At 37.2% G+C, this 61,252-nt stretch overlaps 2 protein-coding genes across 7 annotated transcripts in view; both read left to right on the forward strand.

Annotated features, from left to right (window-relative positions):
- The window catches only part of LOC137251076 (scoloptoxin SSD14), a 151,239-nt gene extending 139,552 nt beyond the window's left edge, over positions 1–11,687 (forward strand). For all 4 annotated transcript variants that reach the window (XM_067785042.1, XM_067785039.1, XM_067785040.1 and 1 more), the window contains 5 exons: positions 5,882–6,295; positions 6,444–6,894; positions 6,962–7,152; positions 9,177–9,534; positions 10,840–11,687. In XM_067785042.1, coding sequence (XP_067641143.1) covers positions 5,882–6,295; positions 6,444–6,894; positions 6,962–7,152; positions 9,177–9,534; positions 10,840–10,986 — 1,561 coding nt within the window. In that variant the 3' untranslated portion in view covers positions 10,987–11,687. The remainder of the gene's footprint in view (positions 1–5,881; positions 6,296–6,443; positions 6,895–6,961; positions 7,153–9,176; positions 9,535–10,839) is intronic.
- An 11,107-nt stretch (positions 11,688–22,794) lies between these two features.
- Positions 22,795–39,743, forward strand: LOC137251079 (scoloptoxin SSD14). 3 transcript variants are annotated; one of them, XR_010953157.1, is made up of 7 exons: positions 22,795–23,067; positions 23,145–23,991; positions 24,046–24,242; positions 29,845–30,293; positions 39,431–39,518; positions 39,583–39,631; positions 39,723–39,743. XR_010953157.1 is itself a non-coding variant. In XM_067785050.1 (5 exons), exons 1-5 carry the CDS (start codon positions 22,856–22,858, stop codon positions 39,454–39,456), a joined length of 1,731 nt encoding a protein of 576 aa, XP_067641151.1. In that variant the 5' UTR covers positions 22,795–22,855; the 3' UTR covers positions 39,457–39,575. The 3 variants fall into 3 exon arrangements, 2 of the variants coding, with proteins under 2 accessions (XP_067641151.1, XP_067641150.1); XM_067785050.1 differs by lacking the exons at positions 39,583–39,631; positions 39,723–39,743 and having other exon boundaries at positions 39,431–39,575; XM_067785049.1 differs by lacking the exons at positions 39,431–39,518; positions 39,583–39,631; positions 39,723–39,743 and having other exon boundaries at positions 29,845–30,598.
- Positions 39,744–61,252: the final 21,509 nt, after the last annotated feature.

Below are 61,252 nucleotides of genomic sequence, written 5' to 3' on the forward strand. Positions count from 1 at the left end.
TCATCGCTCATCTAGATATATCTTATTTTGCTAATAAAAACCACCATAGATTTAAAGCAGCAAAAATTTCGTCAAATAATTCTTTTTTTCTACATCCGATGTTTTAAGCAAAAACTTTTATGATTCTAATATGACAAACTTTTTCTAAACATCTGTACGAACATTTTGAACTTTTTGTATAAAGGATTCCACAATTCGAGTTTTAAACTTTTTTGAGTATGCTGTTTTGTAGCAAATAAATTTTAGTCTACCAAATAGAAGAGAATCAAAAACACCCTTCCGAAAAAAGTGTCAAAAATTAATACGAGTTTTCAGAGAACATTTTTTATTAAAATTAAATAGGAAAATTAAATAGGACTGAACTCATAAATTTCATGAATGGAGCTGAACAAAAATCTGATCAAAAATCAAAAATTCTTATTATTTGAACATTCGATTTAACAAGATATATCTTCTTCCGTTTGTGTTAGGCTTATAGAATCAAAAGCTATACATTCGATTTTGTTCAAACTTTCACATAAGTTGCGTATGCCTCACGCGGTGGTTTGCACATAGGCTTGGTTGCGATCGACGCACAGGGTCTTGAGATATAGGCCAAAACGTGGACCCTTGTACCCCTAGAATGTGTTTATAGAATATGGATATCAAATGAACTTTGTTGATGAGTGTTTTAGTAGAGGGTAATTTTCATACCCCTGGGTGACTAGGATCTCGATATATAGGCCAAAACGTGGATCCGGGTACCCCTAGAATGTGTTTATAGAATATGAATAACAAATGAAAGCTGTTGTTGAGTGCTTTAGTACAGGGTAGTTTTCATACCTATTAGTGACTAGGGTCTCGAGATATAGGCCAAAACGTGGATATGGGTATCAAATTGAAGCTGTTGATGTGTGCTTTATTACAGAGTAAGTTTTACTCCTCTAGGTGACTAGGGTCTCGAGATATAGGCCAAAACGTGGACCCGGATACCACTAGAATGTGTGTGTATTATCGATATCAAATGAAAGCTGTTGCTGAGAGCTTTAAAGTAATTTTCATTGTGATATTCGATTTAGTCACATCAACCTGGCAACACTGATAAATATGCATGCGAAGCCGAAATAAAGACATGAATTAATAAGACCCACATACCTATTTACATAAGTCCTATTCGATTTGCCTAAATTTGGTATATGATTTACCTATATCAGTATTTACGATGCTTTTTTCCGGGAAGTAGACCAGAGACGGACTGGGACTGGGATTAGGACTAGGACTGGGACTGAGTCTCGGAATGGGACTGGAACAAAATACATACCACCACCACCCTCTGGGACTGGCAATAAGGGATGAAGAAGAATAAAAAGAACTTGAGAGAAGAGAAAAGAGAGAAGGAGACTGAGAAAGAGATAGAATGAGACGAAGATGGAGATAGATGATGCGAAAAAGACTGAGGGAGGAGTGAATAAAAGTATTAGGAAAAAGTGTAGGGGGGGAGGGCAGAGTTAGACGGAAAAAGCTTATTAAAATTTATGCAGATAGACCAAATTTAGGGCAGAACAACGTCTGCCAGGTCTGCTAGTTTTATATTCATTCATTCATTTTATTCATTATTATCCTGTGCAATCTTAAATTTATACAATTCATAAAACAGAAGTATACTTATATATATAAAATTAGCAAAAGATAACAGTTAATGGTGTTTAGTGTCCAAATAACAGGACAGAGATAACACCATTTCCTTAAATAACTATAAATCTATGTTGCACATTGTGGGGTGCAATACAAAATCTATGTAATGAAGAAAAATATTTACAGAAGTTGAACAATTAAACAAATTCCAATTTACAAGTGTGCTTACTATGAAAGTATTATACAGAGGGTAGTGAAAGACAAAAAATATAATGAAAATACTAGTAATTATATTATATTATATTATATTAATTAATTATAAAATTTGTTAAATTTTAAAATTTTTAAAAGGAAATACTTTACGTAACAGGCCGCAACAGAACTACTATATCATCATGATTCAAACAAAGGAGCCATAATTTCACCTCCTTCAAGAAAACGGATAGTCTCCTAATGCTTTGTATAGCTTCGGGAAGTTTATTGAAAACCATGCAGGACACTATTGTGTAGAAGTTGCGAAACAGGGTGGTACGAGAAGCAGGAACTATAACATTTGAATGTAAGCTGCTTCTTAGCCTTTGTGGGGGGTATATTGGACTACGTAGATACCCACACCTCATAAAAAATATTTTTAAAACTTTATAGAAATACAAGTGCCTCACAGGCAGAATATTTAACCGTTTAAAAAGGTTCATAGTGTGTGATAGGCGGTTCGCGTTACATATTCTTCTTATGAGGCACTTCTGCAGAATTAAGAGCGGACGAGTTTTACTATTATACGCACTTCCCCAGCAACTTATACCATATTGTAATTTAGATTGTACTAGTCCAAAATACACCATTTTCAGCACACTGCGTGAACATAGTTTTTTAAGACAATAAAATGAGCGCAGAGTGGATAACAGATATTGTTTCATAGTAGAGATATGGGACGACCAACTCAAATTTTAATCTATTATAACACCCAGGTACTTAAAATTGGATACCACTTCGATCTTAAAGCATTTTCCGTCGCAGTCAAATTCAGGTGCATAGCCAACTCGAGACCCCTGATCAATACAAGTATGAGTATAAAGTTCATACCGCATACAACTTGCAGAATGAAAAGTAATATCACTGCTTGGCACTTCCTTGCCCGAGAGGCTGAAATACATCAGCTTGGTCTTATTGCTAACAATCAGCTTATGAGAAGCGAAAGGCCGGCGATAAAAAGTGTATTTATTTTAAGAGTGATTAAAAGCGAAACTTATTAACATATCCATCAAAATGCGGAAAAAAATAAAAAAGCAGTAAAACATGGACATATCACTTTTTTTTTTCATAAGAAGCAGACATACCAGATCATTCAATTCGAAACAATTTCAGGGTCACTTCGAGATTATTTTAAGTATCATTTCGGGAAAACTTCAAAACCATTTCGAGATTTCCCTTCCGCCAATCATCCACCTCTATTGTGGCTTTAAGAGCCTCTTCAAAGCGCAGTTAGGGAATAAGTCGTCCTGCAATTGATGACGCAATACTACTATGGCATATGATCTGTGCTCAAGCTACCCCGAGGCAAAACGAAAAATTATTGGTACCACTTAAATCAGTGCACTTGGTATAGTTGAGTTTTTCCCATTTCCAAGTATAGCACCTTCAGTCTAAAAAAAAATGAACCAAATTTTACGGTCGCCGCACGTGTGAAAAGCGAGTAATAAATTAAACGGCTTAACCTTTCTCAATGAAATTTTGGTATTGTAATACAAAGTTGTTGTTTGACTCATATGCAAAAAAATTAATTTACGTAAATTATAGTTCTCATGTTATTGAGCTTTTCCCCTTTTTCCAATAACGGTCACGACAACATTTCTTTTAAAGTTAAGATATTTATTGTAAGCGCGTAACTACCTTTAAAGATCTTAAGATTTATTTCGAATTAAAGGAAAAACAATATCAAATGTATCGCAACTTTTGGCAATGTTTCCAAAGACCCAGCTTAATGACTCGGGATCTGGAAACTTTGCCGCCCGGTAAAGCTGGAGCTTTGACCTGGCATATGAGATCAGAAAACAGTGTCCAGTTAGTATGCCCATCGCGCGCTTTAAGCCTTCTCTCTTCAGAGATATGAGCCACTTTGTGAGTCTAATGTGTACATGATCTTAGAAATTTCGCAGCGCTGCGCTTCTGTCCACGTCTTTCCTGGTTGATGGATCATCTGCAACTCCTGTCTCCATTTGATCCCTCCCAAATATATTGGAAGGTCTTTCGTCGATGCAGCGAGTGTTGCAAGGGCAACTTCACAAAAAATAATTTTCAACTACGATTACGGTTTTAAGTGTTAAGTTATAATGGAATAGACTTACAGAACGGGAACGAAAAGTGACTTGAGTCTGATTTTCGTTTGTGGAGACATGGCTTTAATATTGTCGAAAGTGGCATTTTGGCCAAGACCTTTGAAATGTCCGCAATTCTGACTAAGCTGATGGTGTTGCTTGGGGTCATTTAGCACAGCCGTCTAAGGATTTCGTGGAACCTAACGTTTTACTAAGCTGCATATGGGCAGAAAACTTCTGCGCTGTTACAACCAACCTTGAAATTGGCTGTCATTTTCCAGTTTATGGCATAGCGGAAATCTGCTCCGTAGTGGATTTACCAGATTGAAAGACGGGCTCAAAAGATCCAATCATTTGGTGAGCCGATTGTTCTACAATTAACACAGTTTGCCGCTATATTTGAATTTCTTCGCAGGCAATATTGCCTCATCACATTGTGGGCTAGAAATAAGCATCTTCCCTGGATTCTACATTGCTGCCATCCGCTAAGAGTGCAAGCATTCAGAATCTAAGCACTCTTCAGACTTGGGTTACTGGGTCACAATTTTTGATGCCAATTCACCGCAGGGTTGAAACCCCTCATTTCACTGAAAGAAATGGTGCTAGTAAATTCAATAAATCGGTTCTGTTGTTCTTGACTTAACGGAGATTCGGTGAAATTGATCGAATTATAGTTAATTCGACCGAGTTCTTTGTCAAGCGAACAAATTAGTTTAGTTAGTTCAACAGAAGAGGAATTGTCGCTCTCAAGTTAACAACATTCTGTAAAATTTACAGATTCCTATCAATCTAACTGATTTTTTTGATAACACAACTGATCTCACTGGTCATTTCAACAGCGATCAACAGTCAATACATGAGCAAATTTCAAAGAGAATTTTACGCTCACTGCGTTCTCTACTTTGTACTTATGTAGTATGCTGTGTACTATATGTATGCACATATTTACGTATGTATATGGCGGCCGTCGTGGTGTGATGGTAGCGTACTCCGGCTACCACTCCGAAGACCCTGGGTTCACACCCCGGGCAAAGCAGCATACAAATTTTAGAAATAAGGTTTTTAAATTAGAAAAAAATTTCTAAGCGGGGTCGCCCCTCGGCACTGTTCGGCAAGCACTCCGAGTGTATTTCTGTCATGAAATGATCTCAATGAAAACTCATCTGCCTTGCAAATGCCGCAACATAGGTACTTTCGTACAAAGCTGTCGTAAAAACTTTTTTTGTTCATTTGACTACTAAAACGGACAATTACGAATCAACGATTTGTGCGCAGTTGATTCAACATCTTGTTGCGATGGATAAAAATTTACAGACATTTCGGTTGAATTGACTCGTATTTCTGTTGATTTTACCAGTATTTTTCTTTCAGTGTTTAAGTCGAACTTGTTGGTAAAATTCAGCGCTATTCTGTTGACTCGGAGCTCAAGCTCTTCATATTCACGGTTTTCTGCATCTTTAATTTTTCTCTTCTCGTTGTATTCGATATCAACGTGGAGTGTGACGACCCAATTCCAATATTTTTCTCGGCGTCTGCTCGAAGTGCTCTCAGAGTGTTGGTGCGATGAAGTGATCCGACTCGATGTAGGGTCCTCGAATCTGCGAACTTCTACAACACTGTAAGCATGCCATGCCTCGCCTATCCGTCTATTGAAACAAGAACAATCTGGTTTTGGGGCTTTCGATCGGGTAAGAGGAATGTAGCTGTAGTATCGTTTTATAATTTATATATATACCCCTGTGATGCTTCGTGTACCAGCTAAGACAATCAGCACTAATTAATTAAAAAAATTTTGGTATTACTGTTTTTGTTTATTTGTTGAGTTTCAAAATGCCTTTGTGTATTCGCCCCTCTTTTCCCTCTTCGAAGAAAAATTATACTGCAATTAACATATTTGAAAAATTTTTTATTTCATCACTTTAACATTGTTAAAAATTTTATCCATTCCACAGTCACATGTTGGACCTGAAGGGTAGCGCTGTTGACGCCGCTTTAGCCACTCTGCTTTGCAACGGTATCCTAACCATGCAAAGTATGGGTATTGGTGGTGGAATGCTTATGAATATATATCTAAAGGAAACACAACACGCCTACTCGATAGATGCACGTGAAGTGGCACCGTTTGCTGCATTCCAAGAGATGTTCAATGGCAAATTGGATCTCTCATTGAATGGTGGTCTCGCGATTGCTGTACCTGGTGAGCTAATGGGTTATCATCGAGCGCATGAACGTTTCGGCAAATTGCCATGGAAGACACTGGTGGAACCGTCAATAAAAATGTGCCATGAAGGTTTCTATTTGACACAACATCAATGGATGTCGTTAAACAATCGCTGGCATAATATGAAAAACAACACTGTTTTGACGTGAGTAAACAGCCCTCGTGCTTGCATCATAAGCAAGTGATCATAAGATAAAACACCAAAGTCTCAAACGTTTGGGACTTAGGCTTTTATTGCTTATGAGCAAAAATATTTAAAATAAACAAAATACAGTTTTCAAATAACTTTACAGGAATGTATTTGTTAATGCTACAACGGGTCAGCTTTATCCAGTCGGCACTAAAATCAAACCACAAAAAACTCTTTGTGAAACTTATGAGCTTTTAGCCGAAAATGGGCCTCTCGATTTCTATAATGGCACTTTGGCGCAACGTGTGGTTGAAGATTTGAAAGATCTTGGCAGCACAGTAACCGCATACGATTTGGAATCTTATTCAGCCGATATGGTTAGTTCGATAACAATGCAATTGGGCGATGATATTTTGTATGCAGTGCCACCAGTAAGTAGTGGGACTATTGTGGCAAATGTACTCAGCATATTGGAGGGTTTCAATTTCACCAAAGCTGATATAGCCGATGCCAAAAGCCAGGCTACAACGCTGCATCGTTTTGCAGAAGCGCTGAAGTTTGGTTTTGCGAAACGCTGGGAGTTGGGCGATTTACGTTTCAATGATGTTCGTGAGGTAGGCGTCAAGCGCATAAATAGTAACAAGGTTGACTAGCTAATTTTCCCTTATTTTTTACCGACAGCTTGTCAGCAGACTTACAAATCCCGAATATAGTTTAAGCTTACGAGAAAAGATCAACGATAATCATGTTCACAAGGGGATCTTTGATTATGGTGCACAATTCATGGGCGAAGATGATGCAGGCACGTCGCACATATCTGTGCTGGCGCCGAATGGAGATGCAGTGTCTGTTACGAGCTCCGTAAACGATTAGTAAGTATTCTGCTATTATAATATCTAGGCCCACTTGCAGGACTGCAAATTGTCTCTTTAACTTAGGGTTATAGTCTCATGTAGGTTAAACTCATACATATTCGATAAATTTTAAAATCAACTGAGAGATCGCAAACCATTCTATAATTGGGCCTGCCGTTACTACAACCAAAATATAATTTTCCTGCTGTTAAGGTAGTTCCGTCTTTTTCAAGGTATTTCCTGCGTAAATTATCACCATTAAGGTACTATACCGAACATTTCTCAAACTATTTGATATGACCACGTCGAAGCTTCTACGTGTTTAAATTGGGCAGGCATGCCTGCGACGAGAATATTATAAGTCTTTTAGCTCACTGGTGGTTCTGTACGACTTCACAGACACATTGATGTGTGTGGGCGTATAAGGCTTGTCAGGTTTGCCAGTAGATAGTATCTGCCATATTTTTTTGACAGCGTTTACCAGAGCGATTTTGCTCAAAGTCATTTGGAAAGCTTTATAAGATTTTCAGGAACTTTAATTCGAACATACCAACACCCAATAAACTCTTTTAACCGTTGTCAAAGATGGTGATGACGAATGCAGCCATCTGTTAAAAATCGAATCACGCAGCTGATCTGTTAAATACTAAAGATCTCCGTCCAGCGACGCCCATAGGGGCCGTTTTGATAGCACTCTGTGATTTCTGCATGACCTTAGTACTATCTTCGTTCGTTTTGATTTTATCCAGGTCCTTAATATCCAGGCATATCTGCTGCGGTAGATTGTTATCAGCTCCTAGTATTTTTCTAATATCTTCTCGAAATCCGATAGGCTCAAAGTTGCCAATATTAGGCTTTTCACTCATGTTTTTTGTGTAAGTTACTCAGGCACCTGCGTGGAGTGGTGGTAGCGTGCTCCGCCTACAACACCGAAGATCCTGGGTTCACGCGCCGGGAAAAGCAACATCAAAATTTTAGAAACAAGGTTTTTCAATTAGAAGAAAGTTCTTCCAAGTGGGTTCGACCATCGGCAGTAATTTGGCAAGCACTCCGAGTGTATTTCTGCCATGAAAAGCTTCTCAGTGAAAACTCATCTGCCTTGCAGATGCCGTTCGGAGTCGGCAATTTCGGTAAGAAAAATTTAAAATGATCACGACATAAATTGGAAGAGAAGCTCGGTCTAAAATCTCTTCGTAGGTTATCGCGCCTTACATTTATTTTTTATTTTTTACTAAGGCACCTGTTTGCATTAAACCGCACAAACTGTTTAGGCTTTTGGAAAAATGAATGATTTTGTGCCTGCGCCAGGCACTACCCAGCTTCTGTTCTTCTTTGCCTTGAGCGATGACTCATATCTCGACGACTTTTCGATATTGTCCGCTTATAAGAGCTACCACCTATTGCATATACTTTTTTGGACTCTGGTTGAGCACCAGCTTATCCGTGTGTTTGGGCTAGCTTGCTACACTTCCAGTGACGCACGGCATTGTATAAGGTGGGGCTATCACCCCCATACATATCCTCCGCTCATTTGAGGTTTGCAGTAGCTGCGTATGATTTTTTTGTAGTTAATGGAATATGCCTATCCGTTCCAGCGAGTCTAGAATGTTTGCCCAATTAGCAATGTTTACGGCATTTTTTACATCTACAGTCACGATATGGCAATATGCTTTGGAGCCTTGATAGTATCCAATGCCACTCATGGCTTCCTGGGCAATTTTCCTCGCCCTGTTCGCAGCATGAATGGTCGATTTTCATTTTACTAAATCAAACTGGTTCTCGAACACGCCGCCCAGCACTTCGATAAATTTGTGGAACGATTGCAGAGGACACGCTCAAGAATACTTACAATGAGTTAGTAAAGATTATGTCTTCGTATCAGAATATGGGACGCTTGTTTACTTAGCCAGAGATATCCATTTATGTTTTAGCTTATTAAAGTTTTATAGACCTGAGAAAGTTAATTTTAATGTTGTACCTTTAATGTGTTCGGTGCTATAATGCATCTGTAATGATATCAATTTCTTGTTCTATAATTACAGTTTTGGTTCTAGTCAAGCAGGACGTCGTACCGGCATCATATTCAATAGTGGTATGAACGATTTTTCGGTACCGGGCACAAACAATTTATTCGATTTGCCTGCAGCACCAACAAACTTCATTGACGCCCGTAAACGTCCTATGTCATCAATGTCTCCAATGATTTTAGCCGATCGTCAAGGTAATGTACACTTGGTGGTGGGTGCTGCGGGTGGTTCGAAAATTATATCAGGCGTAGTTGAAGTTGCGGCGCGCTTTTTATGGTTCGGTCAAGACATTAAGTCCGCGATTGATGCACCACGCGTTCATCATCAGCTGGTACCGAATGTACTGGCATACGAATTCGGACGATTTAGTGAGGTAAGAAATTGAGACAAACAAAAAATTTTATTTGGGCATTCACGTGGCTCTGGTTATAAGTGTATCTGCTTGTTCGTTTTATTTTTATACTCAGCGTGCTTTGCACAGAGATTATATTAACTTTGAATGGATAACGGTTCGCTATACAGGTATAAAAGAATCGAGATATATATAGACTTCCATATATCAAAATCATCAGTATCGAAAAAAGCTTGATTGAGCCATGTCCGTCCGTACGTCCGTCCGTTAAAACGATAACTTGGATAAACATTGAGATATTTGGTACACGCGCTTATCTGGACCCAGAATAGATTGGTATTGAAAATGAGCGAAATCGGATGATAACCACGCCCACTTTTTATATATATAACATTTTGGAAACACACAAAAAATCTGATAATTTAGTAAATAATACACCTAGAATGTCGAAATTTGACATGTGAACTGATATTGAGACTCTTGATAAAAAATTGGAAAAATTTGTTTAAATGGGCGTGGCACCGCCCACTTGTGATAAAATCAATTTTACAAATATTATTAATCATAAATCAAAAAACGTTAAACCGATCATAACAAAATTCGGCAGAGAGGTTGCCTTTACTATAAGGAATGCTTTGAAGAAAATTTAACGAAATCGGTTAAGGACCACACCCACTTTTATATAAAAATTTTTTTAAAAGAGTCGTGGACGAATAAAGTAAGCTATATATTTGCAAAAATAGCTTTATATCAATGGTATTTCATTTCCCAAGTGGTTTTATAACAACTAATAGGAAAAACTTCAAATTTTAAAAAATGGGCGTGGCACCGCCCCTTTTATGACTAAGAAATTTTCTATGTTTCGGGAGCCATAACTCGGATCGTAATAAAATTGGGTACACAAATTTTCCCTATAGCAGGAAATATTTCTAGAAAAAAAAAACGAGATCGCTTAAAGACCACGCCCAGTTTTATATAAAAGATTTTTAAAAGGGTCGTAGACTAGAATAATAAGCTATAACTTAGAAAAAAATAGTTTTGAATCAATGACATTTTACTTATCAAGTTTTATTGTAAGAGGAAATGGGGAGACATTTTTTTAAAGGGGCGGTGCCACGTGTTATGTAGAAAAGTAATTTATCTGAAATGAAATGTACAATTGAAGCTCACGCTGAGTATATAATGTTCGGTTCCACCTTTACTTATTTTTCCAAAGTTTACAAATAAATTAAAAAATATTTTAAAAAATATAAGTGGATGCCTAGCTGACGTGAATAATCCAAATGTGTTTCACAAAACTAAAACTTATTAATTTTCGATCAACAGGATATACTGAAACTGCTTAAAACGAAAGGCCACGAATTGCAGTCCTACAAAGATGCCGGCTCTGTGGTGTGCGGCATCGCGCGAAATGAAACTGCAATTTATGCGAATGCGGATTTTCGAAAACACGGCGGTGTTGCTGGATTTTAAAAGCACAAAACAAATTAATCTCAGATAAATTTTTTTAAACTAAACATAGGTGTGCGCTCAGTCTAAAAAGAAAAAAATTATAAGCAAATTGCGAGATTATTTATTATCTATTGTAAAACAAAGTCAATCAACAAAAAAAAAAAAAATACTAATAATTAAGAAAAACAACACTGCTTTTATTATTTGTACGATACAAAGTATATTATAGAAATAACATTGAAATTCGAATATATACATAAATACATACACATAGTATAAATATATACACTCTATATAAAACAAAAAGCTGAATTTTGTACATTTTTTGACAACAACTTTGTAAATTGTAGTATTTTCTATTTGTAATTTGTAATTTTTAATTTCTTTTGTAAGTATTATTGCTAGAATTATTTCATATCATATGCATACATACATACATACATACTAATTTAAACAATATATGTATAATAGTATGAATATATAAACGCGCATCCATACATACTTCATAAGTATACAAATATACATAAAAACGATTTCCGAAATATTGCTGAATTCCAATCACAAACCACCTTTTTAAACGCAACGTAAATAAGTATTCAATTAGGTACTGAAAAAAAGGTATTGCTGTAAACCACCACCTAACATATGCGTTTTATTTTTCAAAAAATTTTAATAAAATAAACCGATGAAAAGCTTTAAACTCAAACATAAGAGAAACCAGATATTGATGTATTATTGATAGTTATTAATCCTGAAGGGAATTTTTGTTCTGTGAAACGATGTAGTAAAAACAACATTTCATACACTTGAATAATTTTTTGTTTGACATTTTTTTTTTTTTCATTTCATTGCTTTACACAACGAGAATTTCCCAATTTCTCATATCGGAATTTTAAACGATTTGGAAAAACAACCTCCAAACTGGCACATCAACGCAAAAATATTTACGGAAGAGATCCAATATGATCCTAAAACAATCCCAATATGATTTCGAAATTATCCTCAAATGATCATCCAACAGGCGTAAAGAGATAACACAAACAATCTGAGTACTCAAAGAACAATACCCTAAACTTGCAGAGGAGGAACGCACATTTCCTAGGGAAACGCGAGTCACTCTAGCCCAACTTGGATCTGGATACTGTTAGGTTAGGTTGAACTGCCGGTCCATGGGGACCTCACATAAACTGAATAAGTCCGTAGTGTTACCAGAAGTTTGTTCTAACGACCAAACTGAAAAACCCTATCAAAACCAGGACCTATGTTATAAAATAACTCCGTCCTCTTGGCAAATACTATAAGCTTCCTAGGATTTAAGCCACTCGCTGCTTATAGATCTGACAGCTGTATCACTCCTAATAGCTGGAGTCTTAGCCTGGCAAGAGCAGGGCAAGAGCACAGAACGTGCTCGATCGTTTCCTCCTCCAGCCTGCACTTCCTACATCTGCTATCACTGACCAAGCCTAATTTAAAGGCATGTGACGCCAGAAGGCAGTGTCCAGTCAGAATACCCGTCAGAATACCCTCTCTTTTTAATGATAGAAGCAACTTTGTTAGTCTAAGGTTTAAGACCTGCACATAATCTTCGACACTTTACAGCCCCGCGCTTAAACCCATGTCTTTTTTGCTTGGTCGATCATGTGCACCTCTCGTCTTCGCTTAATTTCGCACTGTCTAATTGGGACGTCTACGGAGCAAGCTTCAAAGGATGCGCCCTTTTTAGCTAATTCATCCGCTTTTCATTCCCATCTATTCCGATATGCCCTGGGACCCAATATAGATGTATGCTTCTCCCTGTACCGATTCTCTCCAGGGGCTGCTTACACTCTAACACGCATTTAGATGCTGTGGTATGCAAGATTATTGCCTTAATTGCTGCTTGACTGTCAATATAAAAGTTAACACGATTGCAGCTTGGGCTATTTTCTTCCAGGGTTTCTACTGCTTTGGTTACGACTACTATTTCATTACAGTAATCCGACAGCCTGTAGGATCTCTTTATTTCCGGATCAGCACAGTATACCGCAGACCCTACTCCTTCCACTACTTTGGAACCATCTGTGTACACATGTATCGCCTCGTCCGCCGTTTGAGCACCCTTGCGCCAACCGTCCACCTCTATTGTGGCCTTAAGATCGCACTCGAAGCGCAGATAGGGAATCAGGTTAAACTCTTACCTATCCAGAATCAACCCCGACATACAATATGTATGCCCTGCTTGCAATGTGTCCCCACATGATACCAACCATCTCTTGAATTGTAATGTGGAACCAACGCCTCTAACATCCCTCTCATTATGGCCCACCCCTGTTGAAACAGCAAGTTTCATCGGACTCCCGTTAGAGGACATTGATGACAATTTGCGATCGGATGGGGCGAAGCACTGCTACAACAATTTAAATAATTTTCCACCTGGTGCTTCCAGCGGAGTGGGGGCCGCCCTCTTCCTCTGCTTCCATAGGCGGGTTTAGTTAGAAATACTTTCTTAGCCGGAGTATCACCTTTCATTCACATAATATGGCCTAGCTAGCGTTGCCGAGCACTTCCAGAGTCGCTTCATCTGATGTTGTTATGATCCATGCCTCTACATTATATAGCAGAACTGGTACGATAGGTGATTTGTAGATCAATACTTTCATTTGACGAGAAAGGACTTCACTTTTCAATTCCCTACCTAGTCCCAGGAAGCATTTATTGGCAAGCGTGATTCTTCTCTGGATTTCAAAGTATTTTACAATTTGAAATGATGGTTGCCAACAATTATATAATAATAATATGTTTGTAAAAATTCCAAATTGGTACTTAAATTATCCTTAAAGCAAGAGCGAAGTTATAAAAGTTACAGAAAAATAGTCACAGAAAACTACCAAATGATCCATAGGATGGCTCTTTAATTATTTCGAAAATAATCCTGCAATGATCGCAAAATATTTCGCAGAACATCCCGAAAGAAGTTTTGAGATGGTCACGAATATTTACCGAAATCTATATATATAAAAGAAGTGGAGTGACAATCACTCCATAACTCGAGAACGGCTCGACAGATTGCCATGAAATTTTTTGGAAAGATGCAGGAAGGAGATATGATGGTTAGTTGATTTTGAAATCCCAAATCGGTTTAGCCATATATATATAAAAATCAAATTCTGTGCGTGTGTGTGTTTGCTATGGAAACGTATTTCCCACACATCAATCATCACCAAATTTTGGTTATGGGTTCCTTCTATCAACGGGAAAGTTTTAGGCTAAAATTATTTCGATATATAAAAGGAGCGTGGCACCTGCCATACAAATGGAATTTTTGGTACTGCATACCTTTGAAGGTATACATGCCAGAACATTGAAATTCAATGAGGAGTTATATGAGGTCAATCCCTAACACCACCAAGAAAATGCGGAATTGGGAGAAAGGGGGCGTGGCACCTCCCATACAAATGGAATCTTTAGTAATGCATAACTTTGAAGGTATACATGCCAGAACATTGAAATTCAGTCAGGAGTTATTTGAGGTCAATCCCTAACACCACCAAGAAAAGGCGGAATTGGGTAAAAGGGGCGTGAAACCTCCCATTCAAATGGAATTTTTGGTACTGCATAACTTTGAAGGTATACATGCCAGAACATTGAAATTCAGTAAGGAGTTACATGAGGTCAATCCCTAACACCACCAAAAAAATGCGAGATTGGGAAAAAGGGGGCGTGGAACCTCCCATTCAAATGGAATCTTTGGTACTGCATAACTTTGAAGGTATACATGCCAGAACATTGAAATTCAGTAAGGAGTTATTTGAGGTCAATCCTTAACACCACCAAGAAAATATGGAATTGGGAAGAAGGCAGCGTGGCACCTCCCATACAAATGGAATATATTATACTGCATATATCTGGATGTCGTAATGGTAGGATAATTAAAATTGGTAAGGAGCTATGTGACGTTAAGTCCTAAAACCTCCAGGAAAATGTGGAATGGGGAAAAACTATGGCTGCCGTACAAACTTAAGTTATTTTAACACCTAAAGTTTGACTGCATTGTTGAGTTTAGCTGTTATGCCTTTTGGACGTTTAGTAATCTGCCGCTGTTAAAAAAATTGTTTAGCTTCAGTCTATCTACATCTTCTATAAAAATCAAATTCTGTGCGTGTCTTCCCTATGAAAACGTGTTTGCTATACTTCGATCATCACCAAATTTTGGCTCGAGGTTCCTTCGATCAAGACGAAAGTTTTTCATATTTCAGAATTAAGAATTTTAAATTTAAATGTTTTTGTTTTTGTTTTTTGGCTATGCGAAAGAACTATCTTAGCTCCCAAAAATGATCATGTTAACAAAATCAATGATCGCTTTCAAAATCAATTTCCTGGTGAAGTGACGAAATATAAATCGATCGACACAGTTACAGATGAAGATCAAATTGTGAATTATCCAATTCAATTTCTAAACTCTTTAGAACCACCTGGAATGCCGGCGCATATATTAACTTTGAAAACTGGCTCACCGATCAAGCTTCTTCGGACCCACCAAAATTGTGCAATGGAACCAGACTATGCGTTAAGAAATTAACGCCGAATGTAATGGAAGCAACAATCATCAGCGATATAAGCGGTAAAAGCAAAGGTGAAGATGTGCTCATACCACGGATCCCAATGCTTCCTACAGATTTTCGATTCAATTTTAAGCGCTTACAGTTTCCTGGACGCCTTGCTTTTGCAATTGCAATCAACGCACAAGGACAATCGCTTACTGTTGCAGGATAAAATTTAGAGAGTCCGTGCTTTTCCCATGGCCAGCTATATGTTGCTTGCTCTAGAGTTGGAACACCAAAAAATTTGTTTATCTTTGCACCGAACGAATAAACCAAAACTATTGTTTACCCACATTCATTACAATAAGATACAAGAATAAAATATTTTAACAGAAAATTTCACCAAATATGCGTACAAAATTCAATTCAATTTACAGAACAATAAATTAAATTATCAACAAACAAAACAGGAAAAAATAACGCAACATCCATTCGATCTCGGGCGTTACAACGTGCGCCTGGTAAAGCTAGTAATCTCTAAAACAAAGAACAGTATAATAGAAAAATTCTGAAACGATCCAAATTAGACCCGAAATAGTTCCGAAAAAATACCGAAAGTATTCCGAAAAATATTCTTGAGTGATTCCGAAACAGATCTTAAACGATTCCAAAAGCAACTTCAAAATATCCCTAAAATAGCATAGATGTGCTATCGAAATTGTTATAAGGTAGTATTTAAATGATTCTGAAAACAATTGTGAAATTATATAAAATTTAACAATAAAAAATATTTATTCTAACGATCGGGAAATATCTAGTATTATCTCGAAGACTAACTGGAACCTGATACGAAATAGCTCCGAATTTATCAAAACCTAACCTCCGAATTTATCAAAACCTAACCTCCCGTAACAGTACTAAATTTACTCAGAGCAACGATTCCGAAAACAATATCGAAATGATCCAGCGATAGTTTAGCAAAGATCACAAAAAGGTCCAGAAATCTTCTCAAAATAATCCGGATATAGTCCACAAATAAACCAATATTTCCGAAATGAATGCGATAAGTATTAAGAAAACAATTCCGAAGTTATCCTGAAATATAACCAAATGATTCTGAGAACAATAATGTACTCCTGTTGGTATGTTGTAGAGTCTTTCTTCAAAAGTATTATTTACGCTCTATCTATACAGCCAATGTATGCACCCCAAATGCTACTTCATAGTTAGTTTCCACCCACAGAGAGTCAATCAACAAATGCAAGAGGTCTGTCAAAGAGAAGGCACATACTACTCCGAATTAACATTATGTGTGTTCCTGCTTACAAAGGTATTGTTGATAAATGAGCATCTCCTTTCTGAATACGATTCAGTTGTAAAGCTCTCTGTAAACTGATTTAACTTCCGTATGATTAAGTATTCAAAACAACCGTTTTGGCCACAAACATTCGGTGATATTGTGGTTCTCATCTCGCGCTGCTCGGATTGACATCAGATCTTACGTTTACTGTCGTAGCTGTAGATATGCACACTTCACCCCTACATTACGAACATAAATCATTCGCCAAAAACTCGCATCCAACAGTGAAGCAAAGATATCCAAATCAAGAGAATATTAGACTAATTCGCTACCTATTTCAGCTTTCAGTGTCCTGGCATCAGCTTTTTTAGCGAAAAGATTATTTGCATTTAGCCAGAGGAGAAATAGGGACACTCAACTTGTTAAACTCAGTTTTCTTATTGGCCTTTCGCGCTATTTCGTTGGCAGCATAGTTCTCGAGTAGACCTCTGTGACCTCATACCCATATCACCGCTGTAACGAACCGAGAACTAGTTCGTTAAGCGGCCGTAGCTTTAATCCAGGCTTTTAAGACTTTTAGTTAGCAGCTAAGGATCGGTCCCTTTTATGGCTGTTAGTTTTGTCTGAGTGGCGCTGTTACAGCTCGGCAGTCGTAAACTTAAGGATGATGGTTTTAACAGAGGGCTTGTTGCTAGAGTAAGGGTCGTTAAAGCATAATCTTGATGCCATTTTTTTTGGGAAATGAGCTTAAAACCTTGTAACGATCCAGCTTCGTACGACTTAAAAGACTTCTGCTGCTTTTCCTGAGCAAAGGATTCTCGGAGTCCCAATATGATGGTATCCGCTTAGCACCGTTTAAAGGACTAAAGGTTTAAAGCAGAATTAGAAAACCTTGCGACTATCGTCGATTTCTGGTGATGTGTTGAAATCACCGAAGGAACCTGACTAAACTTCAGAATATGTGTGCGCTTCATTAGTACTAAGCGAGAAATATGTATAAGCTTCAGTAGGAAGAGTATAGATGATGCCAATTCCATATAAGATAATACACTATGTCACCCAAGGGTTGAAGTTAAGTTCGTGAGATGAACTTCGTCGGCTACTTATCGGTAACAACCAACACTGAAAAGTTATTATTTTATTATCAACTTATTGTAATTATCGAATTATTATCGTCGAGTTATCTGTTTATTATCGCCGATTCATCTGATTCTTATTATTATACTCAGTTGAGCAGAGCTCACAGAGTATATTAAGTTTGATTAGATAACGGTTGCTTGTACATATATAAAGGAATCGAGATAGATATAGACTTCCATATATCAAAATAATCAGGATCGAAAAAAAATTTGATCGAGCCATGTCCGTCCGTCCGTCCGTCCGTCCGTTAACACGATAACTTGAGTAAATTTTGAGGTATCTTGATGAAATTTGGTACGCAGATTCCTGAGCACTTATCTCAGATCGCTATTTAAAATGAACCATATCGGACTATAACCACGCCCACTTTTTCGATATCGAAAATTTCGAAAAACCGAAAAAATGCGATAATTCATTGCCAAAGGCGGTTAAAGCGATGAAACTTGGTAGATGTGTTGACGTTATGACGCAGAATAGAAAATTAGTAAGATTTTGGACAATAGGCGTGGCACCGCCCACTTTTACAAGAAGGTAATTTGAAAGTTTTGCAAGCTGTAATTTGGCAGTCGTTGAAGATATCATGATGAAATTTGGTAGGAACGTTACTACTATTACTATATATGCGCTAAATAAAAATTAGCAAAATTGGAAGAAGAACACGCCCACTTTTTAAAAAAAATTTTTTTTAATTCAAATTTTAACAAAAAATTTAATATCTTTACTCTATATAAGTAAATTAAGTCAAAATTCAACTCCAGTAATGATATGATGCAACAAAATACAAAAATAAAAGAAAATTTCAAAATGGGCGTGGCTCCGCCCATTTTCATTTAGTTTGTCTAGAATACTTTTAATGCCATAAGTCGAACAAAAATTTACCAATCCTTCGAAAATTTGGTAGAGGCATAGATTCTATGACGGTAACTGTTCTCTGTGAAAATGGGCGAAATCGGTGGAAGCCACGCCCAGTTTTTATACACAGACCACCGTCTGTCCTTCCGCTCGGCCGTTAACACAATAACTTGAGCAAAAACCGATATATCTTTACTAAACTTAGCCCACGTACTTACCTGAACTCACTTTATCTTGGTATAAAAAATGGCCGAAATTCGACCATAACCACGTCCACTTTATCGATATCGAAAAATACAAAAAATTAAAAAAATGCCATAATTCTATACCAAATACGAAAAAAGGGATGAAATATGGTAACTGGATTGGTTTATTGACGCAAAATATAATTTTGGAAAAAACTTTGTAAAATGGGTGTGACACCTACCATATTAAGTAGAAGAAAATAAAAAAGTTCTACAAGGCGAAATCAACAGCTCTTGGAATCTTGGCAGGAATACTGTTAGTGGTATTGCATATATAAATAAATTAGCAGTACCCCACAGATGATTTTCTGGATCACCTGGTCCACATTTTGGTCGATATCGCGAGAACACCTTCACATATACATCTAAGGGCCACTCGCTTTTAAAACCCTCATTAATACCTTTAATTTGATATCCATATCGTACAAACATATTCTAGAGTAACCCCTGGCCCTCCCTAATGGCGATATCTCGAAAAGGCGTCCACCTATAGACCTAATGCCCACTCCCTCTTAAAATGCTCAGTAACACCTTTCGTTTGATACCCATATCGTACAAACATTCTAGAGTCACCCCTGGCCCATCCTAATGGCGATATCTCGAAAAGGCGTCCACCTATAGACCTAATGTCCACTCCCTCTTAAAATGCTCAGTAACACCTTTCGTTTGATACTAATATCGTACAAACATTCTAGAGTCACCCCTGGCCCACCCTAATGGCGATATCTCGAAAAGGCGTCCACCTATAGACCTAATGCCCACTCCCTCTTAAAATGCTCAGTAACACCTTTCGTTTGATACCCATATCGTACAAACATTCTAGAGTCACACTTGGTCCACCTTTATGGCGATATCTCGAAAAGGCGTCCACCTATAGAACTTTTAAAATACTCATTACCACCTTTCATTTGATACCCAAATCGTACAAACATTCTAGAGTCACCCCTGGCCCACCCTAATGGCGATATCTCGAAAAGGCGTCCACCTATAGACCTAATGCCCACTCCCTCTTAAAATGCTCAGTAACACCTTTCATTTGATACCCATATCATACAAACACATTCTAGAGTCACCCCTGTCCCACCCTAATGGCAACATTTCGAAAAGGCGTCCACCTATAGACCTAATGCCCACTCCCCTTAAAATGCTCAGTAACACTTTTCGTTTGATACCCATATCGTACAAACATTCTAGAGTCACCCCTGGCCCACCCTAATGGCGATATCTCGAAAAGGCGTCCCTATAGACCTAATGCCCAATCCCTCTTAAAATGCTCAGTAACACCTTTCATTTGATTCCCATATCGTACAAACACATTCTAGAGACACCCCCGGTCCACCTTTATGGCGATATCTCGAAACGTCGTCCACCTATGGAACTAAGGATCACTCCTTTTCAAAATACTCATTAACAGCTTTCATTTGATACCCATATCGTACAAGCATATTCTAGAGTCACCCCTGGTCCACCTTTATGGCGATTTCTCGAAAAGGCGTTCACCTATAGAACTAAAGCCCATTCCCTTTTAAAATACTCATTACCACCTTTCATTTGATACCCATATCGTACAAACACATTCTAGAGTCACCCCTGGTCCACCTTAATGGCGATATCTCGAAAAGGCGTCCACCGATAGACCTAAGGCCCACTCCCTCTTAAAATGCTCAGTAACACCTTTCATTTGATACCCATATCGTACAAACAAATTCTAGAGTCAGCCCTGGTCCACCTTTATGGCGATATCCCTAAATGGCGTCCATCCATAGAACTATGGCCTACTCTCTCTTAAAATACTCTTTAATACCTTCCATTTGATATACATGTCATACAACCACATTCCAGGGCTACCCTAGGTTCATTTTCCTACATGGTGATTTTCCTTATTTTGTCTCCATAGCTCTCAACTCGGTATGTAATGTTCGGTTACACCCGAACTTAGCCTTCCTTACTTGTTTTTTAATCAGTTTACTGTCGACAGTTTACAGATATGTCATCGATTTTATATTGAAGTTTTATTTGTATTCATTTCCTAACAAAGCTAAAAGTCGCTAATAAAATTTTTTTAACATTGCGAGAAGAAATCGACAGTTTGCCGATATCAAATCGATAACCTTTTTATACCAAATCCATGGCTTTGCGATAACAAATTTATAACTTTTCAATAACAACCCGAATGCGAATTGGTAGCACTTCGATACTAAATCCTTATTTTTTTGAACACAAATAAATAAAAAAAAAATGTAAGGCGCGATAACCTCCGAAGAGATCTAAGGCCGAGTTTCTCTTCCAATTTGCGTCGTGCTCCTCTTGATTTTCCCTACAAATTGGCCGGACGGGACTTACATGTTTATGCCGACTCCGAAAGGTATCTGCAAGGCAGATGAGTTTTCACTGAGAGCTTTTCATGGCAGAAATACACCCGGAGCGCTTGCCAAACATTGCCGAGGGGAGACCACCCCGCTTAGAAAAATTTTCTTCTAATTTAAAAACCTTATTTCTAAAATTTTGATGTTGCTTTGCCCGGGGTGCGAACCCATAACTATCCGATATGAATAACTTTTTGTGAACAAATAATTAACTTATCTATGAAAAATTGATAAAGCTTCGAGAAAAAAACGATAGCACGGTGATAACAAATTAGTTTTAATATACTTACATCTCTATAATCTCCCATATAGCATTCCACTTCCAAAACAACGGTTACGCTTACACTTACCATACGGTTACATTCTGGATTCCCCCATGCCGTGCACAGATATTTTTACACAACAAAAACAAATTAACTGCTTTTACAGGGTGCAATGTTCAAAATGTTAGGGAGAATTTCATTTAATGCGCATTAAGCTGGGTTGATTTGCATGGACGAAAGTTAACCCATATCGCGCCATTGATTTTTCGATAGGTTTTGGGCTCAGGAAAAAAAATTTCCACTAAACATACCCAAAAAAATAATTTTCGAGCCTGCATAATTTGAGTTTTTTGACTTGTTCTTGTTTGAGGTTTTTGAGTTCTTTGATTTATATGGTTTTTTTCATGCCCTATTTAAAAAATTTTCACTTGATTTTAAAATGTTCATGTATACCCTGTCCGACTCAAATTTGGCCGCTAAAAACTTTAGCGATAACAGTTTTTTAAAAAAAAAAATAAATATTTTTTGGGTTTAGCGGAGCGTTTTGGTGAAAAATTTAAATTAAATTAAATTAAAAAATCGATTTCGACCAAAACAAGTCCCAAAAACCAAACAAAAATTTTTTCTTTTAAAACTGTTAATGCCAACGTTTTGACCGCATAATTTTAAGTGAGATAGGAACTATGAGACAAATTCGTTTTCATCGGCAACACTTTTGCATGTTTCTGAACAAACCCTTAAAAGAAATGGCGAAAAAATTAATTTTTTCACCAAAACAAAATTTTTTTTTTCAAAAAACTGTTATCGCCAAAGTTTTTAGCGGATAATTTTGAGTCGGCCAGGGTATACATGAAAATTTTAAAATCAAATGAAAATTTTTTAAGTTGGTCATGAAATAAAACTTAAAAATCAAAGAAAAAAAGTCAAAAAACTCAAATTTTGCAGGCCCGAAAATTTTTTTTTGGGTATGCTTAGTGGAACTTTTTTTCCTGAGCCCAAAACCTATCGAAAAATCGATGGCGCGATATAGGTTAATAAATCGACCCAGCTTAATGCGCATGTCAAACAAATGTCAGGATATTTTTTCATATCCTTATTTGACATTAGCTGCCTTCTCATGGCACCGTGACAAATTAAAAATTGTTAAGGAAATTATTTGTCCAGTTAGCAGTATTGCACAGTAATTAGTAATCACGTTGTAGTGATGAATTTAATGCACGGAATTGTTATTATTTTAAGTGCCATTATGTTTCTTTATTACAAACTGTACACACAACGAAATTCAGCGTTACAAAATATTCATGTGCTACGACCACCAAATCCTGAAACACCACAGCCACCCTCATTTTCACCGCTGCACGAATATGAAAATGGGGCGGTGTGTTCGGATAGTGATGTTTGCAGTAGGATTGGAAGGTGGCTGAATAATGCACGTACTCCCATTAATCTGTGCGAAGTTTTAAGTCTTAGTCCTTTTATTTTTCTCTTTCCAGAGATATAATGCAAAAGTCGGCTGGAAGCGCTGTCGATGCTGTCATTGCTACGCTCTTCTGCAATGGTCTACTGGCCATGCAGAGTATGGGACCTGGTGGTGGGGTCATCATGAATATTTACTCAGCTCATGAGCAACGTACCTACAGCATATTGAGTAGAGAGCGAGCGCCATTCAACTTTAAGCTACCAAATAATAATGTTAGCACGATTTTCTATTCTGCTTTGGGTATTGCAGTGCCTGCTGAAATAGCTGGCTATGCGGTAGCTCATCAACATTTTGGCAAATTACCATGGCATCAATTGGTTGAACCAACTACTAAATTATGTCATAACGGTTATATGCTAACCAAACATCAACGCGATGCGGCATACATTAATGGACGAGTGCTCCAAGAGAATGAGGTTTTGCGTAAAATGCTCATTGATCCAGCTACGGGCGAAGTGTATAGAACGGGTGCACATGTGCGGCCACCGCAGGTGCTGTGTCGCACTTATGAAGATTTAGCGCGTAATGGACCAATGGATTTTTATCATGGTAAATTAATGGAAAAAGTTATCGCAGATTTACGTGAGATCGGAAGCCCAATCGATGAATTGGATATGCGAAATATAACAGCTGAATTAGTACTCGCACCCAAAGTCAACCTAGGTCCATACACATTACATTTTACGCCACCACCTGGTAGTGGTTATATCGTTGGGTTTGTTATGAATATTTTACAGAAGTTTAGCGAAGAATTCGCGCAAGCAAAAGATATCGATGCCAGTGGACTACATCGCATTGTTGAAGCGCTTAAATTTGGTTTTGTCGAACGTTGGAAGCTGGTTGTGGAAGTGAATGAAGAGGTGCATAAAGTCAAGTTTAGTAATCCATTTAAATATAATTTTATTATGTTGCAGGAACTTGACATTCTCACAAATACAACGTACGCTCGGCATCTGGCCTATCTAATTGACGAGGCACGCACTTTCAGCGATGCCACAAGTTATGGCGCTTCTGAAGATCTAATCACACGCACAGAGCATGGTACAGCGCACATTTCGGTGCTGGCGCCAAATGGTGATGCTGTAGCTGCAACAAGCTCAATCAACTTTTAGTATGTACCCTTTTTATACTCAGTAACTATTGCTAGTGTGTTGGGTATTGTCGTTGTTATTAAGCGTCTTAATTAATAAATAACTAAAAAGATTATCGAAAATAAAGATGTTGCAGGCGCAAACTTCGGTGGAAAGCAGCGGAGCGTAACAAAATTCTAGTAGGTCATTTTCACCACCACCAAAAACTTTAACACAATTTTTAACATAATTTAAGCACAGAAATACACTGATTGGAGTTTTAGAGAGTAAAAGTTAAAATTCTTAACACATTACCTGAATAAAAAGTGTACAAATAATTATTAAATAACAAATACAACATCTTTATTTTCGATAATCGTTGATAACTGTAAGTTAGTTTGCTGTTTGGTGGAGCGACTCCAAATTGATTTCTTACCACAACACGTAAATGAATATTGAAAAGTCAAAACAGATACCATCGCCCAGTTTATACATCTAATTGATATTGAATATTGGAAAATCTTTTCAGACTTATCATGTTTGAGTTTTGAAAATTTTCAATAATGGATTTTCAAGCGATTTTATTTTAATATCGCAGTGCAGTGGATGACCGCACTGTAGGTGCTCCACCACTTCCACCATTTCCTCCGCCTCTGGCAGATTGCCCATAAAGTCCGAAAACCGCTCCTAGATTAAATAATTCCCTTCTTTAAACTTATTAATCGCCTCTTCAACTGAGTGCTGCGAGATTCGATATCTAATGAGACATAAGAAAGCAAGACCTAATGAAACATTTGATGCCTCTCTTACGGTTCCCCCATAAATTCAAAAACAAAAATTCAGAAACCCATTTTTTTAGAAAACATTAGCCAGAACCCTTTTTCAGAAAGTCAAAATTCGGAATTCAAATTTCAGAAGTAAAATGTCAGAAGTCAAAATTCAGAAGTAATCAGACAGCAAAAAAACATTAAATTTTGCGCAAAATTTTATGTTTTTTTGCTGTCTGATTACTTTCTGAATTTTGACTTCTGAAATTTTACTTCTGAATTTTTTTTCAGCATGGAACACAGCAACGTCAAAGAAGGCGTTATATTCAATCGAATTATGGAATATGTATAATATCACCAAATTGGGTGAAGTCCGTACAAATATTTCCATCGAAAGGTGGCACAACGTCATTCTAAGTGCGTTTTGGACACACCCTAATATATTTAATTGCTTAAATAAAATAATAAACGAACAGGCAATAATAGAAACAAAACAGCAATATTCAGCTCGAGGTGAACCATATCGAAAACGCAAGAAAAAATATAAAGACTTCGTTTTTTAATATTGTAAATTCAAAAGATCGCGGGTTCGAATAGAGCTCAAGGCCTAAAAATAATTATTTTATCATTATTATTGTTATGATACATTTTTTCTTAATTGAAACAACAAACATTGTTAATACATCCCAGAGCACGGGGAAAAAGTGTCAATAAAATATGACACTATGTACCATTGCCATGAAACAAGTCCAATTTTCACATCCATTGTGCAACAGATGTCGCAGTGCTGTGAATATCAATTGGTAAGAACCAGAATAGAAGTAGAAATAATGAAGACAAACAAACAACCGCCGTGATAGCTGAATGGTTATAGACGAGGCGCCTAAACGTTGCCGATGAAGGAATTTAGCAGTGCCCGAAATGGATCTATACAACGAGCTTTGGCAGTTGTCTAAATTTTTTTCTTTCTTCTATTCTAATTTAAAATTTTTTCAATTAAGAAAAAATTTATCATAACAATAATAATGATAAAAAATTATTGTTAGGCCTTGAGCTCGATTCGAACCCGCGATCTTACAAATCAGTAGGCCGATATAACAACAAAAATTGTAAATTCATTTGAAAAAGAAAAACGCGAAAAAATGAATTAATTACATCATCGTACAGGTCTAAAAGTAGGATATGTAGCAGCACGCACATACACAGCCACGCTCACCTGATAAAATGCTTGTTCTTGTGCGTTTTTTTTTGCGGGCTATTTGGCACTGTTGTACTTCTTAGGTCCAAGAAAAGTTTAGTACCTGCTAACAAAAACTGGGTAAAATTTTTATTGTAAAATTACAAAGAAATATCCTTACTTACTTTCAAATGAGCACTTAATTACATCTCTCTTTCAAATCCATATGTTTTGAACAATTTTAATTAACAAATTGTGATACTTTATTACCGGAGACGATATACATAATTCCTTCCAAATAAATAAACGTTTTTGAATTTTGAGAAAAATTTTATGTTTTTTCTGTCGTCTAATTACTTTCTGAATTTTGACTTCTGAATTTTGCCTTCTGAAATTTGGCTTGTGAAAAATGAGTACTGAAATTAGATTTCTGAGATTTGACTTCTGAGTTTTGACCTCTGAATTTTGTCTTTCTGAAAAAAGGGTTCTGACTAATGTTTTCCGAAAAAATGTGTTTCTGAATTTTTGCTTTCTGAATTTATGGAGGGCACCCTCTCTTAGATTGGGCAGCATAAAACTTCTTTATTTCGATATCTGATATTCGCTACGGCTGAGCGCACGCAGAAGAAATGGGTGATGGTTTCTTTGCAACATTCATGGCCATGATTCCTGCACATTGAAAGGGATTTAAATTTTTTTACAGGTAGGTCCAATGGCCTACGGTCCTATAAATGTGGCAGTGACTTAAAATTTTTATTTCTGATCTAGACAGTAACATCTCTATTAAAATTTTTCTCGTAATTAGGCAATAATTGTTTGGTGATCTCACAGCTGTATGTAGCCTTTTGATGCAAGTTTATGATGCATCGTGACTGCCTCAGTGATGTCTAACAATATGCCGGCCTTTGATAGTTTATCCGCTTTCTCAACGCCGTCATTATTACTGGGATTGGGTGCCGTAATAAGTACCATAGTCGTTACAATCATACGACCAACTGCAGGATTCCCTAACATGAATCGATTGACCACCTCTGAATTAGTAACATCGTATGGAAGATACTAGCTGATTTTGGGAGACGGATGAATAGTGCGAATTTTAACGGTTCGGGGAAGACGACCGTCCATTTTGGACCCGGGTGTGTAAATTGAGATGGTCAAGTTCAAAATGGATGAAATGTATTCCGCTGTTTCATCCCCATTCATAATGCTTCTGCAGGTGTTGTTTTTTAACCATAAAAACGGTCCGCGAAGATTTACACAGTGTAACAGTTGTGGGTAGTCTTTTGCCAAATTGAGTCCGGAACACTCTGATATTATCATCTCTTGATGCTATGCCCACTGTCAAGAGAACGATTTTTTTATCCCTCGAACGGAATGGAAAAACCCTTTTCAGTCGGTGGCATGTTGCTCATGACGTTTCTGAACCTTTACAGTGCACACAAGCAGTTCTTGTATCTTGCCTTGCTTATTACTCAAATAGGTCGTCTCTAATGGTTTCTAAGAAGGTTCCCGCACTTACGTGGAGTTTCTACAAACAACTGGTGGCCGCCGTGGTGTGATGGTAGCGTGCTCCGCCTGCCACACCGAAGATCCTGGGTTCACTCCCCGGGCAAAGCAACATAAAATGTTGGAAACAAGTTTGTTCAATTAGAAGAAAATTCGAGTTAGCATAAAACAAGTAGGTCCCGTCCCGCCAATTTGTAGGGAAAAATTAAAAGGAGCACGAGGCAAATTGGAAGGGAAGCTCGGCCTAAAATCCCTTTGGAGGTTATCGCGCCTTACATTTATTTATTTTAGTTCGAGATAATCCATTCATGGATAGATGGGGCTTGACATAGGAAATTAAGGTAGCAGTCCGTTGATTCCACCAAGAGCGTGGCGTTGACTTTTACGGTTCGTGCGTAAAACATTGAACGACAATGAATAAAGCTCTTTCTAAGTGCGTCAGACACCAGTACAAAATGACAGATCCCTTCTAGACTCTGAGGTCTACAAAAAAAGCTAATTATGTAGGTGTGAAGGCCGAACACACACCTAAATAAAACAACATTAAAAAGGAGATCAGTATCAAACAAACTGCAACAGATCGTGACCGTCGTTAGTTTGTGAGTATTGTCTTAATATTTCAAAGGCAATAATGCGCAAACTAAGAAGGGTCATATCCGATTGTTGGTTTGGCGGCTACTTATCTATTTGTGCTATTTCGCTTTCATTTAAGTATGCATCATTAATATTCTCACAGGCAGCTTTTCTTGTTATTGCGCGCAGCTTTACGCGCTTAAAATATACCTGTCGTAGGCATGGCTGTCGTAAGAGGCTACAAAAATGTGCAAACCCAGAAGGTTCAATGAAGTCATATCAAATCGTGCCTGAGATGGTCGAGTTAAAAAAAAAAAATAAATATAAAGTGCGATAACCTCCGAAGAGATTCAAGGCAGAGCTTCTCTTCCAATTTGCGTCGTGCTCTTCTTGATTTTCCCTACAAATTGGCCGCACGGGACCTACATGATTTATGCCGACTCCGAACGGCATCTGCAAGGCAGATGAGTTTTCACTGAGAGCTTTTCATGGCAGAAATACAGCCGGAGCGCTTGCCAAACACTGCCGAGGGGCGACCCTGCTTAGAAAAATTTTCTTCTAATTGAAAAACCTTATTTCTATAATTTTGATCTTGCTTTGCCCGGGGTGTGAACCCAGGGCATACGGTGTGGGAGGCGGAGCACGCTACCATCAGACCACGGTGGCCGCCAACGATGGTCGAGTTAGTAGCTTAATAATGATAAGTTCCGGAACGAACAGGCTCAATATCCGGCAAACAGCCATTATCATTGATAACGCCATTGCTCCAATTATTACAAAATTAGCCCACTTTATATAACAGATAAGGCTTTATACAGCATATGAACTAATAAGACCTTACCAGCGCAGCTTCGGACCTGGTAAGTCTCCTTTCGGGTAGACCTTAACGGTACAACCAATTCTATAGAAGACTCACCATAAGATATGCCTGCATGTTACTGAAATTGACTTCCTTGCAATATCAGTTACTAAAACAGGATTTGGAAGGACCTATCCGGGCATTGGAATCAAAATGGAGTAACAGAAAAGGAAAGACCCGATTAAGTTTGCAAGAAAGGGTGGACGAAGATTTCATTTCACTTGATATTACGTATAGGCATCCAATATTGTCTTAACGGTTAAAGGTCAATAAAGATAGTCTTAGCTTAATCTCGGTTTGGCTTCAACAAAACTTAGATTACTTCAGTTGTATTAAAAATAAATGTAAGGCGCGATAACCTCCGAAGAGATCTAAGGCCGAGCTTCTCTTCCAATTTGCGTCGTGCTCCTCTAGATTTTCCCTACAAATTGGCCGGACGGGACCTACATGTTTTATGCCGACTCCGAACGGCATCTGCAAAGCAGATGAGTTTTCACTGAGAGCTTTTCATGGCAGAAATACACCCGTAGTGCTTGCCAAACACTGCCGATGGGCGACCCCACTTAGAAAAATTTTCTTCTAATTGAAAAATCTTATTTCTAAAATTTTGATGTTTCTCTGCCCGGGAGTTGAACCCAGGGCATACAGTGTGATAGGCGGAGCACGCTACCATCTCACCACGGTGGCCGCCAGTTAGTTGTATTACCTAAGTAAATTTTAAAAATAATAATAAATATATATTTTTCATTTCCTAATTACAGTTTTGGCTGTGGCAAGATAGGCAAACGCACAGGACTGATTTTCAATAATGCCATCTCCGACTTTACCATAGATGGACTACAAAATTACTTCGATCTGCCAAATATGCCTCATACGAATCGCGTAAAACCGGGCACATCTCCCATGTCATCGATGAGTCCCATTATAGTTACAGATCGTAATGGTGAAGTGCGTTTGGTCACAGGTGCTGCTGGCGGCACAAAAATTATATCCGTTTTAGTTCATTTGCTCGTGCGTATACTCTGGTTGGAGCAAAATATTAAACAAGCTATCGATGCACCGCGTTTCCATCATCAATTAGAACCGAATATTTTAGAATATGAATATGGTATCTTACAGAGTGTTATTACCGCCTTAGAGGCTAAAGGGCATCAAACCAAACGTTACAGGGAGCGCGGTTCGGCTGTTTGTGGGATTGAAAAACTTCGGGGTAAAGTTTTTGGTAATGCGGATTATCGCAAGGAAGGTGATGTTATCGGTTTTTAAAGTTTGGGGAAAATAAAATATCGATTAGTAATTTTTGCCTTAATATTGTTAACGTCATATAAGTTTATAGTTAGTCAAACAGTAAATTTAGAAAATATGTAAGCGAAAACTAGTAAAGGTATTATTCATTAAAATATCAGAGCTTCAATCTTTATTAAAATTTTAAATTAGAAATAACTTTTCAAAAATTTTAAATAATATTGTGATATTCGATTAAAAAAAAAAAAACAAGTTCGAAATAAATATTAATACAAACCCAGCCAGCATTTTTTGAAAAAATTGATCAAAAAATATTTAAATATCATACCGCAAGATGATTAAAAACGTTCAAATTTAAAAGAATTTTCTGTTCGAAAATTAACGTATCGTCGGGAGAAAAATGTACCATAAATGTGATTATTCTTGAATAATCATTTAGATTCCTATTTCAAAACGCTTTTTATTCATATTTGATAACATTGTAAAATTGAGCTTTAATAGTTTTAGAGTAGTATTTGACTGCTTTTCAAAGTCATTTTCTGATCATATTCGTGAATATATTTCAATCGTTTTGGTTGAGATTTTTGAATGCCACTATAATGCATTTATTCTTTATATCTCATTCAAAATATGATACTACATAATAATCTTATTTCATCAGGGGAAAAAAGCATGCGAAAGTGAGCTATTCGAACCACAGGTAACTCGCAAACAAACTTGACCGATATACACCTACGACTACAACATCCAACATCAGCATTATCGTCTGCATCTTAAAATACGGATGCGATACGGGATGTTGAAGCCGTATCCAGGTATGTATGTCAAGATAGTTTCGCTTACCTGGGGTTCAAATAGCTCACAACCTATGTATTGTCCAATCATTATGTATTTTCTGGGTAGCTGAAGGGGAGAAATGGTTGGGGAAATCTTCGTTCACGAGCAGCATTACATTATTTTTGTCTTGAAGAATATCTTTTGCATAAATAGTAAAATTTTTATATATTTTTTCTTAGCTTCATGATTGAAAAAATATGTGTATGTGAAAAAAATATAATTTTTAATGAAAAGTAAAATTTCAATAAGTATAAAATTCATTATTCAGTCAACAAATATATTCATAAAAGATTCAGAAAGCAGAATGAAAAATGATTATAAATTGTTGATCACCTAAAGCAAACACATTTGATTCAAAAATGATTCCAAAATGTGATCGAAAAATGCTTTTTAGCTTTTCATCATCAAAACTATTCATATTTGATTATTTCTTTTGTTCAATTGTATGATAACTCATTATTTAGTCAGAAAGAGTAATCAAATTGTATTGATATGTAGGGAAATTCAAAATTGAATCACCTAAATGCTGAGTGGGAATGTGCCGAATACTTAGATAATACCCTCCATTAAAATAATGAAAATCAATTAAAATAACATTATAATTATGTAGCTCAAATATAGTTATATTTAAAATGAGTAGATGGGGATTTCCTCTCCGTTTAACCCTCTATTCTGTAGTTCCATTCATACGCGGGCGGTTAAGAGTTAGCGATGATGCGAAGCGCAATATTTAGCTATACGTGTCTTCACCCCGACTGTCAACACATTGCACGTTAATCGATTCCTACTGACGAAACGCGTGAGATGAACTCGACGGTTCGAGGTAATCATAATATTCGAAAGGACCCTCCAAAACCATCGGAAACTGTCTTTATTGCGACTAAAACAACGTAATATAAGAAACAGGGCTATACTGATATAACAGCTCTTACTCGGATGAAATCGGATAAAACGAACGTTCGTTACGTAATTGAAAATGTGGTAAACAAAAAAAATTTCTGTCGTTAACAATCACTTTAAATATCTGAAGGTATAGCAAAGCTCTTACCAAATGTGCCTCTCTGCTTTGGTTGGAAGAGCCATACTGGCTGAGCCATAAGTTTGACAAATGTCAACGTTTGTCTAACATCCATATTTATACTCAGCTGAGCAGAGCTCACAGAGTATATTAATTTTGTTCGCATAACGGTACCCCGCAACGGCATAAACCAATAGAGATAGATATAGACTTCTATATATCAAAATGATGTGGGCGAAAAAATAAATTCATTTAGCCATGTCCGTCCGTCCGTCCGTCTGTCCGTAAACACTATAACTTCAGTAAATTTTGAGGTATCTTAATGAAATTTGGTATGTAGGTTCCTGCGCACTCAATTGCGATAATTCATTACCAAAGACGGATAAAGCGATGAAACTTGGTTGGTGGGTTGACCTTATGACGCAGAATAAAAAATTAGTAAAATTTTGGACAATAGGCGTGGCACGGCCCACTTTTAAAAGAAGTAATTTATAAGTTTTGCAAGCTGTAATTTGGCAGCTGAGTATGTAATTTTCGGACAATAGGCGTGGCACCGCCCACTTTTAAAAGTAGGTAATTTAAAAGTTTCGGTTACACCCGAACTTAGCCTTCCTTACTTGTTTTTGTTTAATACTGTATCGGCGGTATTCATTCATTGTATAACTAAAAGCTAGAAAACAATTAGGTAAGTCCTAGGTACTAGTCATCACTATTGATAGTCAACCGCTCATATCTTTACAAATGATATTTTCATTTATGGATAAGTAAGACCAACTGAACCTTAATTAGGTTATGCTACGCCTCACGGTTTAGAAATTCCACGCGCCTAACGCCCAAGGCGTTGAGGAGTGTGATGACTAGTACCTAGCACCTTCCTAATTATTTTGTAGCTTTTAATGTTATTATTGCTTAAGGTAAGTATTGTTCTCAATAGAACCGTTTAACTAGAATTTTCTTTTTCTTATTTTATTTCCAAATTTTTATATAATTGCCTATTATTTACCAAAATTTCTCTTACAAAAATTTAACGTGCTCCAATGATTTTGACGTCAATGCTACTGGGACTTGAATTTTTTACTTAAATTTGACTTACAAAATTTTAACTTATATGCACCAAAGTATTCTGATGTCTACCGGACTGTATGTAATATTTGTTCCAAACATAAGCCAAATCGGACCACAAATACGAGTTTTTCGAATATCTCAATCCTGGCGGCACATATCGTGAATCTTTTTTATAAAGCGAATTCTATTCTTGTAATTTTTGTTCCAAATATGAGCCAAATCGTACCATAAGTACGATTTTTTCGAATATCTCAATCCTTCGTCACCTGCTGCGATTATTTCATAGCCGCTTTCAATTCCTGTATGTAATATGTGTTCAAAATATGTCCAAATACGTCTACAAATACGATTTTTTTGATTATCTCGATTCTTGCGCCACCTGGCGGCGATTTTTTTCATGGGTCGCTTTCTACATCTGTGTGTAATATGTGTTCCAAATATGAGCCAAACCGGAATAAAAATACGATTTTTTGAAAAATATCGATCCATACGCCACTTAACGGAATTTTTTTTATTGCATTGCTTTCGAGTTCTGAACAATATTCCAAGATTCAAGCTTGTAGCTTATCGGGAACTTACATACATTTCAATTACAAAATTCGTAAACAACGCTACACAGAGTCAAGCTAAATAAAACCGTTTATAAAAGATAATTTTCGATCAGGTTCGCCCGAAGCAAACCGAAATTTTGCAGAAGTTCGGTCATTCCTTATTGTAAAACAAATTAACCCTTTTTTCTACTTTCCTTGTTACAAAATCCATTTACCTTAATTAACGATTAAATCCACGCCTTTTCAAATCAATTAAGGTAAGTTTGTATCAATATTAGGTATGAAAACCAACTGATTATATGTGATTTCACAATTTGGTAGAGCATTAGTAAAGTACACTTTAACGGTATAAGAGCTTCAAGAAAATATTGGTAACAATTAAAAAACTAAACTAAAGCAATGGCCAGGATACCAAATAAATGCAACAAAAAAATTGCGCAAAACCATAAACGCATGAGAATTGTGAAAATTATTGGCACCTACATTGAAAAATTTATGCGACAAACTGATTTACAGGGATTGAGATATGTTGGCAATCCCCATCTAGCGTTATGGGAAAGGTAAGGTACATAATTATTTGATAGCCCATGTCATTGAAGACTGAAGCGAGTATTGGAGATGTAGGCAGTAAAACATATGGCGATGTAAGCAGTACCGCGAGCATTATCCATTTTTGTCAGGAAAGGTATGCTTGGACGTGTTTAACTTAGCAAGCTCGTATGCAGTACAGTTTTTCCGAATGTCGTGTATCCCATGTAAGGACTACACGGCTCTGTTGGGCCATCTTCTAAAGAGTATAAGTAAGAGTCAAGGAATCGTCGGCGTATATGGACAGCGAAGCACCGGTCCGACTCCACCCAATCATTCCTGCTGGAAGTATTTACCACGAAGTTTGCTTAGTCTGCAACTAATGTGGTTGCACAGCAGTCCATGCTTCGAGGAAGAAAACTATAATTGCTTATTATACTAAAGTCTCATGTATATCTAGTAGTTGACTCTCTTAAGCGTTGATCTGACGCTGCCAACGCTCGGCATGCTTCTGAGTCTAGAATGATCGGAGTATCTTCGCTTGGCGTTGTTCTTAGAGTGTCACTAATGCTACTAGATAGATGACCACTTCCGAACACCATTTAAATCCGGTAAGTTTACCGGTTATATTATGTATCATTTAGGTATGAGACAAGCTCCACTTAATCGAAATTGAAGCTGAGTCACACAAAAAGTTTGAGGGCATTTGCTTCTGTAAGAAATAGCTTGGCCATCAGTTTGAATTTTCCCGTCCCCAACTTGTACCTCCATAAAACGAGTTTACTGTTAGGTTCCATAGAAGCGGGGACAAAGCGTGTTATAACACACTTACTTTCCCACTAGGAACGTTTTTATACCCGACTAGCTATGCCGTTGTTAATAGCATTTGGGCTTATGTTGTTGACCCTCAATTTCTAGGAAGGTCACAAGACAATAATCCTTTTCGACCAAGGATGTTTCAATAATAGAAACTACGCTGTGAAGCGCAGTTCCAATTGATTTAACTTTGATGAACGCATATTGATAGCTATGTCGTTTGGCTCGTAGTGATTGAGAGGCGTGGTTTTAAAAGCCTATACAAAATATTCCCGCTGAAAACCAACTGATTATATGTGATTTCAGAATTTGTTAGAGCATTAGTAAAGTAGACTTTAACGGTATAAGAGCTTCAAGAAAATAGCGGTAACAATTAAAAAACTAGACTAAAGCAATGGCCAGGATACTAAATAAATGCAACAAAAAAATTGCGCAAAACCATAAACGCATGAGAATTGTGAAAATTATTGGCACCTGAAAAGTTTACGCGACAAACTGATTTACAGGGATTGAGTTATGTTGGCAATCCCCATCTAGCGTTATGGGAAAGGTACGGTACATAAATATTTGATAGCCTATGTTATTGAAGATTGAAGGGAGTATTGGAGATGTAGGCAGTAAAACATTTGACGATGTAAGCGGTACCGCAAGCCTTACCAATTTTTGTGAGGAAAGGTTTGCTTGGACGTGTTTAACCTAGCAAGCTCATCTGCAGTACAGTTTTCTCCAATGTCGTGTATCCCATGTAAGGAGTACACGGCTCTGTTAGACCATCTTCTAAAGAGTATAAGTAAGAGTCAAGGAATTTGGTCACGTTTGAGTGTTGCTAGAAATGAAAATTTTCTTGACGATAACTTAGAATCGTCGGTGTATATGGACAGCGAAGCACCAGTCCGACTCCACCCAATAATTCCTGCCGGAAGTATTTACCACGAAGTTGCTGTATCTGCAACTCTTGTGATTGCACAGCAGTATATGCTTCGAGGAAGAAAACTATAATTGTTTATTATACTAAAGTCTCATGTAGTTCTAGTAGTTGACTCTCTTAAGCGTAGAGCTGACGCTACAAACGCTCCGCATGCTTCTGAGTCAAGAATGATCGGAGTAGCTTCGCTTGGCGTTGTTCTCAGAGTGTCACAAATGCTACTAGATTGATGACCATTTCCGAACACCATTTAATTCCTGAAAGTTTACCGGTGGTGTTATGTATCATTTAGGTATAAGACAAGTTCCACTTAATCGTAATTTACGCTGAGTCACGAAAAAAGAAATAGCTTGGTCATCCGCTACAATTTTTCAGTCCCCAACTTGTACCTCCTTAAAACGTGTTTACTGTTAGGTTCAATAGAAGCGGGGAAAGAACAGCGCCCCGTGGTGGCCCTTTTTGACAAAGCGTTTTATAACACACTTACTTTCTCACTGGGAACGTTTTTACACCCAGATTAGCTATGGCGTTGTTAACGGCATTTGGGCTTATGCTGTTGACCCTCAATTTCTAGGAAGGTCACAAGACAATAATCCTTTTCGACCAAGGACATTTCAATAATAGAAACTACGCTGTGAAGCGCAGTTCAAATTGATTTAACTTTCATGTACGCATATTGATAGCTATCTCGTTTGGCTCGTAGTGATTAAGAGGTGTGGTTTTGAAAGCCTATACAAAATGTTATGGGCCGTATGCTGATGACTTTAATTTGCCTAGGAGTATGCGGTTTCTCAGGCTTATATTTTTAACATATCGCCTTTGTTGGCAGATTCACCTGATTTTCGCTACTTTCTCTATCTTCCAACAAACGAACTTTTCGTGTTGTTTAATTGGAAGCTATGGCACAGCACGCGTGATATCGGACAATCCTTAGTTTCGCCACATTTCATACGGCGTGCAGCTAGTGGGCCTACTAAGAATGAAATGTTTTAATTGCTTTCAGCGACATACGTTGTGCGTAAATGTGTCCGGTTTTCCCTTTTGTAAATAATAATAATAATAACAATAATTCTTAACGGTTTTACCCTTCAAAGCCCACCCAACCGACACGAGGGGCGCATCCGCATGACGTACGGATTTGTAGTTTTTGTTTGCCGAGTCGTTGGAAGGCAAGGATTTGTTAAGCGTACAAATCTAAAACTGAAAGAATTGTTAAACTCATCAGCTAAGTAAAACACCAGAAGTGTATGTTAAGTTCTACTGATATATATATATATATATATATATATATATATATATACACTAAGGGATACTATAATATCTAATCCGATACTAAGCAGTCACTTGTATCTACATAAACAAATCAATCATTAGGTCTACACATATGTATGTACATACAGCAGCGGAGAGGTATGCAATCATTAGCAAAGTAGTTTTCACACATACACATGCATATATCTGAGATACTCACAAAAGTATGCAATCATCGATGGAAGTATTACTCACATATACACGCGCTATATAACTATAAACGTGCATCTGTAGTTTATAGCTGGCAACTAAGTAGTAAATTCTAGAAGAAGAAACGCCTAGAAGTATGCGAACTAGACAGTAGAGAGTATAAAACGAGCGAAAGCTGAGTAAGAAGCAATCAGTTTGATTTAAGCGCCTATCAGTTGCGAAGTATAAGCGTTATTGTGGAGTATTTTCAAAGTAGTCTAATAAAGACCATTTTGCACTATTGAATATTGGAGTTGTTTATCCAACAATTTAGCGATACGAACATTAGTAGAAGGTGTAAAATAAGCGGAGTTTCCATAAATTCGTTACAAAATACATATATATATATTAGGGCGGTTCGATTTAAAAATCGCTCATTGCTCTGTGAAAATCGTATTCTAGGGATCAAAATAAGAAACTTTGCCGAAGGAACCATACCTCTAAAACGAATTCTGATGTCCCCCCCTTTGGGTCGAACTTTTGGGTAGGGGCAATTTCAATTCTACCTGCTGTGTCTTGTGGTGGCTTAAAAAAAACAATACAAGCAATTTTACGATCTGCAATTGTGTCACAGTTATACCTTCATTTTTTAAAACGGTTGAATAAAAGACCAACACAACTATGTTTACGACATGCAAATGCATCACAGTGACGCCTTGGTTTTTTTTTCAAAATTTGCCCCTACGACCCAAAGGGGGGGACATCAGAGGTATGGTTCCTTCGGCAAAGTTTCTTATTTTGATCCCTAGAATATGATTTTCATAGAGCAATGGACGATTTTCTTGCCTCCCCGTAAATGGACCCGGCCTAATATATATACTTTCACGAAGAGAGGAGAGAATAGATTGTTCAGTGCTAAAAGGTGATACCGTAGTATCAATTATTCTTGAGTAATAGTTATAATCCAGACACAGATTGCGGAAGGGCTCCTTTAATTCAAAATTGGTTTCAGGAAAAGAGGCTTAAAATGTCTAGTTGGAGAAAAAGGAATATTAAAGTAAACTTCGTTTAGTAAAATAGGACTAGAAACCAAGCCATTCACTCATTTTATTATAAAAACTACTGCAAGAATCTCTCTACGACTTGCAAGGGTGGGAGAATTAATAAGTTGATAACGCGGATCTAAATTATTGATCCATATTCTATTATTGGTACAACTAATGTTGTAAAAAGAGTTTTCGTAGCATAAGGATAGATAAATTCTTTACGAATGCTAAAAAACACCTCTAGCCTTATTAAATAAAAAAAAATAAATGTAAGGCGCGATAACCTCCGTAGAGATCTAAGGCCGAGCTTCTCTTCCAATTTGCGTCGTGCTCCTCTTGATTTTTCCCTACAAATTGGCCGGACGGGACCTACATGTTTTATGCCGACTCCGAACGGCATCTGCAAGGCAGATGAGTTTTCACTGAGAGCTTTTCATGGCAGAAATACAATCGGAGCGCTTGCCAGACACTGCCGAGGGGCGACCCCGCTTAGAAAAATTTTCTTCTAATTGAAAAATCTTATTTCTAAAATTTTGATGTTGCTTTGCCCGGGAGTTGAACCCAGGGCATACGGAGTGATAGGCGGAGCACGCTACCATCACACCACGGTGGCCGCCTTATTGATAGTTGCATTATTATGAAGGTTTGAAACTAAGCTTGCTATCCATTGCAACCCCTAAGTGAACAAACTCATACACTTGCTCAAGATTATAATTTTGTATAGGAAGCTGGCTGCGCCTTTCTACTCGCCGACATATTTCTGTTTGGCTTGATTTGTTGGAACACAGATCACAGATTTGATACTAGCGTATATTTGTAAACAAACTTATATCGAAAACATATTCATCTTAATTAATTTATCTTCTCTTCGTGTAGGGCATATTTTCTCATTTGGTTTATAGCTTGCATATGCATAGCTATTGGTTTTAGCAACAACGTTTTTATACGCTGGGATACAACGCCTGTAATTATTGCTTTGGACAGTGAAACGACTTCTATAGAAACTATACCATTTCCTGCTATTACAGTTTGTAATATGAATCAACTTTTACGTAGCAAAATCGATTATTCGCCAAAGTGAGCTATTTCATTTGTTTTATTTTTTAATGAATCCTAACACTCTAATTTACATATGTACATATATTTGTGTATACATTTTCTATTATAGTCACTCACTTAGCTATGCCAGGACTTTAAAGATATGCTTGCAAGCTTTCGATTATAGTCACTTCGATGATTTGAAGCCTTTCTCAAAGGATGACACTTTCGCGAATTTCATTTGGCAGGTGATGATCAATATTTCATACATGAATACATTGTTATATTTTAAGATCGTCTCGCTTTCTTTCAGAATGGACAATCTTGTGATGATTTGATTGTATATTGCCGTTATGGTGGTAATGAATATCGCTGTTCTGACCTTTTCAGGGAAGTGCTTGTGGATGAGGGCGTTTGTTGTGCCTTTAACATATTACATCCATCCTATTTGTATAAAGGAAAGTAAGTTGATAAATCAAAATATTTTTGACTTGCATCAGGATATGTTTAATATTGATTTAAAAGCTTTAAATGTTTTTTATTTTTTGTAATATTTTAGATATTTATTCGTTCGCGATTATACATCATCAATTGGTACGATACCAATCGATTGGAATGTGGAAACTGGATATGCTGATAATTTACCTTTATATTACTATCCGCGCCCTGTGCGTGGTAATTCAATCTTGAAATATTATTAAATTGAATCTTAACTTATCTAAACAATCTTTATCTAGGCGTTGGAATTTCTTTGGGGTTTACTTTTGTTCTCAATGCTAATATCAGTGAATATAGATGCTCTTCAACTTTAAGTACTGGGTTAAAGGTATTTATGTATGTATATAGTTATGTCAAGTAGCCTCCGGTATTAATTATTATAAAGTAAAATGAGAAGATTTACCAGCTTTGGGATTAAAACAATCGAGATGTAACCCCGCGACCAACAGAAAATGTTTCTTGCCAACAAGATAAAAATCAGGTCCTATAAATATCGCTTCAAACATATTCAAATACAGTAGCGAGCAGAAAACTGCAGTGGCAATTTTAAACAATTCTTGGCATTAAATATTTCTTTTTTTATTTCGATATTTTATAAAAAAAACTTCTATGAATTTTGTAACTGCAAGTTTGCAAACAAATCTCAAAACTATTTTCTAAAAAAACAAGTAAGGAAAGTTAAGTTCGGGTGTAACCGAACATTACATACTCAGTTGAGAGCTATGGTGACAACATAAGGGAAAATAACCATGTAGGAAAATGAACCGAGGGAAACCCTGGAATGTGTTCAAATGAAAGGTATTAAAGAGTATTTTGTGAGGGAGTTGGCCATAGTTCTATAGGTGGACGCCATTTAGGGATATAGCCATAAAGGTGGATCAGGGTTGACCCTAGAATTTGTTTGTACGATATGGGTATCAAATTAAAGGTGTTAATGAGTATTTTAAAAGGGAGTAATCCTTAGTTCCATAGGTGGACGCCGTTTCGAGATATCGCCATAAAGGTGGACCAGGGGTGACTCTATAATGCGTTTGCACGATATGGGTATCAAATGAAAGGTGTTAATGAGGGTTTTAAAATGGAGTGGTGGTTATTGTATAGGTGGTCGCATTTTCGAGATATCGCCATAAAGGTGGACCAGGGGTGCCCTAGAATTTGTTTGTACAATATGGGTATCAAAAGAAAGGTGTTAATGAGTATTTTAAAAGGGAGTAATCCTTAGTTCCATAGGTGGACGCCGTTTCGAGATATCGCCATAAAGGTTGAGCAGGGGTGACCCTAGAATTTGTTTGTACGATATGGGTATCAAAAGAAAGGTGTTAATGAGTATTTTAAAAGGGAGTGGGCCTTAGTTCTATAGGTGGACGCCGTTTCGAAATATCGCCATAAAGGTGGACCAGGGGTGACTCTAGAATTCGTTTGAGCAATATGGGTATCAAACGAAAGGAGTTAATGAGTATTTTAAAAGAAAGTGGGCCTTAGTTCTATAGGTGGACGGCTTTTCGAGGTATTGCAATAAAGGTGGACCAGGGGTGACTCTAGACTTTGTTTGATATGGGTATCAAATTAAAGGTATTAATGAGAGTTTTAAAAGGGAGTGGTGGTAGTTGTATATGTGAAGGCGTTTTCCAGATATCGCCCAAAATGTGGACCAGGGTGACCCAGAACATCATCTGTTGGACACCGCTAATTTATTTATATATGTAATACCTGCCAAGATTTTAAGGGTTTTTTATTTCGCCCTGCAGAACTTTTTCATTTTCATGCTTCTTAATATGATAGGTGTCACAACCATTTTATAAAGTTTTTTCTAAAGTTATATTTCGCGTCAATAAAACAATCCAATTACCTTACCATGTTTCATCCCTTTTTTCGTATTTGGTATAGAATTATGGCATTTTTTTCATTTTTCGTAATTTTCGATATCGAAAAAGTGGGCGTGGTCATAGTCGGATTTCGTTCATTTTTCATACCAAGGTAAAGTGAGTTCAAGTAAGCACGTGAAATAAGTTCATTAAAGATATGTCGATTTTTGCTCAAGTTATCGTGTTAACGGCCATGCGGAAGGACAGACGGACGACTGTGTATAAAAACTGGGCGTGGCATCAACCGATTTCGCCCATTTTCACAGAAAACAGTTAACGTCATAAAATCTACGCCCCTACCAAATTTCAAAAGGATTGGTTAATTTTTGTTCGACTTATGGCGTTACAAGTATCCTAGACAAATTAAATGAAAAAGGGCGGAGCCACGCCCATTTTGAAATTTTCTTTTATTTTTGTATTTTTTTGCACCATATCATTACTGGAGTTGAATGTTGACATAATTTACTTATAAACTGTAAAGATACTAAATTTTTTGTTGAAATTTTACTTTAAAAAAATTTTTTTCTTAAAAGTGGGCGTGGTCCTTCTCCGATTTTGCTAATTTTAATTAAGCGTATATATAGTAATAGGAGTAACGTTCTTGCCAAATTTCATCATGATATCTTCAACGACTGCCAAATTACAGCTTGCATAAATTTTAAATTACCTTCTTTTAAAAGTGGGCGGTGCCACGCCTATTGTCCAAAATTTTACTAATTTTCTATTCTGCGTCATAAGTTCAACTCATCTACCAAGTTTCGTTTCTTTATCTGTCTTTTGTAATGAATTATCGCACTTTATCGGTTTTTCGAAATTTTCGATATCGAAAAAGTGGGCGTGGTTATAGTCCGATATCGTTCATTTTAAATAGCGATCTGAGATGAGTGCTCAGGAACCTACATACCAAATTTCATCAAGATACCTCAAAATTTACTCAAGTTATCGTGTTAAAGGACGGACGGACGGACATGGCTCAATCAAGTTTTTTTTCGATCCTGATTATTTTGATATATGGAAGTCTATATCTATCTCGATTCCTTTATATATGTACAACCAACCGTTATCCAATCAAACTTAATATACTCTGTGAGCTCTGCTCAACTGAGTATAAAAATAGGAATACTTTTCTGTATTTAATTAGCGAGACATGCTGTTGTTGTAGCGATAAGGTTGCTACTCGAAGGCTTTGGGGAGTGTTATCGATGTGATGGTCCTTTGCCGGATACAGATCCGGTACGCCCCGGTACCACAGCACCATTAAGGTGCTGGCCCGACCATCTCGGGAACGATTTATGTGGCCACATTAAACCTTCAGGCCATCCCCTCCCTCCTCAACCCCAAGTTCCATAAGGAGCTTAGGGTCGCCAGAACCTCGTCTGTTAGTGAAACAGGATTCGCCGCGGATAGGTGAGGTTGACAATTGGGTTTGGAGAAGCTATATATTGCGCTGGCAACCTGCAGGGTTGCGCTACACAGCCCCTTGAATCTGGTATTTTAGTCGCCTCTTACGACAGGCATACCTACCGCGGGTATATTCTGACCCCCTCACCCGCTCATATTGCTTTATACAATTGTTATTGATATTAGAGAAAAACTGTAAAGTTTACAAACGGCGATGGTTACTAAAACATGTTTCTGAATTTCACTCCCTTATCAGCTAGCTTTTCGGGAGCTGAGTATCGAACTCAAATCTCCTACATTCATACTTTATATGTACTAGTGTAAAGGCAAATGCCTTTCAGCACTCAGCCATGAATGCCCCGCTGCTCGCTTTGCAATAGGTCTCTAAGTATTGCCTTTTTGTTGCTATTCCTTTTATTCACCATTAAGGTACATACTAATTCTATATCCTATCCTGTGTGGAATATTTATAGGCGAGCTTAGTAACATTGGATTTTTATAGTATTTTTTTTTATTAGTAGTACCTCCGCTGTTCACTACTATATCAATATTATCTGTATTTAATTAGCGAGACATGCAAATAGTGCTTTATACAATTGTTTTTGTTATTGATATTTATTTTTTTGTAGGGTTGCCACACAACGGTACCCATACATTTTTTTATTTTTGTATAGGGAAATCCATATGCCTTGCTAACCAAGTACATTTTTTTTTCAGGAAGCCACTATGATTAAATTTATTGATTTGATAAAATTCCACCTACCGCATCCTCAACAGCGGAAACCGGGTGCAAATTCAGCACAGTTTAGTATCTGTGTAGTTATTATCTTACTCCGAGATATCAACAAATATTCAATTTCCTAGTCTCTTAGTTCCGTTACCTAAAATCCGGAAAATGTTTCGAAGTTTTAACCTAACCCTTGTAACAGCACTTCCAGTCCAACATTCTCAAAGATCGATTCCAGAGACTTCCGCCGCAAAAAATATGAAAGGAAAGAAGTAAGCCCTCGCAAGAACTTAGCTGTCTTTATTTTTATAAGCTAGAAGTATAGTATGTTTTAGTTTTAATAAAAAATTTTTTGTTTTTTTGGTTACTGATAACCAAAAACAATTATTTAATTATTATAAATACATATTTTGGTTACCATAATAGTTATTTATAGTCACAATCCACCTTTGGTTGTTACAAAGATTGTTTATAGCCAAAAAAAAAAAAAAACTTTGGGTCATATTTATTGGTTATCATAACCTAAATCAAAAAGTTGTCTTCATAATTGTTCTTCACAAAAAATATCCCTATATATCATTCTTAATGGTTAAGTAAGCCCTTTAATTCCTTTCTCTTATAACTGTTATATCCCCGATTATAAGCTTACATATAAAGTTTTGTGAGTATAATTCAAAGGATTCTTATAATAATTCAAAGCCAAACTTAAACTTAAAATTCTTTGCCACTTATTTATTCAGTACCAACACATTCGCAGATAACTCGCGAATCATACGCAAGTTGTAACATGTGCTAAGCTCATACCCACCCTCATGCAAACCTCATGTAGTCGCCAGGCGACGGTCCAGTTCAGGAACTTTACATCAAAATCAAGAAGAATTATACTAGAGGTGTCGCAGGGTGTGCCTTTCCCCACTATTGTTTGACTTTTAAATATGGTAGCTTCCTTCCCTATCAGAATGGTAACTTCTTGGGTCCCTACGCCGATGACAGCACGATAATGGCAACAACTGCTAGTGCTCCCATTAATGAGATCTGCTAGAAAATTTCCAATTATCTCCCAAGTATTTCTAGTTTTTTCATCTCACGAAGTTTGGCACTATCATCGACCAAATCCTTGGCGGCCATATTTACAGATCGGGATACTGTAATAGGTTAAACTGTTACTTAGCTATAAGCAATGCCGACATAAATAAAGTATGTCTCGCACAAACCATCATTTCGATCGCAATGTGGAACAAACGCCTCTAGTACCCCTGTCTCTTTGGTCCAACCCTGTTGAAACTACAAGTTTCCTTGGACTCTTGTTGGAGGATGTTGGTGAAGATTTGTAAGTGATCGCAACATTTGGTTGTGACGAATCCCTGCAACAGCAACAACAAGCATTCAGTTTTCTTTCTGTGTTTCAGTCTTTGTAGTAGTAATGACAGTCACTTGCCTGAGAATATTGTGTGAACTGTGTACATGGTTAAGTTTGATAATTATGGATTTTTTTAGGCTAATTTCATGGTTCTTTTGGGTTCGTTTTGAGCTTCGGAGCTATTTTTCATCTAGTTTTAGGATAACTTCAATCATTGCGGTATTATTTCGCTTTAGTTTCCAGATTTTTTCAGAATGTTAATGGAATCGTTTCATGAATGTTTCATGATCAAATCCGGGGATGTTACGGGACTCTTTCGAAAATTTTCCACAGATTTCAGGATTACCTCGTAGATTGCTTCGGGGTCAAATCGGGATTCAGGATCTTTTCAGATTTATTTGCGAAATCAGGTCAAGATTATTTTCAATAATAACTTTAAAATAATTTTTGGATTATTTTAAACCAATGTCGGGACTACTTAGGGACCACTTCGAGCCTCTTTCGCTATACTTAACGGTAAAAGTAAAAACGTCACACTTAAGCTAAAATTGTATATTTTCACGGAAACAAAAAAAAAGTGAATGAAATAAACTTTGCTTTTTTTTTAAGTGCATTTTTATTCTACAACTCATTACATATGTATGTATAATCATACTTCAAAGTTTCCTTTGTGCTCTATGCGATATCATGGACTATACGTCTGCTGACTGCATTAGTTATTCATTGATAGAATCCGCCCTTTGGGCGCTCTTCACCTATTGGTTTTTTATGATCAAGGTATTTATTACCTTTACTGGGTGAAGGAGAATTTTGACGTGATTTACCTAATGGTTTTTTATGATTAAGGTATTTATTATCTTGACGGGGTGGAGAAGATTTTTGACGTGCTTTACCAGCGTCTTGATCTCCCGGGCTGCGTGGAGAATTTGGACGCCCTCTACTTGGTGAAATGTTACCATCAGCACTTTCCTCACCTTGTTGTTGTTCATCTTTTGAAGTGTCTTGCCGTCCCGGACGAGGTGGAGACTTTGAAACCTTTTTTTTATCTTCACCACTTATTACACGGTCAGCTAAAAGAGCAGCAACAGGACCACCTTGTGGTTTAAGGTGTTCCCTACGATGTTGAGAAGGATCATTTGCAAGGTCAGTTTGACGATCACTGTTAGATGAAACCTCATTCACAATCAACACTAAAGCCAGTAGAGCAGCTAGCAAAGTCGTAAAAGCTCTCATTTCTGTTTAGAGACAAACTTAATCACACTTATAAGACGTTAAATATACAGCTGGTGAAGGCTTGTCACCTAACGGTCCTTTTATACGAAAAAATATAACCCCAAATTTCATGCGCATATAAGAATTTACTTGGAAAAGATATAAACGTATTGAAATTTGTTTGTCTATTCATTAAGGCTGTTTATTTAAGATAGCAAGACAATGAGCGAAGTGAATAAAAAACTTAGCATTTGCTTTAAGTATATTTAGCTTTAATTTTAAAGTTGTTTTCTTACGATTTTCTGAAAACTGGAAGAAACAACGTTTTCTTATTTATATTTATTCACACGACACAATGGAAACTTTAATTAATATTTTGTTAGCAATTGTTTTGTTTGCTTTTTAATTCAATAAATAAAGGAATTACTAATAAACCTCCCATGGCAGCCAGATTTTATTTAGGTTTTAATAAACAAAATATTTGGTGAAGAGTAAGACCGTTAGCGTGTGACAAAGATCTATGCTCAGGCGCTAGCTAAGGATGAATTGAATTTTTAGGTAATCAATGGTCAAAGCTCACAAATATCAATTTTTCGCAAAATGTCTCGCTTTATCAGACTATCCTTCTTTACATTCTCCTAAAGTCTTGTCTGAACTCTGCTTTCATGAGGTCAACAGAAATGTTGTTACTGCGTGAAAAGCCCCCGGAATGTTTGAGTTTGTCGATATTGATATTTTTGGCCTGAACAAACGCGCTATGAGTTCTGCCTTGTCAGCATTAGATAAAGAACTAAAAAAGTGGGTCTTGCGGTAAATAGAGACAATACGAAGCACTTGCTTAATCCAAAATCGCCGTATTCGCGCCTTGGCAGTCACTTCACTGTTGACGGATGTAAATTCGAGACTGTAAAGGATTTAGTATATTTGGGAACCAGAATTAGCAGCAAAAACAATGTCACCTTAGAAATCAAACGAAGAATAACTCCTTCCAGCAAGTGCTACTTTGGACTGAGTGGGCAATTGAAAAGTAAATTCCTCTCTCCACGAACAAATATCACGGTCTACAAGTCGCACATCATACCTGTCGTGCTGAATAATGGACGGTGTTGAGGGAAGATGAGATGGCTCTTGAAATGTGCGAGTGAAAATTTCTCCGGAAGATTTATGGTCCTATCCGCGATGCTGAAGGCATGGAGGTATAATGAGCAGCTGTATGAACTTTACGCAGATATGACGATAGTGCAGCGAATTAAAACCCAAAGTCTTCGCTGGCTACGTCATGTTATGCGAATTGACGAAGACGCCCTGGCCAATAAAGAATTTCAGTTGACACCGCAGTTTGGAAGCAGAGGAAGGGGGAGCCATTCACTGTGTTGGGAGAGGCAGGTGGAACAAGACTTGACCTCCCTTGGTGCTCCCAATTGGCGCCAGTTATCGCGAAACAGGGGAAGCTGCCGTGACTTGTTACGAAACGGCCAAAATTGCTCAGGGGGCTGAACGCCAATTTATGATAATGATGGTATATGGGATGTGGGATGTGGACGGATTTCAAAGATTGCAAGGTGTGTTAGAGATGCCATCAAGTTTGGTCATTTATAAAATTTGGTTAGAATGGGGTAAAATTTTTCATATAAAATCGATAACCTTAGTTTCCAGTTTTATTTGATGTTAGCGTTTCCTAGGTTCAATTTTGTTAAAATTTCAAATGTGTTCAAAGCTTTTGTACGAATTTTCATTGATCCGCGGGACATTTTCCATTTTCGGTCACTCACTATATAAGTACTTTGAACTGTGAGCAGTAACGAAAAATCTCGGGAAAGCACAGTTCAGACAAAACTTTTCGAGAATGTATTGAGCTACAACTTTGTATTGCACGACGAACATTTGAAAGTCTGATAAAGCGAAATATTTGCGAAAAAGTGATTTGTGTGACCATTGGCCGTTGATTACCTAAAATTTTACTGGAGTCCATAGCAACCAGGTGAGCATAGTCTTATGTCACACGGTAATCCTAAAAAGTAAATATAATTTAGCGATCATGGGGTTTTAATTAGTATTTCCTTTATTTATTGAACTGAAAAGCAAAGAAAAGAATTGCTAACGAGAAGTTAATTAAGTTTTCCAAATGTGTTGTGCGAATAAATACAAATAAGCAAACATTTTTTCTTCAAGTTTTAAATATGTATATAACAAATAAAACTGTTTTTTGTTTGTTTTATAATCATTAGGTCCATTGTCTTGTTAAATTTTAAAAACAGAAACTTGTTATTTTACTAACAAAACCCAAGAGTATAATATTATTGCTGAAAATCTAAAAATGAAAAAAATTCATCTGTATTTTAATTAGCGAGAAACGCTCATGTTGCTTTATACAATTGTATGAATGTATGAATGTTGGAAATTTCGAGTTCAACGCTCAGCTCCCGAAAAGTTAGTTGATGAAGGAGTGAAATTCAGAAACATGTCCTAGAAGCCGACGCTTGCAATTTTTCTCTAATATCAATATCGAAATACTCTTCAATTGCCTATTCAGTAGAAAGGAACTTACTTACTTACTTAATAGGCGCTTAACCGTCTAAACGGTTGTGGCCGTCCAACAAGGCGCGCCAGTCGCTCATTCGCTCCGCCAACCGGCACCAATTGGTCACACCAAGGAAGTTTAAATCGTTTTCCACCTGGCCCTTCCAACGGAGTGGGGGCCGCCCTCTACCTCTGCTTCCATAGGCGGGTTCCGATAGAAACACTTTCTTGGCCGGAGCATCATCATTCATTCGCATAACATGGCCTAGCCAGCGCAGCCGCTGCGTTTAACGAAGTCTTTTACTATTTCGAAATTATGGCTGCCAACAGTAGCGTGGTTGCCAAGGCTCGTATGCGCTGACTCTTTGCTCGATGACAGCAGGTACTTCGTTTTATCCTCATTCACCATCAAACCTATCTTTACCGCTTCTTTTTCCAGTTTGGAGTAAGCAGAACTAACAGCGCGGGTGTTTAGGCCGATGATATCAATGTCATCAGCATATGCCAGTAATTGCACGCTTTTATAGTATTGTCACGGATATTAGCATCACTAAGCTATACCATCACTAAGGCGATGCTAAGGCCATGCTAAGCGGTATTTACGTAAATAATCAAATCATGTATACACATATATAAGGCAGCCGAGAGATGTCACACACAGATGCATTTACTTACACGCCTATGTGTGTGCGAGAGACTGTAAACTACAAACTCACAGACATCTGAGAGACGCTGAAAAGTAGATAATTTTAAACAAGTAGAAACTATATGGGAACTATAAACACACGAAATAGTTGGTAAGTTCTGGAAATAGAAGAGCCTAAATGTATGCAGCGTAAACTATAAAAGCGGGGCAAGCGAGTAAAAAGTAATTCAGTTTGATTTGAGTTGTCAAGCAGTTACGACTAAGACGATATCTAGCGAGCAATAGCAGTATTATTTTGAAAGTCAGTTTCCTTTAAGCTATCAGTTTGGTTATTAAGCTATTCGTTGCACAGTTTGAGTGTTATTGTGAAGTATTTTAATAAAGGCCATTTTTCCATTATTCAATATTGGAGTTATTTATTCAACAGTTTAGCGATACGAACCTAGCAAAAGGGCAAATAAGAATATTTGCAGAAAATTCGTTACAGTATATTGTTCCAGTGCGGTTAAGTTCTGCAGCTAATATAATTTTCTCCAGCATCAAATTAAAGAAATCGCACGATAGGGGGTCACCCTGTCTGAAACCTCGTTTAGTTTGGAACGGCTCGGAGAGGTCCTTCCCAATTCTGACTGAACTGATGGTGTTGCTCAACGTCATTTTGCACAGCCGTATAAGTTTTGCGGGGAAACCAAATTCAGACATAGCGGCATATAGGCAGCTCCTTTTCGTGCTGTCGAAGGCGGCTTTAAAGTCGACGAAGAGGTGATGTGTGTCGATTCTCCTTTCACGGGTTTTTTCCAAGATTTGGCGCATTGTGAAAATCATAGAAAGGAACACTTGTTAGGAATAATGATTCTCTCTTCGTGGCGGAATTATGTCTCAATTGCTCTAGTCCTAAATCTGCTATAGCTCGTAATAGTCAGTGTTGAAAGAAGGTGGCATGGCTCTTGAGTATTCGCGAAAAAAGATTTATAAATGACTCATATTTCTTCACATGATGCTGGCGGCCTGTATCGAAGAAGTTTACTACATTTACGGATATATAAGCAAAGTCAAATGACTAGAAGCCCAAAGGCTTCGTAGCCTAGCTCTTATTATGAGAATGAAAGAAGACCCTCCGGCTTAGAGAGTATTCCTACCGGCAAGATTTTGGAAGGATAGAAAGGGAATGACTTATACTGAGTTAAGAGCAGAAAGACCTTCTTGACCCTTTTTTTGCGCTACTTGCTGCGAGTTCCCTGTAAGATGCCCATCATGAGCCTGTAGGCTATTGTCGTAAGACTTGCAGATAATTTTGATGTTCCTGTCCATGAGGTGCACTCTTGCACCATACCTAAATAATTCAAATTCTAAAGCGGCGGGATTATTGCCTTAGTGACTCCTGCTGCAGACTTCAAGACAAAGTCTTGACCTAACTTAATTTTTTTGTTAAAAAATTTTTGCTCACGGTATGTGGGTTAAAAAATATAGTTGTAGGGTAAATGTGAGCGTAACTTGATGTAATAGTGGGAAGAGAGAAGAGGAAGGGAGAAAAGGATGAGAAAGGAGACGAAGGATAGACGAGAAATTAGTAGAGGAACAGAAACCATAGTCCAAAGCGGGCGGTATCTTATCGATGTGTTAACATTTATATATCGATACCAATCGTTATTGATGAGTTATCGACGGTTTATGGGTGTGCTAATTTCAATAGTACATCGATAAACCGTCAATAGCAAGCCGATAAGACACCAATAAGAAGCTGATGGCTCGGCGATTACAAACCTAAATAAAGCCGATACCACACTGAAAAGCCGAGTACAAGCCGATAAAGAAACGATAACTCGTTGATATCGGTTATTACCGTTTAGCGAATTATACCAAAATGTGTCGAAACGGTTGAGCAAACACAACCAAATCCGGAACCTTGACCGCAACCGGACGGTATGTTATCCAGGTGTTTACGGTTATTTTTCGATGGCAACCGTTACTGGGTTTGTAATCGATGGGTTATGGGCGTTTTTATGGCAATAATAAATCTATAACCCCCAAGTCGATAAGAAACTAATATCAAGCCTATGACTAGGTGGTAACAATTCGATAACTAGACGATAATTTCATTTTGGAAAAGGAGTTGATATCAAATCGATAGCTAGTGGATATCAGTTGTTATTACCGACGACAAGCCGATGAAGCGCCTTCTCAAATAGCCTCGAAAGTATATCCAAAAATATTTGGAAAGCTATTCCTAAGTAATAAAGAAGTAGACCTGAAATTACTTTACAGATAATGGAACTGAAATCGAATTAGGTGCCAAAGTCATTCCAAATCGTTCCGAAAAGATCACCAACTGATCCCCTAAGGGCCCACACAACACACTTAAAAGATCCTAAATATATCTCGCTTAGAAAAACTTTTTCTGGTAGTTCTTTTTACGAGAGTAGAACACCACGACACCTCGGCGGTCGTGCCGTGTCCTAACATGGCACTTCATAAGTATTTGGTACTAATACCGTTATTTCTTCTTGCTCTTTTAATTCTAGGTAATCACTCATAATCCCATAGATACACCACACGTCAAAGATACCGGCTTATCAGTGCAACTAGGCTACCAACATCGCTTTATGCTCAACGTACAAAGTGCCAAAGGTTTGTCTTCACTACGCACCATTCCGCCAAAACGACGTCAATGTCTGTTCAATAACGAATTAAAGTTGCGATATTACCGTTACTATACTAGACGCAATTGTGAAGCCGAATGTGATGCTGGATATTATTTGCGTCGTTGCCAATGCATCCCATTTCATATGCCACTCGTAAATTTCACAGCAAAAGTTTGTGATGTCGAGAATTTCAATTGTGAAGATGCTACCGATGTCGATGTGAATGATGCGGAGCATTTGGATTGTAAGCTCAATTGTTTACCGGGTTGCTTTAATTTGGAATATTTTTCAAAAGTTTTTCGTACTCCTCTTTTGAATATGAGTTTCGGCTTCAAAGACAAACTCTTTGCCAATTTCTCCAGTCAAGATATACAAAATAATCTCGCTTTAATTGAAGTTTTTTTTACAGATGATTTATTTAGATCTAAAGTTAGATCACCATATACCAGTTTTACAGATTATCTATGTAAGTTTTGTCTGTATCTGTATGAAAAATCTTTAAATCTCATTTTCATTCTCCACACTTTATGTATTTAGCACAAACTGGCGGTATTATGAATTTGATGGTGGGTTTTGGTGTCATGATGATTCCAGAGTTCTTCTACTGCTTTCTGATTCGTCCAATTGTTGATTTATTGCGTGGACGTAATCCACCCGCAATACGCGGGATAAGCGGAGTAACTAAGAGGCGGTATCGCAAGGTTATAGATTCAAGTAAATCGATTGAACAGGTAATACTTGCAGTTTTTGTCTAGTTGTTGTTGGGTTTTTAAGGTTAATAATATATTGAATGTTTCAGCAAACATTTTATTCTCATTACCGCAAGCCATTGGCTACAAGACGCAGGCCGCTTAAGTCCTTCACTGGTTATGCAAGTCCAAGGATTTCAAATATAAAAAGTTTCATGAAAAGAATATCCCTACAAAAAAAACAAGAACTCGATGTTAACCCCGCAGAGGAAGGCTTTTTTCCATACATAGAATGAGGAGAAATTTAATGTTTAATTTAATGCTTATAAATTCATTATTAATTATTTAAATGTATAACTATTAAAAATATAATAATTGCAGTTTCATTGCTATATTTTTCCTTGTGGAGGGCTTGAGATTATTAATGGAAACCGTCCCTGCAACAAAAACTGGATGCAGAGTGGGACAGTTGTTAGGCACACCTGTATTAACAGCGCTTAAGTTTGAGCTTTTTCAAAGTCTGCAACTATTTCTGCACCACTGAACCAGTTCAGAACGCGTTCTAAAAGCCTGCAAAGGGCGACAATTACGGTTTCGTAGGCCATCACTATTTTACAAGTGTCAGTTGAAAGCACTGCGAGGGGACCGAACTAGAACTGATACCTTCTCTTAATGAAATAGTTCTACGCTAGCTTGGACTTAGTGCGATTCGCCCCTCGTGCTATATAGTATATAAAATATACCTTACTTGGTAAATATACCTGATATCACACCCAATAGGGTTTTCGGAAAATATTCTTCTTATTACAATCATCTAAACGCCAACTTTGATTTCCAAAAGTTTGTAAGATCGCTTGGTGCTTTCTTCTATGTGACTGGATAGGTTAGGTTTTGCAGCTACTCTGGTAGGAGAAGCCATTTATAGTACATGGGGGTCTGTTGTAAACTACATGAGGCAGCGGTGGCGTAAGCCGTATTAACTCGGTTCGTAATCGCTTCGTATCGACAATGTAGTTTCAAATACAGGTGGTTAAGACCTTAAATAAATCCTCCAGAGTACAGCGAATTTGCGCAATTACTCTACTTAATCATGCTGTATGCACCTCCAGTATGAAGGGGTTTCCCGAATGATAAAACGTGCCGTATGGACTTCCATTGAACAGGGACTCATCAGCGCCCCAGTCAACAAACATAAATTAGTTAATTCTATCACTTACTACCTCAAAAGCCTACTACCGCTGACAGATTCCGTCTCATCGTCCTCTTCAATCTAAATCGGGGCGCAGCCTCCACGTTCTTGGGTTCTATACCCCTCGAAAGGTTTTCTTAGAAAGCTTTAAAATCGACCACATCTTTTCAAAATTTTGCTGAAGAAAGAAGAACAATAATGTAGTCTTACGGATTTATAAAACGGAGGATAAATGTCAATGAAAATCAATATTATCGTATTGCTTTTTGCTCTTTCGAACCTTCACTTAGCGAAGTCAACTTCATGGGAATAGTCTCACTTATACAGGCCTTCGGCCTGTACTGTATCCCTATGAGTATAATATAAGGCAGCTTAACGAAATCTTCTGAAAGGGCAGTGTCTAACAGGCTGGGAGATTGTTCCATCTTGATCGAAAGCATTTCCTTTGCCGATTTCGAGGGCGAACAGACAACTCAACAGATAAGACAAGGAATCATTAAATAGGATTTCAATAATACAGATTGCTTGAACAAGTCAAAAATCATGGTACTTAGGAAAGGTGGTAGAGCCCCCGACTCATGGAAATGCATCTACGGTAGCGAAGTTATTGAAGTAGTTAACGAATACTTTAATGGATGAAATAAGTAGACTGACTGTTTCGAATGAATTTAGCAAGCTGACTAAAGAAAATTTTTATTCATTTTGACAACATTATAATCGTTTAGACAAAAACCATAAGATCATTTTCAATATTATAAAACAAGTAATTTTTCAGTAAGTATACAAAAATAACTTCAACACTCCCCCTTAATGAAAACGTACATAAATTTAAACCATTCCTAATTTTCCACAATGTTGCTGATGAATAATTTTTCCCAATGACTTTGTGAAAATATCAGTAGTATTTCCGTGTGAAGGAATATATTTTAAATCCATTATTCCACTCTGAAACACATCTCTAACATGATGAACCTTAATGTCGATATGTTTACTGCTTGAATGATATATTGGATTTCGTACAAGTTGCTGCACGCCAATATTATCACCATACAAAGTCGTTTCTTCCTTCGATAAATTCTCAAAACCAAGTTGACTAAGAAGATTTCTTAAGTAAATAATCTCTTTCGCTGCTGAAGAAAAAGCCAATATATTCAGATTCTGTGCTGCTCAGTGCCACTGTTTGTTGCTTTTCCGATTCAAAATTTATTGCACTATTTGCCAATATAAAAACAAATCCTGTATATGATTTTCTGTCGATGGAATGTCCTGCCCAATCAGTATCAGCGTAACCATGAAGAGGTTTTCCTGTACTTTTATATAGAAGTTTGAAATCAATTGTATTACTTATGTACCTTAAAACATGCTTTGCTGCTATCAAGTGTTCCATATGAGGATTCGCATTGAACTGAGCCAATTTACTCATCGAATGTGAGATGTCCGGTCAAGTACATAAACCAATATACATAAGTGATCCTACTAATGACTGATACTGTACAACATCTGCCTTTTTGCAGTCCATACATTCACTAGTACATTTTCTTAGAACTTCTCCTGGATCCAATGGTGTTGACACTTTTCTACAATTTATCATATTGTATTCTTCTAACAATTCGATAATAAGCTCCTTTTGATTTATAGTTATAGGACCGGTTGGTAATTTTCTTTCAATTTCCATCCCCAGGAAATAACCTACGGGACATTTGTCAACAGTTTCAATTTGTCCACTTATTTCCTCCTTAATATCTTTCAAAGTTTCCTCGTTTGAAGATGCAATGAGTATATCATCAACGTAAACTATTAAAATAACGTTTTCTTCTTCTGTGTGCCTTGTATATGCACATGGATCAACTTTATTACGAGAGAAATTCATTTTCTTCAGAATTTCGTGTAGCTTCTCATTCCATTTTCTTCCCGATTGCTTTAACCCGTACAATGCTTTCTTTAATTTGCAAACCTTATTCGGAATTTTTTGATCTACAAATTCTTCTGGCTGTTCCATATATATATCTGTATCAATGTCTCCATTGAGATAAGCAGCTGTAACATCAAGTTGGTGTAAATGAAGCCTATATTCTGCAGCTAAAGCTAAAACCAACCGTACAGTTGAGTATCGAGTGACAGGAGAAAAAGTTTCAGAATAATTAACACCATACTTCTGACTACATCCTTTCGCTACCAACCTGGATTTGTACTTCTCAATATTACCATACTGATCTCGTTTTATTTTGAACACCCATTTATTTTTGATGATTGGAGCATCTTTTGGTCTATCTACCAAAACCCATGATTCTTTTGACATTAGTGAATCAAGCTCACATTTCATTGATTTTAACCATTGATCATTATCATCTCGTGACATTACTTCTTTTACTGTTTCTGGATTGTCATTACATTTTAAATTGCTACTCAAATAATTATTTCGAACAATTCTACCGGACCTTAAAATTTTAAAATTTTGCTCATTTTCCACTTCTTCTTCTTTAGAAATAGTGTTTTCTTCACTGGAGTTAACATTACCACTTATTTTGGCAGTTTGGATCTGTTCTCCAAAATCCACCTCTTTGTTCATTTCTTCAATCACCTCTGCCTTTTCTCTGTGTAGTTTGAACAAGTTATCGTAACTCTCAATTGGTGAGTAATCCACGACATTCTCCAGAAATTTTACATCTCGACTCTTATGCAGTTTTCTTGTCTTTAAATCAACTAATCTATACGCTTTGGGACTCTGTACTATATCCTGTCAGTACACATTCTGTTCTCTTTGATTCAAATTTTGATTTACCAGGCCTTTTATTTAAAACAATTGCTTTACATCCAAAAATTCTTAAATGACTTACTGAAGGCTTGATGCCAGTCCAAATCTCAACTGGGGTTTTATTATCTATTGATGTTGTCATACTTCGATTTCTTATATATACAGCAGTTCCGACTGCTTCCCCCCAAAATGACTCATGTAATCCCGAACCAATCAGCATGCAACGCGCCATTTCTGTTATGGTTCTATTTGCCCTCTCGGCTACACCATTTTGTTGTGGTGTATACTCCACTGACAATTGCCTTTTAATTCCTAAATTGTCTAAATTCTTGGAAAATTTCTTATTTAGATATTCCTTTGCGTTATCACTACGCAATAGCTTAAGTTTCTTTCCTGTTTGCCTTTCCGCCATTGCAATGAAGCTACAAAATGCATTATAAATTTCACCCTTATTCTTCAAGAAATAAACAAACATCATTCTTGAGTAGTCGTCAATAAATAATGCAAAATATATAGCACCACCACACGATTTAATAGGCATCGGCTGACATATATCAGTATGAACGATCTCAAGAAGTTCCTTCGCTCTATAGCTTGCCTTCTTGGGAAATGGTTCTACATGCATTTTTTCTATATAGCAAGTCTCACATATTATCTTGTTCTCATTATTTCGTATATTTATACCTCGCACTGTATAATTTTTGGACATCTCTGATAAGCTCCTTTCATTTAAATGGCCAAAACGCGTGTGCCATAATAACATATCATCATTCGATGAATAACTACATCTTTCAATCAGAGTCTTCATTTAAATTGGTACTAAATACATATAACTGGCCATGCTTTTTTCCTCGCAAAGCCACTATTTCATCGTTTCTTAAAATAACCTCGTCCAGGTGAAAAAACGCCGATAACTTCTTTTCCACCATCTTGGTTATCGAAATCAAATTGAAAGTTAATTGAGACATACAATACCTCTTCAAGTAAAACTTCATCGCCCAATGAAGTCTTCAGCAAAACTTCTCCAATACCCTTAGAGCAAGCAGCAAACTCCCCAGCCAATTAAACTGTTTTCGATCGATGCGTATCTTGTTTATAATGGGTATTAAACTTACCACAATCATTGCCTCGGAAACTTTTCTTTCGCAAAATGACCAGCTTCACCACACTTGAAGCATTTCATTTTCGACTTATTACTTTCAAAATTTTTTTATCACACGCCTTCATCATAAAAACCCCTTCTCTCTCTTGATTAACCATGTGATCCCTTCGTCTTTCAAAATCTTCTAACAATTTGATCTTGAGCGCTTCTAGTGCAGGCAGAGTATCGCGTGACTCAATTGCAACCACAAAGTTTTCAAATTCGTCACTTAGGCTATTTAGTAACATAATTACCAGAAGAGATTCAGGAATATATATTTCAACCTCGACTAATTTTTCCACGATTTCAGAGAAATTCCGAAGATGATCGGCCTTCACCATTTTTTCAGACATTTTAATAGATAACAACTTACGAAGAAGCAGCACTTTCCTTGCAGGACCTTGCGGACAATATTTTTTATTTAAAATGATCCACGCCTCCCTTGATGTCTTGCAACTTTTTAGCAATCCTAATTGTGATCGTTTAATGCTTAATAAAATGGTTGATAATGGTTTCTGGTCTTTGCCATCCCAATCCAATGAGTCTCCTGCTCCATCTTGTGCATTGCCTCCTGGTCTTAGTATTGGTCCATCGATGTATCCCCACAAATCAGGATTGATGAGAACACAACGGATGTGTACCTTCCACCCATCAAAATTATTTTCCTCTATTTTCTCGATCCGATATAATGAAGCCATCCTTAGTCCTAGAACGTGTGGCCCATAACCTTTGTAATGGATGAAATAAATAGACTGACTGTTTCGAATGAATTTAACAAGCTGACTAAAGAAAATTTTTATTAATTTTGACAACATTATAATCGTTTGAACAAAAACCATAAGATCATTTTCATTATTATAAAACAAGTAATTTTAAAGTAAGTATACAAAAATAACTTCAACAAATACAAATACTTAGGTACACTTCTCACTTGTCAACTATCTTTTAATAAACATTTGGACTTAAAGCTAGTGGATGCTAAAAATGCTTTTAACGCAACGTGGCTGAGCTATATTAATAACCCTCGGATCTGTTTGTCGCAGAAAATAAAAATCTTCGAGGCTGCTTCCAGGTCCATTATGTTTTACGGCGCGCAGGTATGGGGGCTCAACGAATTTGACCAAGTTGACAAACTTCTTAGATTTTTCGTAAAGAAACTGATCTTCCTTCCCGCTAATACGCCAAACTACATGTTGCATCTGGAAACATGCTTGCAGCCCCTATATTTACATACGCTTCGCCTGCACATGCTCTATATCGCCCGCTGCTTTAGCCTATCAAATGACAGACTCCCACGTATTCTAGCAGAGGAGACTTCCAACCTGGGAATTTCTTGGATAAAAACTTGGAAAGAACTTGCTAACACCGTTAATCTACCTTTCATTATGCAATTGCCATCAGCTAATATACAGTTCTTCACTTCCTCGCTCTTAGAATGTATAGCTGAGTATAATACAAAGAGGTTCCTCTAAATGGATCGGAAGTCTACTACACACGACCTTTACCCGGCCCTTGTGCCGTTGGAGAGTATGTATTTCACTGATGATTACAGTGCATATGCAGCTGGTCTGATTCTTCGGGCACGTGGAGGTTTGTTGAATCTAAACGCAAGAATCTATAAAAACATATCGTCTCCTCTTTGCACAGTATGTAACTCGCAGGAGCCAGAAGACGTTTTTCACTTTATTGGCACATGTCCGATATATAACAACATTCGTACCCTTTACTTTGGTGAAAGAACTTTAGATATGGCCAAGGTGGTTGCCAGTTTAAATGGATTTAACTTCGAGGCTCTGGCCAAGTTCCTCGCGGAAAGCTTTAAAATTGGAGACTTATTATTAAATGAATTTTTGTAACTCGATAGTATTTTATTTAACACGTGGTGCGACACACAACATACTCCGTTATTGTCGCTAGTATCTACTTTATTTTATTTATTTAAGTGTTTTGATGTACGCCAAAGCATAAATCATACTCTGTATCTGATTTTTTGGAAAATAAATATATACTACTACTACAGATTGCTGGCTAACAACCTTTGTAATAGCAAGCACGCAAAGTTCGGGACCTGAACCTAGATTATGAGAAAGCCAAGAACGTCCGCTTGATATTTATAATATACACGTTCATTTTCAAAAAAGTAGGTATAGTTTTAAACTAACTCACTAACAGAACACAATCTTGCTGGTCTGTAGGACGCGAACAAGGGCTATTCCCACCTTTTGAGAGGGATTGCGGAGGCTGCTGATGTTGACGGTCCTTTGTCGAATATAAATGCGGTAGTTTTCGGTAACAAGCACCATTAAGGTTCTAGGCCGACCATTTTGGAAACGATATCTTATTGAATCTTGTTGGTCATACCGTAGGAGATCATTCGCGATGCAGCATCTACGTGTTCTTTTTCCCGTAGTTCTGCTAGTCGTTTTTACACCAGCAATAACAATTTTGGCGTGGGGAGGAAATATAGTTCCTTATTTTTAAACGGTTTTATTTAGCTCAACTCTTTGTAGTGGCTGGCCGGTCGGCCGGTCGGCCGGCCGTTGTTTACGAATTTTGTAATTAAAATGTAAGTAGCTTCCCGCTAAGCTACAAGCTTGAAACTTGGAATATAGTTCAGAACCCGATGACTATGCATTAATAAGAAAAAAATTCCGCCATAATTAAAAAAATAATTTTAGATAAACGGTTATATTGAAAATAATACTTATCTACATTAAGTAATAAAAATACTAAAAGCTAGAAAAAAATTAGGCAGATCCTAGGTATTAGTCATCACACTCCTCATCAATCTAGGGCGTTGATCAGACAAATAAAAGCGTTGGACGCGTCAAATTTCTATTGATAGTCATAAGTAAGACCAACTGAACCTTAATCAGGCTATGATACGCCTCACATTTTTAGAAATTTCACGCGCCCAACGCTTTTATTTAATTGTCTGATCAACGCCCTAGATTGATGATGAGTGTGATGACTAGTACCTAGGACCTACCTAATTATTTTCTAGCTTTTAGTATT

This window comes from Eurosta solidaginis, chromosome 4 (genome assembly GCF_040869045.1).
Source record: "Eurosta solidaginis isolate ZX-2024a chromosome 4, ASM4086904v1, whole genome shotgun sequence".
NCBI classification, from domain to species: Eukaryota; Metazoa; Arthropoda; class Insecta; order Diptera; family Tephritidae; genus Eurosta; species Eurosta solidaginis.

Coding starts and splice junctions, on each gene's coding strand:
- LOC137251079 (XM_067785049.1), top strand. CDS start 22,856: ATGAATTTAATGCACGGAATTGTTATTATTTTAAGTGCCATTATGTTT. Junction 23,068..23,144: donor GTTTGCAGTAGGATTGGAAG/GTGGCTGAATAA, acceptor TTCTCTTTCCAG/AGATATAATGCAAAAGTCGG. Junction 23,992..24,045: donor TTGTGGAAGTGAATGAAGAG/GTGCATAAAGTC, acceptor ATTATGTTGCAG/GAACTTGACATTCTCACAAA.